The following is a 72,089-nucleotide window of genomic DNA, read 5'->3' as shown; positions in this document are numbered from 1 at the left end:
GAGACATCGGGGCACCCCGCCACGCGTATCATCCCTGCCATCTTTGCCAAGGCCGGCCCAAATTGGTACCCCTTCTCTGTCGATTACTTCTCCTGCGGGCTCTGCCCCCCTTTCTCTGATTTCTTCAACGACATCATGCACACCTACGCCTTCCATCTTTTGGATTTTACGCCGAACGCCGTGGCGTGCATGGCCTTCTTTGCCCACCTTTGCGAGGGCTTTGCCAGAGTACATCCCAGCAGGGCGGTCTTCTGCCACTACTTCACCCCTCGCATCTAGCCAAGGGGTGCCATCTTTGTCTGCATCACCTGGATCCCGAGGACCCAAAGTAGGGGCACATACCCGGAGGGCGCCCAGAAGGAGAGGTGGGAAGAGTGGCAGGGCCGGTGGTGCTGGATCATGGAGGCAGATCCACAGGAGTTTTGTCGGGTCCGTCGGGAGCCGCCGGTCCACAGAAAGGACTAGTGCGATGTCGACACCAACAACAAGAAGCTCACGGTTGCCATCACCAGGATTCATCACCTCACCTCGGCCGGGCTCACTCTCAAGATGATCGGGTCCGATTTCATCTGTCGTCGGATTGCCCCGCTGCACAATAAGGGGAGGCCGGCCTGGGACTCCAGGAACGCGGCTGACATCATGAGGCTCCGCTCCAGTCTGAATCACAACTTCATAGTGCTGCAACACGCCCACCTCTGCCAGAGGCTTTTCATCTCAAGGTTGAGGAGTTCGACAGGGCTGAGAGGCCGGGAAGTCTCTGTTCGGGTTGCCGGCGAAGGTGGTCCCGCTTAGCAACAATTCTTGCCAGACCACCATTGTTGCCATGATGCCGCCGGTCTTCAACACGCATGGCCTCGATCCAACTTGGGCCGAGCCAGAAGGAGAGCTGGTGTAGGAATTCTTCGACAACTTGTCGGAGATGTACATTCACGACGAGCCACAAATCATCCGCGACACCACCGAGGAGGAGCTAGTGTACATCACCACCCATGCGGAGGAGGCAGTGCTTTCCGAGCAGGCCGACAGCCTCGGCACCGTGGAGGACGAGGCCGACGTGGCCACAGTGGAGATAAAGTTCGCCGAGTGGACGGAGCTGTCGGGGGGTCCAGCGGTGTGGCACTGGGGTCCCCCTTGTTGAAGACGTGGTCGAGGAGTCGGCCGAAGAGGAGACCGAGGCGGATGACCCCCCGGCCTCTGGGAGAAAACGTGTCCTGTGGCAGGCTAGCTCCGGCGAGCCGGTCCGGCCCGACAGGACCACGCAACGGCAACAGGCCCAGGTGCAGCCCGTGCGTGAGACGAGGGCTATGACAACAAAGAAGGCCGCGGCCACCGCTTCTTCCTCATCCAAGCGGCGCATGACGCCTTCGCCTTCCCCTCCCCCCCAGGACGCCGCCCCGGAGGCCGACTTCGACCTTGGGTCCTTCAGCCCGAAGAGGAAGAGGAGGCGATCAGAGGAGGACGAGTAAGCATCTCACCCTTCATCAGTTCTAACCCTCAGCCTGTGCCATCTTCCTTGACTTGATCTTATCTTTGCAGCGGCACTGAGACGCTGGCCCAGAGGGGGGCGAAGAGGGCCAGGGCTTCGACGGGATACAAGCCCCCGGTGAGCACTCCGCGCATGCCGGTGTTGGTGGTGATCAGCCCAGACAACAACCCTCGACGCAGCCCCCGCTTCAGCCCACAACGTGAGTTCATCATTCACTCCCCACCGGCACGCGTTGGGGCATGAATCCTTGGTGCTGACCTTGCCGGGTTTGGAGGAGGAGAGCGGCAACAGGAGGAGCCACTAAGGGCCACCCCGACATGCCGTCCCCGTCAACCACGCCATCTAGAGGGGCATCACCAGCTAGGGCACCTTCCACTGAGCTCACGCACATGGAGGAGGAGGAGGCTAGCATGGGAACCGGTGGCTCCGTCCCGGCGGCACAGGTAAGCTGCCTGCCTCCCGTCCCTTGCTATCTCTGCCATGCAATGTCCTCTCTTGTTTCTTCATTCTGAACTTTAATTTTGGCCCTACTTCATTCTCCTTTCTGGTTTCCAGACCCTCCTTCGATAAACCAGGTGGACGTCAATGCCGTCATCGAGGAGGTCGCTAGGGATGCCAAAGCTAAGGCCACCAGGATCGTGGCTGACGAAGCTGCCAAGTCTGCTGCCGAGGAGGCCGTCAAGGGGCCTGTAAGGGAGGCCGACAAGGCTGCTATCGGGGAGGCTGGCAAGGGCGCCGCCAAGGAGCCTGGCGGGGAGGGGACGGCCGACGACCAACCTTCCTCCCCTGCAGCCCCCGCCTCGGGCAAGTACTTGAAGGTGGGTGATGATCTGTTCATCCGCCTGCCAGGGACGGCGAGCGCCAGAGCGCCAAACGAAGGGGAGGTGTTTGACGATGAGGCGCTCGCCACCGCCGGGCTCCAGGTTGTTGACGAACCGAGCACCGGCGGTGGCGGTTCCCAAGAGGAGCAGCTTCTCCGAGCCATGAGCGCCAACTTCCAGAAGCTCCAGGTGCTCCACCGTGCCCGCCAAGATAAAGTGAAATCCAGGATGGCGGCCGTGGACACGGCGGAGGTGGATTTTGAGGAGCGCGTCGCTCAGATGCAAGTCTGGTTTGGCGAGGCCCGGGAGGAACTGAGGACTGCCCAGGGTGAGCTGGATGAGTGCAAGGGAGAGCTCATCCTGAAGCATGCCGACATCAAGAAGGCCCAAGAGGCGGCGAAGGAACATGCTGCCAAGTAAGCAGCTGCCCGGCAGCAGCAGCAAGCTCTGTTGGACACCTAGGAGGAAGACCTCGTTGCGCGTGAGCAGGCGCTTGCCGCCACGCTCTGCGGCAAGGACGAGGAGATCGGGAAGATCATCGCGCAACGGACCCAGGAGCTGGAGCAGAGGCACAAGGGCACACTCAATGCTCTGGCCCTGGACCACGTCGGCAAGGTGGAGAAGCTGGAGCTGGAGAAGAAAGTCTTAGAGCTGACAGAGGAGAGGGACACAGCCAACCGCACTCTGGCGGATTTGCAAGTCACCATCTCCAACCAGATCAAGCTGCTCTCCGAGGCTAGTAGCTCCATTGATGATCTGAAGCTGCAACTGGGCGCCTTGGAGGGGACGCTTTCAGAGGTCACGGCCTGGGAGGAGACCCTGAACAAAAGCGGCTGCGGAGTGATGACGTTGCTGCTCATCAGGACTATGTGGTCTGCATGAATCTCTGGATCAGCCTTCTCATCGAAGATGCAGAGAAGCTCAACGCGCAGCTAGCCATCATGGGCATGCCAGACGTTAGGTTCTCCCAGGAGGCGAACACAAGCCCCAATTCCAGGCTGACCTTGTTCTTCGAGCATGTCCTCGACGCCCTAGAGCAGCTCTGCTCCAATCGAGCAACCTATCTGGCCAATGAGTCCCGGAGGCTTTGCCGGGGTGCCCTAACCAAGGTGGCGTTCTGGAACCCCAACGTCGAGTTCTCCAATGTGCTTGAGAGCTTTCTTGAGGGCATGGACCTCATGACGCTCGAAGAGCGTATCGAGCCCATCATCAGCTGCGTCGACGGAGTAAAGAGGGTGGAGGGCCAGCGCCGGGACTACCCACCCCGTTTCTCCTTGCCGCTGCCAGTTCATGCCCAAGACAATTTATCTTAAGTTAGAACCACGACAATCACTGATGTAATATAACTTTGCAGTACTTTGAAATGAAGCATGCTATCTTCCTGTTCGATCTTTCCTTGTATGTACACACCCTACGCCTAGTGGGATAGGTTTGCCGGCGCGTAAACCCATGCTGTGGCGCTTTGAGGAACGGATCCTTAGCAACCTGCTGGGGGGCGCTTGCTGCCGGACAAGCCACCTTGCCATTCTCAGCGCAACTGCTTGAACTATTGAGCGGACTCGAAACAGAACAAGGGCATTGCCAATAGCGGAAGGGTTCCCTTGCGTGCAGGTTTTCCATAGAAGGAGCAAGATCTTTTGAGGAAGATAACCTGATGTAAAAAAGAAATTGCTCAAGGTTTTGTGTGACTTAGCTTTTCGTCGCCACGCGGATGGTTGTTGCGGCTGCAGACGACACCACTAGCCTGGCTGATGGCACCAGAGCATGGTTGATCGACGTCGCCTTCATCTCTCGAGCCATCACGATGAAGGAGTCGATGAGTTGACTTCAAAACCAGATTTTAACAGCCTCATCGCCCCTACCTGGCGCGCTAAAGATGTCGGGGAAAGCTCAGGAACGACACCTATGGGATCCCTCGGTGAGTCCCTTTTACGGTTGGTGGGGCGTGGGGCTGCACAAAGAGTGGGTCTAGAAGATCAACGCGGGGGGATTTTTACCCAGGTTCGGGCCGCAAATGATGCGTAAAACCCTAGTCTTGCTTTGTGTGTATTTAGTGTTCTTGAGCTCTTGAACTAGCTGCGCTGCATGCCTACTCCAAAAAGTCCGAATTCTTCCTCAGCACGCCTCAGGCCTCCTTTTTATGCCAAAGGGGTTGCCACAGTGGCACACAAGAGGTGGAAAGTATGTACAGTGTACAAGTCTATCGCCTGGCACCGTAGGACAAACGCATTTAATGCACTACCGACGTGCCCTCTTGCTTTATCGGGGATGGCAAAAAAGCTCGTCCCGTCCATCACCACCTCGCCTTGCTCTGACGCCATCCAAGCTAATGAGGCATGCAACGCCATGCTGACTGGCCGCTGAGCTGGTGCGGTGGTAGTGTCTTCACGAAGATCTGCACGCCACCACGCAGGTGCTTGGCTAGTTGGCCTAGAAGCTGCATGCTGCCACACAGGCGCTCGCCTAGTTGGCAGGCTGGCCACCACATCAGAACGGGCGTGGGGCAGCAAAACTCTGGCAAGTGTGGGCCTGGGCTCGGCCCCGCAGATACCCCCGACAAGGGCCTTGCCGGAATCCCGTGGGTGTCCCCGGCAAGGGTCTTGCCAGGGCTTGCGAGCATCCCCGGCAAGGGTCTTACCGGGGGTCTTCGCTTGTCTCCGGCAAGATCTTGCCAGGGGTCTTCGTCTTCCGGTTCTCATCTAGGCTTGCAAGCCTTTGGTTTTCACAAAGATCAGCATGCCACCGTGCAGGAGCTCCGGAGCCTTGGTCTTGACGTTGTCGATGGCATCATAACTCTCAGTCTCAAGGGTGGCAGTCTTGCTGGTGTTGGGCAAGTTTCACTGGCAAGGCTCTTGCCGGGTCCACGTAGGCCGCCCCCGGTAAGGGTCTAGCTGGGGAAAGCTCACCTGGTCCCTTCGCTCTTCATGCTTCTGGTTCGAGCGCTGCCTTGGCAGCCTTGTACCTTTGCTTCCTCTGCTCCATCAAGCATGGCCGCGTGTGTGGCTACGATAGCCCGTGCACAAGTAAAGGGGTACAAAAAGGCCCCTACTTTTGTAAACTAACGTACTTAGAGTGGTGATTTTCTTTATTATACTAATGGATCTCACGAAGGTTTTTGTTCAGTTTTGTGTGATTGAAGTTTTCAAGTTTTGGGTTAGATCACGATGGATGAAGGGATAAGGAGTGAAAAGAGCCTAAGCTTGGGGAAGCCCACAGAACCCCAAGGTAATATTCAAGGACAACCAAGCAACTGAGCTTGGGTATGCCCTGGAAGGCATCCCCTTTTTCTTGTAACGACCATCGGTAATTTTACCTGGAGCTATATTTTTTTCGTCACATATCATGACTTTTGCTTGTAGTGTCTTGTATTATATGAGTCTTCGCTTATTTTGCTTTTTAGTTTGTCACAATCCTCTTTGCTAGACACACCTATTCGACAGGGCCATAATGATTCTGTGATTTGTTAGAATTGCTCTATGAGCTTCACTTAAAGTTTTTTGAGCTATGGAATTGTTCTAGTGCTTCACTTATATCTTTTTGAGCACGGTGGTGCTTTAATTTTGAAGAAATATGCTCTCATGCTTCACTTAGATTATTTTGAGAGTTAGTAGAATTTTAGGAAATATCCTCTCATGCTTCACTTATATTATTTTGAGAGATGAAAATTTTGAAAAAATATTTGTGCTCCTGTTCTTCACATAAAGTTATTTGAGAGCTTGAAAAGTAGCAATGGTAATATATGAAATTAGTCCCAAAGTGATAGGTATTCAAGAGGGATAATGAAAACTATCATGAAGATCATTCGATATGAATACTTGATTCCTTTCAATAGTTTTGTGATATGGAGATAAAATATATGAGTCATGTTCGTGAGTAATAATTATGCTTTAGTAAGAATATTCATGTTAGGGCTTGTGAGTAATTATCAATATTCAAGAGGGATCTAATAAAAACTTTCATGAAGATCATTGGACAAAATAAACTTGATTCTTTGTAATAGTTTTGAGAAATGATGATAGAAATATATGAGTCATGTTTGTGTGTAATTATGCTTTAGTAAGAATATTGGTGTTAAGGTTTGTGATTCCCTATGCAAGCACGAAAGTCAATAGTTATGCAATGAAGTTGCATCCTACTTGTGGTGCATTATTCGTTGTTATTTATGCTTAATGCTTGTTTATGGTCATGTTAGTTTCTTGGTTGGTTGCTTCTCAATCTATTTACTATCCTTTCCTTGTACTAAGAGGGAATACTACTTGTGCATCCAAAATCCTAAACCAAGTTGTGGCAAAATGAGTCCACCATACCTACCTATATGTTGTATTTCCGTGCCGTTCAAAGTAAATTTTTATGTGCCAACTCTAATTTTTAAAATGAGTTTCGTATTTGTGTGCCCGTACCGCTCATGAAGCGGCAGGGGGTGGCCAATATCTTTCCATGCTAGATATTTTATTCTCATGATGAGTGTTTATTCACTTGTCATTGCACGAGAGTGTGGCCGGTAATAGGGATGCCCAGTCCCAAAATAAAAAAGAAATTTACTTTATTTTGTCAAATAATAAATTCCTTGGAAAGTGTTGGTATGGAAGGCACCCGTGGATACGGCTAGCCACAGACTGTGAAAGAATAGTGGAAAAAGGGAATAAACTTTAGTTTATGTTTGGGAACTGCCTATGATTTACCGAGCATGGAAAGTATTGGGAATTCTCGACAGTTTTTGTTGACAGGAAAAACATGCCTCTCAAAACAATTTTTATATCTCAATTTAAGCTTTGAGCTCAGGCACCTCTAAAATCTCTGCTTCCCTCTGCGAAGGGCCTATCTATTTACATTATGCAATTTTTATTTTTATTTGCGTCTCCATCCTCTCTTACAAAGCACCAACTAGGGAACACTATTATCATACTTGTGCATTGGATGTAGCTAATATTTGACTGTGTTTCATGAATGGATCAATGATTGAGCATAATGGGCTAGGGTAACTTTATTTAGTGTTGATATTTGGAAAGAGATGGTTGCCTGTTGATATGCCTGAGTATTGATGTCTTCATGTCAAACAATAGATTATTGCTCTGAATCATCTAAAGTTAAAATGTCCATGCTACAAAAGAAAGAATATGTGATGAATATGATGGGTAGAATTCCACATCAAAAGTTCTGTTTTTATCATTTACCTACTCGAGGATGAGCATGAATAAAGCTTGGGGATGCTGATATGTCTCAACCGTATCCATAATTTTTTATTGTTCCATGCTATTAAAGTATCAATCTTGGATGTTTTATACTCGTTTACTAGCAACTTTATATCATTTTTTGGGATTAACCTATTGACATAGTGCCCAATGTCAGTTGCTTATTTTTGCTTGTTTTTTACTTCACATAAAATCAATACCAAACTGACTCCAAATGCCATGAAACTTTATCGAGATTTTTTTCTGCCGAGAAGACACCCGGAAGGCAAAGGAAGTGCACCAGAGGAGGCCTATGGGACTGATACGTCTCCAACGTATCTATAATTTTCGATTGTTCCATGCTATTATATTATCTGTTTTGGATGTTTATGGGTTTTATTATACAATTTTATATTATTCTTGGGACTAACCTATTAACCCAGAGCCTAGTGCCAGTTTCTGTTTTTTCCTTGTTTTAGAGTATCACAGAAAAGGAAAATCAAATGGAGTCCAATTGACCTGAAACTTCACGGAACTTATTTTTGGACCAGAAGAAGCCCACGGAGTATCGGAGTTGCACCAGGAGAGTCCCGGGCTGCCCACGAGGGTGGGGGGCGCGCCCACCCCCCTGGGCACGCCCCCTGCCTTATGGACAGCCCGAAGGTCCACCGACGTACTTCTTCCTCCTATGTATACCCATATACCCTAAAAACTTCAAGGAGCACAATAGATCGGGAGTTCCGCCGCTAGAAGCCTTGTGGACAGCCCGAAGGTCCACCGACGTACTTCTTCCTCCTATGTATACACATATACCCTAAACACTTCAAGGAGCACAATAGATCGGGAGTTCCGCCGCTAGAAGCCTCCGTAGCCACCGAAAGCCAATCTAGACCCGCTCTGGCACCCTGCCGGAGGGGCAATCCCTCTCTGATGGCCATCTCCATCATCCTGATGCTCTCCATGACAAGGAGGGAGTAGTTCTCCCTCGGGGCTGAGGGTATGTACCAGTAGCTATGTGTTTGATCTCTCTCTCTCTCTCTCTCTCTCTCTCTCTCTCTCTCGTGTTCTTGAGGTGGTACGATCTTGATGTATCGCGAGCTTTGCTATTATAGTTGGATCTTATGATGTTTCTCCCCCTCTACTCTCTTGTAATGAATTGAGTTTTCACTTTGAAGTTATCTTATCGGATTGAGTCTTTAAGGATTTGAGAACACTTGATGTATGTCTTGCATGGGATAACCGTGGTGACAATGGGTTATTCTATTGATTCACTTGATGTATGTTTTGGTGATCAACTTGCGGGTTCCGCCCATGAACCTATGCATAGGGGTTGGCACACGTTTTCGTCTTGGCTCTCCGGTAGAATCTTTGGGGCACTCTTTGAAGTTCTATGTGTTGGTTGAATAGATGAATCTGAGATTGTGTGATGCATATCATATAATCATACCCACGAATACTTGAGGTGACGTTGGAGTATCTAGGTGACATTAGGGTTTTGGTTGATTTTTGTCTTAAGGTGTTATTCTAGTACGAACTCTAGGGCTGTTTGTGACACTTATAGGAATAGCCCTACGGATTGATTGGAAAGAATAATTTTGAGGTGGTTTCATACCCTACCATAATCTCTTCGTTTGTTCTCCGCTATTAGTGACTTTGGAGTGACTCTTTGTTGCATGTTGAGGGATAGTTATGTGATCCAATTATGTTATTATTGTTGAGAGAACTTGCACTAGTGAAAGTATGAACCCTAGGCCTTGTTTCAACGTATTGCAATACCGTTTGGGCTCACTTTTATCATTAGTTACCTTACCGTTTTTATATTTTCAGATTACAAAAACATTTATCTACCATCTATATACCACTTGTATCACCATCTCTTCGCCGAACTAGTGCACCTATACAGTTTACTACTTGAGGGAAATTTGCTACTGTCCTACAAACCTCTGCACTTGGAGGCCCAACAACGTCTACAAGAAGAAGGTTGTGTAGTAGACATCAAGCTCTTTTCTAGCGCCATTGCCGGGGAGGTTAGTGCTTGAAGGTATATCTTTAGTTCTTGCAATCGAGTCTTTTAGTTTCTTGTTTTATCACTAGTTTAGTTTATAAAAGAAAATTACAAAAAATGGAATTAAGTTTGCCTCATACACTTCATCTTTTTAATATCTTTCGTGAGTATGATGGAAAGGAAAATTGTGCCAAAGTGTTAGAAGAAGAATGCATTAAAAAATTTGGCACTAAATCTTAAATGATGAGCATGACTGCAATGTTGTTAGTATGAACTCCTTGAATATCCATGGTACTAATGATGATTGCACTAGTTATGATGAAAATGTCTCCTATAAACATGTCAATTTTTCTGGAGTGCATTGGGTTTGCAAGTACACACCAAATAGGGAAGATAGATATTGCAAGAGGCATAAGCATTTAGAAACTAAATTTTATCAAGAAAGTCTAGGTGTCTGTGCTGAAAGATTCAATATTTATCGCCAGCCTTGTGAACTTTGCAATGAACATGGTCATTTAAAGCTCCAATGCTATTTGTTTCGTGATCAAGTCGTGTCCAAAAATTGTGATAACTTGATTACCCTTGAGCATCATAAAGATCTTAGTCTTCTTTTGGGTTATGAAGAAATGAAACATATAACAGATGGTATTCCAAAATTTAATCTCGATAAATTTCTTGATTTTGATCTAGAGGAAATTTATATGTATTGTGCGATGAATTGCATTGAAAACCCTTATATTGCCAATTACATAAAGAAAAGAAAACAAATAGAATATGAAGAGAATACTAATGAAAGGGAAGAGACTTCCCAATATCCTCCTATTATTTCTTATGATGAATCAGGTAACGAGGAGGGGCCTTCTATTTAACCAATCTCATTAATAAGGAGCTCCAAAAAGAGGATTGAAACCACACATGATGTGGTGAAGAAGAAGAAAAGAAAAAGGAAGAGAGGTAAAAAGATATCTCTCCCAAATAATGCTGCTCCTATTACTGTTGTGCCTCATGAAAATATAACTGTGGAAGATGATGCACTGGATGATGATCTCGTTATGCCTATTGCTTGTTGTGATGATTATGATTGGGAAGATAATGATACTTCTTATGATCTTGAAAATCTTTTTGGCACTTGCTTGGAAGAATATGATAATTGCTATACTATTGGTGCTATCCATACTATTAATGATGAAAGTGATTATGCATCTGATATGAAAAGGCCCAAGCTTGGGGATGCTATGCTTGATGAAGATGATGTTTTTGAGAATATTTTTTCTGCAATTAATGTTAGTCCCAAGCTTGGGGAAGCTATGTTTAATGAATATGAAATTTGTAGTCTCCCAAGTTTTGATATGCAAATTTATTATGATGATAGCATGCCTCCTACTTATGATGATTATATTGATGAAAGTGGGTTTGGAAGAGTTTCAACTTTAGGAAGTAATGATCCCACTATTTTGGAGGATGTTGAATCTTATTATGATAATTATGAAAGTGGATTGGGAGAGGTCATGACTTTATTTAGTGATGATTCCACTATCTTGGAAGAGGTTTCAATCGATTATGATGAGAACAAAGTTGCTACTTATGATAATTATTGTGATAATACATATGCTATAAAAAGTAGTGATGATTATATTTATAAAACTTGTAATGACCCGACAGGCATCCCACCTTTTCTTCTTCAACAGTTATCGGTTAGTATCGGTTGAGCCTAAGTTTTTGCTTCTTCACATGCTATGTGTTTTGCTTGGATTGTCATTTTATCTTGTTTTGCTTGTTGTTTTAATAAAATACTTAGAACTGAATTTTTTTTAAATATAATAGAGTCCCCAAATAGTTATCAGGGAGGCTAGGTAAGGGGCATTCACATCTCGTTAACGAAGCTCTTTTCTGTGTCATTTACTCTTGTGCTTCACTTATATCCTATGAGTAAATTGTTGAATAAATTGAATGTCATGAAGTTGAAATCATAAAATTCCTAGTGGTAGCTTCACATTGGGTTTAGAAAGTGAAATATTTTTAGGCTTGACAATCACAATATTGGTCATACAAGCAACACGAATAATTAGTATAAGGAAGAGAACTTTCACATATAAATACACTATGATGGAAATCTTTAGTGATTGTGAGCCCCCATCAAAATATTATATGCCAAAATTGTTGACGTTGGAGAAGGAAGACATCGTAATGGTTTATGTTTGTTCATATTCACATAGAACTTATATTGTCATAGATCCTTCGACATGTGGTGCTTGCCCCCCATCTTTGCTAGCCAAAAATTCCGCACCAAGTAGAGATACTACTTGTGCAGCCAAAAACCCTTAAACCCAAATCTTATTTTCAAGAGTCCACCATACCTATCTAAGGATTGAGCAAGATCCTTCAAGTAAGTTGTTATCGGTGCAATAAGGCAATAGAAATTGCTTCTAAAAGTGTTAGATCAATTGGTGTAAGAGAAAATTGAGCATTGTACGAACTTGTGATGGCAAAGAATAAAAGTGACAGACTGCATAATAAAGGTTGCTATCATAAGGGGCAATACAATGTGACGTTGTTTTGCACTAAGGGGTTGAGCATACAAACAAATAAGTGCATGGCAACCTCTGCTTCCCTCTGTGAAGGGCCTATCTTTTAATTTTATGTATTTACTTTTATGCAAGAGTCAAAGTTTTTCTCTCTATTCCTTTCTATTTTTCTCTTTTGTCAAGCATCATGTGTTGAGGAAAGATCTAGGCACATATGTCTAGTTGAATATGGGTAGCATGAGTTATTATTGTCGACATCACCCTTGAGGTGAATACGTTGGAGCTCTTACTTAAACTCTGTTGAATAAGTTGAATTGCAATTGCTTGGCGACTAAGAACATAGGTTGTTGAGTTTCAAGAGAATTCATTGTTTGAACCTTAACATGTGAACAAGTTTCTACTTTAACATGAGAAGTTTCATAAGAAAGAATTGCTGTTATGATGCTAGGAAAAGTGATTGAAATATCATTGATCAAACTTATGCACTTTGCTAGCATTTACACTTCATAAATTATTTCTTTTATCATTTACCTACTCGAGGAAGAGTAGGAATTAAGTTTGGGGATGCTGATACGTCTCCAATGTATCTATAATTTATGAAGTATTCATGCTGATATATTATCATTCTTGGATGTTTTACAATCATTTTATAGCGACTCTATATCATTTTTTGAGACTAACCTATTGACCCAGGGCCCAGTGCCAGTTGCTGTTTTTTGCTTCTTTTTTACATCACAAGAAATCAACATCAAACAGAGTCCAAACACCGCGAAACTTTTTGGAGAATTTTTATGGACCAGAACACCCAGGATGGGCCAGAGTAGCACCTGGGGGTGCCCCGAGGGGGGCACAACCCACCAGGGTGCGCCTGGGGGCCCAGCCGCGCCTAGGTGGGTTGTGCCCACCTCGGTGGCCTCCAGCACCCCCTCTTTACCCTATAAATTCAAAAATATTCCCCAAACCCTCGGGGTTAACCTAGATCAGAAGTTCCGCCACCGCAAGGCTCTGTAGCCACCAAAAACCAATCTAGAACCTTTCCGGCACCCTGCCGGAGGGGGGATCATCTCCGGTGGCCATCTTCATCATCCCAACGGCCACCATGATGAGGAGGGAGTAGTTCACCCTCGGGGCTAAGGGTTTGTACCAGTAGCTATGTGTTTAATCTCTCTCTCTCTCTCTCTCTCTTGTGTTCTTGAGATGTCACGATCTTGATGTATCGCGTGCTTCGTTAATATAGTCGGATCATATGGTGTTTTTTCCCTCTCTATCTTGTTGTGATGAATTGAGTTTTTCCCTTTGAGATTTCGTTGTTATCGGATTGAATACTTTTATGGATTTGAGAATACTTGATATATGTCTTGTAATTTAATACTCATGGTGACAATGGGGTATCGTATTGATTCACTTGGTATATATTTTGGCACTCAACTTGCGGATTCCCGAGGTGACATATGGGTAATGTATGCATAGGGGTTGATGCACGTTCTTGTCTTTGTTTCTCCAGTACAAATCTTGGGGCACTCTTTGAAGTTCTTTGTGTTGGATTGAATATTATGAATTTGAGTTTGCTTTGGTGTTATTTTAGTATGAACTCTTGGTTAGATCGATTGGAAAGAATAGCTTCATGTTATTTTAGTACGAACTCTAGGATAGATTGATTGGAAAGAATAGATTTGAGGTGGTTTCGTACCCTACAAACAATTTCGTCTTATGTTCTCCGCTAGATAGGATCTTTGGAGTGATTCTTCATTGCACGTTGAGGGACAGTTATATGATCCAATTATATTAGCACTGTTGAGAGATTGCACTAGTAAAAGTACGGACCCTAGGCCTTGTTTTCAAGCATTACAATACCGTTTTTGTGCCCGTTTACTATTTGCTACATTGCTTTTTTTATTTATTCAGATTATAAAAATATATTTCTACCATCAATATTACACTTTTATCACCATCTCTTCGCCAAACTAGTGCACCTATACAATTTTCCATTGTATTGGGTGTGTTGGGGACACAAGAGATTTCTTGTATTTGGTTGTAGGGTTGTTTGAGAGAGGCCATCTTCATCCTACACCTCCCACAGGTTGATAAACCATAGGTCATCCACTTGAGGGAAAATCGCTACTGTCCTACAAAACTCCGCGCTTGGAGGCCCAACACGAGTCTACAAGAATAAACTTGCATAGTAGACATCAAGGAGCTTTACACACTAGTGGATAAGTGCGTTCGGATGGAGGAGGGAAGGAAGTTGCCCAGAGAGGAAGATTGCACTAATGTTGATTCAGAGGATGAGGATGAATCAACTAGTCAAAAGAAGAGCAAGGTAAGGCAGTGATGACTGTTGAAGGTTCTGGTATGCCTAGTACCGACAAGAAGGCCAAAGCCAAGGACACCGGCAAGGAAGCTGCCATGTGTACTGACTGTCCGGAAGCCACTGCTGCCGAGAAAGTTGGGAAGGGTGATGGGCCGTACTTTAAGAGTGTTACCAAGTTGAACAACTTGTCAAGAAACAGAGAGCAGAGTATGAGAAGCGTGATAAGGAAAAAGGTCAGAAAAAAGGCCAAGGTGGTGAAGTAAATTGCCCCAGCAAATCCTTTCGGAACCAAGGAAAGACCGCCAGGGGTCGAGAGAAGGAAACCTGTGATGATGGGAGTGATGGAGCATATGAAGAGTAGTACAGTGAGCAGGTGTTTCAGAAGGCCACATACGCCCTATGCATTGTCGGAGGTGCATCTCTGCACACTTTCTCACTGCCAGCTCAATCGGCGGGCGCGAGAAGTCAATGCCATGGAGCAAGCGCCAAAGGCCCGGAAGCCACTCAAAGGGTCCCGTACGCCCATCATCTTCGATGAAGAGGACCATCCTGGCCGTACCACTGCGATAGGATGTTTGCCATTGTTGGTCTCTCCAACAATCCACAACCTCAAGGTCACAAAGATGCTGGTGGACGGCGGGGCGGGGTTGAATATGATTTCCCCGACAGTCATTAGCAAGCTTCAGATAGGAGAAGAAGAGCTAGAGGTTACCAGCACGTTTCAAGGATTTAATCCTGGCAAGAGCTGTCCTAAGGGAAATATCACGTTGCCGGTAACATTTGGGGGAGAACTGAACTACCAGACTGAGAGGCTTGTGTTTGATGTGGTCGACCTCCCCTTGCTATACAATGGGATTCTTGGACGCCCGGCTCTGGCTAAGTTCATGGTGGCATCCCACTATGGCTACAACACCTTGAAGATTACTGGGCCGCTGGGAGTCATCACTATCCCATCAAACGAGAAGGATGCAATCATTTGTGTGGACAAAATGTACCGGGATGCGGTCGCGGCAGATGCAGCGGCGGCTCCTACCAAGGAAAGTAAAGGAAAGAAGAGAGACTGTAGGGACTCCGACAAAGAGTCCGGGAGGCGTGCCCCCACCGAGTGCACGACACCCATTGATGACAAGCTGGAGTGTTCTAATAGCAAGAGATCCAAGGTTGCTGCACCCCAAGTGAAGAAGGTCCCGGCAGGGCTGGCTGGCGTTGATGGTACCTTTACTATCAGTGCCACCCTCAATGACAAATAGGAAAGCGCGCTCGTTTCCTTCTTGCAGGTGAATGTCGATGTGTTTGCCTGGAAACCATCTGATGTTCCCAGGAAGGTAATCGAGCACCACCTTGCTGTCTCCCCACATGCCCTACCTGTCAAGAAGAAAGTCCGGAAGCAGGCCTTGGAGAGGCAGCAGTTTATTGCAGAAGAGATCAAGAAACTTGAGGCAGCTGGTTTGGTCAGAGGAGTACTTCACCCCACGTGGTTGGCAAATCTAGTGGTAGTCTAGAAGGCTAACAGGAAGTGGAGGCTCTACATAGATTTCACAGATCTCAACAAGGCTTGCCCGAAAGACCCATTTCACTTGTCGTGCATCGACCAGATTATGGATTCCACTTCAGGTTGTGATTTGCTCTCCTTTCTGGACGCATACTTTGGGTATCACCACATCTCAAGTCCAAGGAAGATGAAGAGAAGACCATGTTCATCACTCCTTGTGATACGTACTACTTTGTCTGCATGCCTTTCGGATTAAAGAGTGCTGGGTCTACTTTTGCAAGGGCAATCCAGATTGGTTTTGAGCCACAGTTGCACAAAATCATCAAGTATCAAACTTCTCATAGTATTCAATGCACTATATATGAAAGTTTTTATTATATCCGTCTTGGATGCCCATCATATGAGGACTAAATTAATAACCAAAGCAAATTTCCATGCTGTTTAGGACTCTGAAAATAATATAAGTGAAGCACTAGAGTTCATCTATTTCTTCAAAATAAAACCACCACCGTGCTCTAAAAAGATATAAGTGAAGCATTAGAGAAAATGACAAACTACTCCGAAAGATATAAGTGAAGATCAATGAGTAGTCGAATAATTATGCAACTATGTGAAGACTCTCTAACATTTAATAATTTAAGATCTTGGTATTTTATTCAAACATAAAGCAAAACAAAAGAAAATAAAATGATGCTCCAAGAAAAACACATATCATGTGGTGACTAAAAATATAGCTCCAAGTAAAGTTACCGATGAACGAAGACGAAAGAGGGGATGCCATCCGGGGCATCCCCAAGCTTAGGCTCTTGGTTGTCCTTGAATATTACCTTGGGGTGCCTTGGGCATCCACAAGATTAGGCTCTTGCCACTCCTTATTCCATAGTCCATCGAATCTTTACCCAAAACTTGAAAACTTCACAACACAAAACTTAACAGAAAACTCGTAAGCTCCGTTAGCGAAAGAAAACAAAACACCACTTTTAGAGCTAGAATGTCGGTCTTCTCACTTCTTCGTGGCAACTCCTAGATAGAGGTTCTTCCAGTAGTTGGGCCCACAGGAAGCTTCTCCACCAACCTTCAGTGCTATAAATACTCTAAAATCTCAAAAACTCTAGGGGAGTCGATGAAACACTTTCCAGCCGGCGCAAGTTCCACAACCACGAGATCCAATCTAGAGGCCTTTTCCGACACTCTGCCGGAGGGGTCAATGATCATGGTGGGGTTCTTCATCATCCTTGTTGCCCCTCCAATGATGCGTGAGTAATGTACCACAGACCTACGGGTCCGTAGGTAGTAGCTAGATGGCTTCTTCTCTCTTTTTGATCTTCAATACAATGTTTTCCTCGATGTTCTCGGAGATCTATTTGACGTAATGACTTTTTGCGGTGTGTTTGTTGGGATCCGACGAATTGTGAGTTTATGATCAGATCTATCCATGAATATTATTTGAGTCTTTGCTGAAGTGTTTTATGCATGATCTTTATAGCCTCGTATTTCTTCTTCGAAACTTTGGTTTGGTTTGGCCAATTATCTATTTTTCTTGCAATGGGCAGAGGTGCTTTGTGATGGGTTCGATCTTGTGGTTCTCAATCTCAGTGACAGAAAGAGAAATGACACAGATGTATCGTTGCTATTAAGGATAACAAGATGGGTTCTATTCCTACATGAATAGATCTTGTCTACATCATGTCATCGTACTTATTGCATTACTCCATTTTTCAATGAACTTAATACACTACATGCATGCTGGATTGCGGTCGATGTGTGGAGTAATGGTAGTAGATGCAGGCAGGAGTCGGTCTACAAATCTTGGATGTGATGATTATATACATGATCATCTCCTTGGATATCGTCATAATTATTTGCTTTTCTATCAATTGCCCAACAGTAATCTGTTTACCCACCGTATGCTATTTTCCCGAGAGAAGTCTCTAGTGAAATCTATGACCCCCGAGTCTATTTCCTATGATATTAAAACAAAAAAATATTGCCGCACTTTTGATTTATTTATTTTATTTTGTGTTTTAGTTAGAGTTATTTATCGAATCTCATACAATTTAATCTATCTCAATACCAAGGAGTGATTGACAACCCCTCTTACGCGTTGGGTTGCAAGTTTTTGTGCTTTCCATGCATGTGCTGCTTACATAGTGTTGCTTGGTTCTCCTACTGGATTGATAACCTTGGTTACATAACGGCGGGAAATACTTACCTTTGCTGTGCTGCGTCATCCTCTCCTCTTCGGGGAATTACCAACGCAAATACAAGCAACCAGGAATAATTTCTGCCGTCGTTGCCAGGGAGGATCATGTCAAGATAGTCTCCGGTCAACTTGCCAATTTCTGGCGTTGTTGCCGGGGAGACATCATCAACAACTATCAGGTTCCTATGCACAAACTCTCATCTCCTTGCAATAACTTTATTTGCCATTTGCCTCTCATTTTCATCTCCCCCACTTCTAAAATGTTTTTGCAAATATACAAAAATATTATTCGTTTGTGTTTTTCTCGTTCGATCTTTTTGTTTGCTTGTGTTCTTGTTTGCATAGTAATGATGTCTCAAGAAAATACAGAATAGTGTGAATTTTCCAATACTTATAATAATGATTTTATTAGTACTCCAATTGCTCCTACCGCCGCTAGTGCGGAATCTGATGATATTAATGGCGCTTTGTTGAATCTTGTTATGAAAGAGAATTTTCTGGTAATCCTAATGTGGATGACGCGCCCCATCTAAACACTTTCATAGAATTGTATGATATGCAAAATAAAAAAGATGTGGACAATGATATTCTGAAACCAAAATTATTTCCTTTCTTTTTGCGGGATCGTGCAAAAATTTGGTTTTCATCTTTGCCTTGTAATAGTATCGATTCACGGGACAAGTGGAACAATGCTTTTATCTTTAAGTACTTTCGTCCCATGAAAATTATTTCCCTTAGAAATCAAATCATGAATTTTAAGCAACTTGAGCATGAACGTATCACCCAATCTTGGGAAAGGATGAAGTTGATGATAAGAAATTGCCCTACTCATGGTTTAAATTTGTGGACGATCATACACATTTTTTATGCGGGGTTGAATTTTGTTTCTAGATATCTTCTAGTTTCTACCGTGGGTGGTACTTTTATGGAAATTACTTTGGTTGAAGCCACTAAATGGCTTGATAATATTATGGCTAATTATTCACAATGGCATACCCAAAGAGCACCCACTAGTAAAAAATTAATTCTGTTGAAGAAATGAGTACTTTGAGTGAAAAAGTTGATACATTATGAAATTAGTTGCTAGAAACAATGCTCCTATTAATCTAAGTGATGTGCATTTGTCTACTTTGATTGAGAAAAATAGTGATCCTGTAGATGTGGATTTTGTCTCGCGAAACAATTTTAATGACAATGCTTATAGAGGTAATTTTAATCCTAGGACTTCTCCTGGAAATTCCTCTAATAATTATGGCAATTCCGATGGTAATTGTTCTAATAAAAATAATAGGATGCCCTCTGATGTTGAAAGCAATATTAAAGAAATTACCAATGCTCAAAAAGTTTTCAACACTATGATTGAAGAAAAATTGAGTAAACTTGATGATATGTGTAAGAACATTGATAGAATTACACATGATGTGGAAATCTCAAGATTAAAATTTGTCGACCCAAAGTTTATATAAATTAATCAATTTAAGCTTTATATGTTTCTAGGGATGAAAGTAAGAAAGGAACCGCTATGCTTACAACTAAAAGAGAATTTTTAGAAAGAGCATTTTTGCCCGATTAGTTTGATAGTAATGATGAAGATGTTAAGATGACTAGTGTTTATTCTATTGATTCCTTGTTTAGTAATATTAAAATTGATGATAAGAAGACTGAAGAAGAGTCAACTTTAGCTAGAAGTCGTCCTCATAATTCGGAGGGTGAAAATCTTTTTGAAAAAATTGATAAAAGTGGGTTTGGAGAGGTAAAAATTTAACTAGTGACGTGCCCACTCTTTTGGATTACAAAGACTTAAATTATGATAGTTTATATTTGGTTGAATGTATTTCTTTGTTACAATCCATGATAAATTCACCCAATGCTTAAGAACAAAATGAAGCTTTTACTAAACACATTGTAGAAGCAATGATGAAAGCTTTGGAAGAAAAGTTAGAATTAGAGATTTCAATTCCTAGAAAATTATATGATGAATGGGAAACCACAATTGAAGTCAAGATAAATAATTATGAGTGTAATGCTTTATGTGATTTGGGTGCTAGTGTTTCGACAATTCCGAAATGTCTATGTGATGTGCTTGGTTTTACCAATATTGAAGAATGTTCTCTTAATTTGCACTTGGCGGATTCTACTATTAAAAAGCCTTTGGGAAGAATTAATGATGTTCTTATTCTTGCACATAGGAATTATGTTCCCATAGACTTTATTGTTCTTAATATTGATTGCAATCCGTCTTGTCCCATCATACTTGGTAGACCTTTTTACGAACTATAGGTACCATGTTTGTTATGAAAGAGGGGAATATAAAATTTCAGTTTCCATTAAGAAAGGGTATGGATCACTTCCCTAGGACTAGAATTAAGACACCATATGAATCAATCATGAGGCAATCCTATGGATCAAAATCTAAAGAAGACAATACTTGAATCTATGCATTATGCCTAGCTAGGGGCGTAAAACGGTAGCGCTTGTTGGGAGGCAACCCAATAGTTATATTTGAAAATTTTGATTTTCTTTCTGTCCTTCAATAAATATGAAATTACACTTCTGTTATGATTGTGTATTTTGTGTTTTAATTAGTGTTTGTGCGAAGTGATGCCTTTAGGGTGGTTTGGATGATAGTTGATTTGATCTTGTTGGAAAACATAAACTTTTCCATCGAGTAGCTGAATTTTTAAAAATCACAAAAGCGACGAAAAATTCTAATTTTTCTTACACAAGATTGATATAAAATTTCCTACGTTGTTCTATTGTTTCAGAATTTTTAGAGTTACAGAAGTATGGTCAAAGTCCAGATTACTACAGACTATTCTGTTTTTACAGATTCTGTTTTCATTGCATTGTGTGCTTATTTTGATGAATCTGTGGATTGTATGGGGGGTTATTGTAATGCCCCGAGTCCGATGCGCCAGGTGTCTTCTAGTTATTGACTGTCATTCCCATGTCATTTGCTTGCGTGTTGCATTTTTCCATGTCATCATGTGCATTGCATCCTCATGTTTTCAAAACTTGCATTCGGTCATCTTCTCCGTTGTTCGTTTCAACATCCGACACTCTCACATGCACCCGTTGCACATTCTAGTTCTTGTTTCATGAGCGGGAGGAAAACGTCCTCGGAATGGGTCAAGATTTGTCGAGTGGCCTTGGTATATCACCGGTAGACCGTCTGTCAAATTTCGTTGCATTTGGAGGTCGTTTGATGCCCCAACGGTTAACCGCGTTAACCGAAACCCATTTCTCTTTGCAGCCCAGCACCCCTTCATAACAGCCCACTAGCCCGTATAAACCCCCTCCATTCTCTCCATCGTTGGACCACGATCGTGTGGGTGAAAACCGCACCTCATTTGGACTCTCCTAGCTCCCTCTACCGATAAATTAGTCACCCCCTTCATTTTTGGGCGAAACCCTAGCTTTTCTCCTCCTCGCGCCGCCGGACACGTCCACCCCCGCGCCAGACATGTTCGCCACTGCCCCATGCCCAATCCACGGCTGCCACGTCACCCCGCCACCGTCTCCATAGAACCTACCACCGCCGCGGCTCGCCCGGCCCGCAGCCGGCCCGCCCCAGGCCGCGATCGGGCCCACGCGGGCCGCCGCCCGTGCCTCGCGCCTTCGCTTGCCGCTACCGCCTCCGTGCGCCCCCTCGGCTCCTCGCCCGCCGCCTCGCCCCGGGCCCTCCGCTCCATCCCCGCCGTCGCGCCGCAGCTCCCGCCGCTGTCCGCCGCGGGCGTTGTGCCGCTCATCGCCGGTCACTGCCTAGCCGCCTCCCGTGCCGCGCGCCGCCCCTCCTTCTCCGCCGCCGCCGCCCCACCTCGGCCTCCTCCGTCCCCATCGTCCTCCACCGCCGCCGCGTCGTCTCCCTCGCAGGAGAGCTCGTCGGACCTCTCATCGGCGCCGGATCCGGGGAGTGGGATGAGATCCACCACTCCCCCGAACCTAACGCGGCGCCCCGTCCTGGATCTCCTCGTCCCACTCTTCCTCGCCCCGTTGACTTTCGCGAGGTTGATTTTTGTCTAAGTCCCTGTTTCATGTTATTATGTGTGCCTCTTTGACATGCTCTAACTCCATGCATGTTGCTCCAATTTGGGTGTATGATATGTCAAATTGTTCATCTCTGAGTGCTCTAGATGATGGCATAGTTTGCATGCTTGTTAATGTTAATCTTGATGCCTTAAATCTTTGTTGCAAGAGTGCTATATGATGTTAACCTACTGAGATTGTCACAACTTGTTGATTTGTCTTTTTCATAGCATTTTGTGTGTTTATCTTTTGAGCATCATGTCAACATGTTTTAGGAGCATCTTCATGCCATCTTTAAAGTGGTGCCATCCTTCTATTTTTATGCAACTTGTGGTGACTAGCACAAGCTTGCAAAGTGTGCTACTTGATGTTGCTGATTTCTGAGACCTAGTGTTTTTTGCTAAGTCTGTAACTGTTACATTGTGTTGCCATGTTAATTTTATGCTACCATCTATTCCATGCATAATATGTAGATGCCTAGTTGACATGTTTTGATTTCCATGTTATGCTCTATCACGCCAAGCCATTTTATGCCTCACATATGTCCTGTAGCATATGTTTTCATTGCCATGAACATGCCTAAGTGATGTTCCAGTTTTCTGTTAACTTCATGATGCCATGTTATGAGCTTGTTATTGATCAATCTATGCCTCTTTTGGAGATGCTCCAATTACATGAATTGAAGTATGCTATGAGTAATTTGTCCACATGCCAAGTTTGATAATTTTGGACTTCATATGACCTCTGTTCGAGGCTTGCAAACATGCTATGCTGATGTTGCTATTTTACACTTGCTAAAACTGTTACAACATTCAAACTTGTCTTGATGGTTCCCACTAGTCCATAAGCCATATGGTTTTGATGCCTTGATGTTATTTGCTCTTTGTTATGTGTACTTTGATTCCATGTGTAACTTGTTTTGCTCATATCTTCTAGGCCGTAGCTCCGAATTAAACGAACTTTATATGTAACTTGACTAGAAAACCATGTAGATCATCTTGGTGCACTTTAACTTGGTGTTTAACAACTTAAACATAATGTTTTTTTCAGATCTGAACCAATTTCAAAATTTGCATATGGGGAGTTTTCGGAATTGTTATATGTTGTTTCCGGCTTCATTTAAACTTGCTTCGATGTGTTGTTCTTGTATGCATCATCTCTTGCCATGAGTCGCATCATGTAGCCTTATCATGCATCATACCTTGTTGAACATCATGTCTTGTTTATGTGTTGTGTGTTTACCATGTTGTTTCCTTCTTTCTGGTTGTGCTCATTCTCGATAGTTCCTGTTTCGTTGCGACTGTGAGGTTTTGTTTGACTACGTGGCTTCGTCTTCTTCATGGAATCGTTCTTCTTCCTAGCAAGATTTCAGGCAAGATGGCCTTCACCTTTACTACTATCTTTGCTATGCTAGTTGTCTCGATGCTATCGCTATGTTGCTCTACCTACCACTTGTTTATCAAGCCTCCCAAATTGCCATGATAGCCTCTAACCTTTTCACCCTTCCTAGCAAACCGTTGTTTGGCTATGTTACCGCTTTGCTCAGCCCCTCTTATAGCGTTGCTAGTTGGAGGTGCATTTGCAGGTTGTTCCATGTTGGGACATGGATATCATGGGATATCACAATACTCTTATTTAATTAATGCACATATATACTTGGTAAAGGGTGGAAGGCTCGACCTTATGCCTGGTGTTTTTTTCCGCTCTTGCCGCCCTAGTTCCCATCATACCGGTGTTATGTTCCTTGATTTTGCGCCCCTAACATGGTGAGGGTTTATGTGCTCCTCTTGACAGTTCGCTTTGAATAAAACTCTTCCAGCAAGGCCCAACATTGGTTTTAACATTTGCCATAATAATAGTTAAACCTAATAATTAATTGGCATAGGGCGTCATGAACCCGAGGATTTTTCTACATAGCAGGGGGCCAGTGCTGATGGTGTTGGTCCCAAACTAGAGCATTGTGCGGGATTGCCTCTAGGCAACTTGGGGTATTTGGATCCTGTACACTTCGCTTATCCGGTCGTGGACTGAGATGAGATACGCGTAGCTACTATCAGGGTGTCAGCATGCCGGGAGGTCTTGCTGGACTAGTTTTACCATTATCGAAATGTCTTGTGAATAGGGATTCCGAGTCTGATCGGAGGGTCCCGTGATGGAGGTTTGTCTCCGTGGATCGTGAGCTTGTCATGGGCTAAGTTGGGACAACCCTGTAGGGTTTAAACTTTCGAGAGCCTTGCCCACGGTTATGTGGCAGGTGGGAATTTGTTAATATCCAGTTGTAGTGGACTTGAAGTAAACTCAATTAAAATACACCAACCGCGTGCATAACCGTGATTGTCTCTTTTCGGGGAAGTTTGAGAGGACACAGTTGGGTTATGTTTGAAGTAAGTAGTTCAGGATCACTTATTGATCATTACTAGTTTGCGACCGCTTGTGTAGTTTCTCACCTTACTCTTGTACTCGTAAGTTAGCCACCATATATTGCTTAGTCGTTGCTGCAACCTCATCACTTACCTTTTCCTACCCATTAAGATTTGCTAGTCTTGATACCCATGGTAATGGGATTGCTGAGTCCTCGTGGCTCACAGATTACTACACCAACAGTTGCAGGTATAGGTAATGCGATGATCATGACACGACAGCGATGTTTGCTTGTTTTGGAGTTCTTCTTCTTCGTCGATCTTGGGTTAGGTTCCTGGTCGGCAGCCTTGGCTAGCAGGGTGGATGTTTGCTTGTTTGTGTTTCATCCATAGTCGGATGTTGTACTCTTGTATGATGTATTGATGTTTTCTTGCGGCATTTGTATGCTTTGTTTGTATCCCCATCTATTTTGTAATGGTCTGATGTAATGATATCCACCTTGTAAAAGCGTGTCAATATGTGGTTCTATCCTTGGTGGGACCTTTGAGTCTCTTTAGGATAGAGTCGCATATTGGGCTTGATAGTTATAAGCCATGGCAAAGTTAGAATACAGTAGGTATAATGCAATAATAAAATATGAACACGTTTTAATAGTACTTTGTTGGGGAAAGGGGTTGCCACAGTGGCACACAGGAGGTGGAAAGTATGTACAGTGTACAAGTCTATCACCTCGCACCGTAGGACAAACACATTATTGCGCTGCCGATGTGCCCTCTTGCTTTATCGGGGACGGCAAAGAAGCTCGTCTCGTCCGTCACCACCTCGCCTTGCTCTAACGCGCGTCCAAGCTGATGAGGCATGCAGCGCCAAGCTGGCTGGCTGGCTGCTGTGCTGGTGCGGTGGCACGGTCTTCACGAAGATCTGCATGCCACCACGCAGGTGCTTGGCTAGTTGGCCTAGAAGCTGCATGCTGCCACACATGCGCTCGCCTAGTTGGCGGGCTGGCCGCCACGTCGAAATGGGCGCAGGGTAGCGAAACTCTGGCAAGTGTGGGCCTAGCCTGGGCCCCGCAAACACCCCCAGAAAGGGCTTTGCTGGCGGCTTGCGAGCATCCCCGGCAAGGGTCTTGCCGGGGGCCTTCGGTCGTCCCCGGCAAGATCTTGCCGAGGGTCTTCGTCTTCTGGTTCTCATCTAGGCTTGTAGGCCTTTGGTTTTCACAAAGATCAGCATGCCACCATGCAGGCACTCCCGAGCCTTGGTCTTGACGTTGTTAATGGCGTCATAACTCTCAGGCTCAAGGGTGGCGGTCTTGCTGGTGTTGGGCAAGTTGCCCCGGCAAGGCTCTCGCTGGGGCCACGTAGGCCGCCCCCGGCAAGCCGGGGAAAGCTCACCTTGTCCCTTCGCTCTTCATGCTTCTGGTTCAAGCGCTGCCTTGGCAGCCTTGTACCTTTGCTTCCTCTGCTCTGCCAAGCATGGTCGCGGGTGTGGCTACGACTGCCCATGCACAAGTAAAGGGGTACAGAAAGGCCCCTACTTTTGTACACTGACAGGAGCCCTCGGGCCTGGGCCACACATAAGCGCAGAGCGTTGTTGGGCCAGGCCCAGAACAGTGCGCGGGCACGCGTGGTAGAGTTTAACTGCGGTAACTCCTTCGCCAGTTGTGCTTCTCCACGACCCGCATTGAGTGCGCGACATGGGGGTCGTGCATGGAACGGTCGCAGCACGCTTGCATCACCTCACGGTGAATAGTAAAGAGACGGCCCGCATCTTTCCCATAAAAAGAGGAAACCGCAGGGGCGCTACTCATTTACCATCCACGCCCTTTCCAATCTTGGAACCGTTGTTCCCCTCTTCTTCTCCAAGCGTGAACCAAAGCTTTCGCCTCTGCTCGCCACCGCCGCCGCCGCGCCCCCATTGCTCTCGATCCGTTACCTCTTCTCAGTCGCTATGGCTCCTAAGACAGGCAATGGAAAGGGAGTGGCCAAGGACGCCGGGGAGAAAGAGGCGCCGGAGAGCGAGTTGGTGGAGATGCGGATGGAATGCACCCTCTTCACCTTGACGGTCGACGCGCTCACCCTCAAGGAGAAGTTCAGGCCCCTATGGGGGACGGAGACATCGGGGCACCCCGCCACGCGTATCATCCCTGCCTCCTTTGCCAAGGCCGGCCCAAATTGGTACCCCTTCTCTGTCAATTACTTCTCCTGCGGGCTCTGCCCCCCTTTCTCTGATTTCTTCAACGACATCATGCACACTTACGCCTTCCATCTTCTGGATTTTACGCCGAACGCCGTGGCGTGCATGGCCTTCTTTGCCCACCTTTGCGAGGGCTTTGCCGGAGTACATCCCAGCAGGGCGGTCTTCTGCCACAACTTCACCCCTCGCATCCAGCCAAGGGGTGCCATCTCTGGCTGCATCACCTGGATCCCGAGGACCCAAAGTAGGGTCACATACCCGGAGGGCGCCCAGAAAGAGAGGTGGGAAGAGTGGCAGAGCCGGTGGTGCTGGATCATGGAGGCAGATCCACAGGAGTTTTGTCGGGTCCGTCGGGAGCCGCCGGTCCACAGAAAGGACTAGTGCAATGTCAACACCAACAACAAGAAGCTCACGGTTGCCATCACCAGGATTCATCACCTCACCTCGACCGGGCTCACTCTCGAGATGATCGGGTCTGATTTCATCTGTCGTCGGATTGCCCCGCTGCACAATAAGGGGAGGCCGGCCTGGGACTCTAGGAACGCGGCTGACATCATGAGGCTCCGCTCCAGTCTGAATCACAACTTCACAGTGCTGCAACACGCCCACCTCTGCCAGAGGCTTTTCAGCTCAAGGTTGAGGAGTTCGACAGGGCTGAGAGGCCGGCAAGTCTCTGCTCGGGTTGCCGGCGAAGGTGGTCCCGCTTAGCAACAATTCTTGCTAGACCACCATTGTTGCCATGATGCCGCCGGTCTTCAACGCGCATGGCCTCGATCCAACTTGGGCCGAGCTAGAAGGAGAGCTGGGTAGGAATTCTTCGACAACTTGTCGGAGATGTACATTCACGACGAGCCGCAGCTCATCCGCGACACCACCGAGGAGGAGCTAGTGTACATCACCGCCCGGGCGGAGGAGGTAGCGCTTTCCGAGGAGGACGACAGCCTCGGCACCGTGGAGGACGAGGCCGACGTGGCCGCAGTGGAGATAAAGTTTGCCGAGTGGACGGGAGCTGTTGGGGGGGTCCAGCGGTGTAGCGCTGGGGTCCCCCTTGTTGAAGACGTGGTTGAGGAGTCGGCTGAAGAGGAGACCGAGGCGGATGACCCCCGGCGTCTAGGAGAAAACGTGTCCTATGGCAGGCTAGCTCCGGCGAGCCGGTCTGGCCCGACAGGACCACGCAACGGCAACAGCCCAGGTCCAACCCGTGCGTGAGACGAGGGCTACGGCAGCAAAGAAGGCCGCGTCCACCGCTTCTTCCTCATCCAAGCGGTGCATGATGCCTTCGCCTTCCCCTCCCCCCGCGGACGCCGCCCCGGAGGCCGACTTCGACCTTGGGTCCTTCAGCCCGAAGAGGAAGAGGAGGCGATCAGAGGAGGACGAGTAAGCATCTCACCCTTCATCAGTTCTAACCCTCAGCCTGTGCCATCTTCCCTGACTTGATCTTATCTTTGCAGCGGCACTGAGACGCTGGCCCAGAGGGCGGCGAAGAGGGCCAGGGCTTCGACGGGCGACAAGCCCCCGGCGAGCACTCCGCGCATGCTGGTGTTGGTGGTGATCAGCCTGGACAACAACCCTCGACGCAGCCCCCGCTTCAGCCCACAACGTGAGTTCATCATTCACTCCCCACCGGCAGGCGTTGGGGCATGAATCCTTGGTGCTGACCTTGCCGGGTTTGGAGGAGGAGAGCGGCAACAGGAGGAGCCACTGAGGGCCACCCCGACATGCCGTCCCCGTCAACCACGCCATCTAGAGGGGCGTCACCAGCTAGGGCACCTTCCACTGAGCTCACGCACATGGAGGAGGAGGAGGCTAGCATGGGAACCGGTGGCTCCGTCCCGGCGGCACAGGTAAGCGGCCTGCCTCCCGTCCCTTGCTATCTCTGCCATGCAATGTCCTCTCTTGTTTCTTCATTCTAAACTTTGATTTTGGCCCTACTTCATTCTCCTTTCTGGTTTCCAGACCCTCCTTCGACAAACCAGGTGGACATCAATGCCGTCATCTAGGGATGCCAAAGCTGAGGCCACCAGGATCGTGGCTGACGAAGCTGCCAAGTCTGCTGCCGAGGAGGCCGTCAAGGGGCCTGTCAGGGAGGCCGGCAAGGCTGCTGTCGGGGAGGCTGGCAAGGGCGCCACCAAGGAGCCTGGCGGGGAGGGGATGGCCGACGACCAACCTTCCTCCCCTACAGCCCCCGCCTCGGGCAAGTACTTGAAGGTGGGTGACGATCTGTTCATCCGCCTGCCAGGGACGGCGAGCGCCAGAGCGCCAAATGAAGGGGAGGTGTTTGACGATGAGGCGCTCGCCACCGTCAGGCTCCAGGTTGTTGACGAACCGAGCGCTGGCGGTGGCGGTTCCCAAGAGGAGCAGCTTCTCCGAGCCATGAGCGCCAACTTCCAGAAGCTCCAGGTGCTCCACCGTGCCTGCCAAGATAGAGTGAAATCCAGGATGGCGGCGGTGGACAGGGCAGAGGCGTATGTTGAGGAGAGCGTCGCTCAGATGCAGGTCTGGTTTGGCGAGGCCCGGGTGGAACTGAGGACTGCCCAGAGTGAGCTGGATGAGTGCAAGCGAGAGCTCATCGTGAAGCATGCTGACATCAAGAAGGCCCAAGAGGCGGCGAAGGAACATGCTGCCAAGTAAGCAGCTGCCCGGCAGCAGTAGCAAGCTCTGTTGGACACCAAGGAGGAAGACCTCATTGCGCGTGAGCAGGCGCTTGCCGCCACGCTCCGTGGCAAGGACGAGGAGATCGGGAAGATCATCACGCAACGGACCCAGGAGCTGGAGCAGAGGCACAAGGGCACACTCAATGCTCTGGCCCTGGACCACGTCGGCAAGGTGGAGAAGCTGGAGCTGGAGCAGGAGGAGCTAAAGAAGAAAGTCTTAGAGATGACAGAGGAGAGGGACACAGCCAACCGCACTCTGGCGGATTTGCAAGTCACCATCTCCGACCAGATCAAGCTACTCTCCGAGGCCAGTAGCTCCATTGATGATCTGAAGCTGCAACTGGGCGCCTTGGAGAGGACGCTTTCAGAGGTCACGGCCTGGGAGGAGACCCTGAACAAAAGCGGCTGCGGAGTGATGACGCTGCTGCTCATCAGGACTATGTGGTCTGCGTGAATCTCTCGATCAGCCTTCTCATCGAAGATGCAGAGAAGCTTAGCACGCAGCTAGCCGTCATGGGCATGCCGGACATTAGGTTCTCCCAGGAGGCGAACACAAGCCCCAATTCCAGGCTGACCTTGTTCTTCGAGCGTGTCCTCGACGCCCTAGAGCAGCTCCACTCCAATCGAGCGACCTATCTGGCCAATGAGTCCCGGAGGCTTTGCCGGGGTCCCTAACCAAGGTGGCGTTCTGGAACCCCAACGTCGAGTTCACCAATGTGCTTGAGAGCTTTCCTGAGGGCACGGACCTCGTGACGCTCGAAGAGCGTATCAAGCCCATCACCAGTTGCGTCAACGGAGTAAAGAGGGTGGAGGGCCAGCGCCGGGACTACCCACCCCGTTTCTCCTTGCCGCTGCCAGTTCATGCCCAAGACAATTTATCTTAAGTTAGAACCACAACAATCACTGATGTAATATAACTTTGCAGTACTTTGAAATGAAGCATTCTATCTTCATGTTCGATCTTTCCTTGTATGTACACACCCTACGCCTAGTGGGATAGGTTTGCCGGCGCGTAAACCCATGTTGTGGCGCTTTGAGGAACGGATCCTTAGCAACCTGCTGGGGGGCGCTTGCTGCCGGACAAGCCACCTTGCCATTCTCAGCGCAGCTGCTTGAACTATTGAGCGGACTCGAAACAGAACAAGGGCATTGCCAATAGCGGAAGGGTTCCCTTGCGTGCAGGTTTTCCATAGAAGGAGCAAGATCTTTTGAGGAAGATAACCTGATGTAAAAAAGAAATTGCTCAAGGTTTTGTGTGACTTAGCTTTTCGTCGCCACGCGGATGGTTGTTGCGGCTGCAGACGACACCACTAGCCTGGATGATGGCACCAGAGCGTGGCTGATCGACGTCGCCTTCATCTCTCGAGCCATCGCGATGAAGGAGTCGATGAGTTGACTTCAGAACCAGATTTTAACAGCCTCATCGCCCCTACCTGGCGCGCTAAAGATGTCGGGGAAAGCTCGGGAACGACACCTATGGGATCCCTCGGTGAGTCCCTTTTACGGTTGGCGGGGCGTGGTGCTGCGCAAAGAGCGGGTCTAGAAGATCAACGCGGGGGGATTTTTACCCAGGTTCGGGCCGCAAATGATGCGTAAAACCCTAGTCTTGCTTTGTGTGTATTTAGTGTTCTTGAGCTCTTGAACTAGCTGCGGTGCATGCCTAGTCCAAAAAGTCCGAATTCTTCCTCAGCATGCCTCAGGCCTCCTTTTTATGCCAAAGGGGTTGCCACAGTGGCACACAAGAGGTGGAAAGTATGTACAGTGTACAAGTCTATCGCCTGGCACCGTAGGACAAACGCATTTAATGCACTACCGACGTGCCCTCTTGCTTTATCGGGGATGGCAAAAAAGCTCGTCCCGTCCATCGCCACCTCGCCTTGCTCTGACGCCGTCCAAGCTAATGAGGCATGCAACGCCATGCTGACTGGCCACTGAGCTGGTGCGGTGGTAGGGTCTTCACGAAGATCTGCACGCCACCACGCAGGTGCTTGGCTAGTTGGCCTAGAAGCTGCATGCTGCCACACAGGCGCTCGCCTAGTTGGCAGGCTGGCCACTACGTCAGAATGGGCGTGGGGAAGCGAAACTCTGGCAAGTGTGGGCCTGGCCTTGGCCCCGCAGATGCCCCCGACAAGGGCCTTGCCGGGATCCCGTGGGTGTCCCCGGCAAGGGTCTTACTGGGGGTCTTCGCTTGTCTCCGGCAAGATCTTGCCGGGGGGTCTTTGTCTTCTGGTTCTCATCTAGGCTTGCAGGCCTTTGGTTTTCACAAAGATCAGCATGCCACCGTGCAGGAGGTCCGGAGCCTTGGTCTTGATGTTGTCGATGGCATCATAACTCTCAGTCTCAAGGGTGACAGTCTTGCTGGTGTTGGGCAAGTTTCCCCGGCAAGGCTCTTGCCGGGTCCACGTAGGCTGCCCCCGGTAAGGGTCTAGCTGGGGAAAGCTCACCTGGTCCCTTCGCTCTTCATGCTTCTGGTTCGAGCGTTGCCTTGGCAGCCTTGTACCTTTGCTTCCTATGCTCCATCAAGCAAGGCCGCGTGTGTGGCTACGATAGCCCGTGCACAAGTAAAGGGGTATAGAAAGGCCCCTACTTTTGTAAACTAACATACTTAGAGTGGTGATTTGCTTTATTATACTAATGGATCTCACGAAGGTTTTTGTTCAGTTTTGTGTGATTGAAGTTTTCAAGTTTTGGGTTAGATCACGATGGATGAAGGGATAGGGAGTGAAAAGAGCCTAAGCTTGGGGAAGCCCACGGCACCCCAAGGTAATATTCAAGGAGAATCAAGCAACTGAGCTTGGGTATGCCCTGGAAGGCATCCCCTTTTTCTTGTAACGACCATCGGTAATTTTACCCGGAGCTATATTTTTTTCGTCACATATCATGACTTTTGCTTGTAGTGTCTTGTATTATATGAGTCTTCGCTTATTTTGCTTTTTAGTTTGTCACAATCCTCTTTGCTAGACACACCTATTCGAGAGGGCCATAATGATTCTATGATTTGTTAGAATTGCTCTATGAGCTTCACTTAAATTTTTTTGAGCTATGGAATTGCTCTAGTGCTTCACTTATATCTTTTTGAGCACGGTGGTGCTTTAATTTTGAAGAAATATGCTCTCATGCTTCACTTAGATTATTTTGAGAGTTAGTAGAATTTTAGGAAATATCCTCTCATGCTTCACTTATATTATTTTGAGAGATGAAAATTTTGAAAAAATATTTGAGCTCCTGTTCTTCACATAAATTTATTTGAGAGCTTGAAAAGTAGCAATGGTAATATATGAAATTAGTCCCAAAGTGATAGGTATTCAAGAGGGATAATGAAAACTATCATGAAGATCATTCGATATGAATACTTGATTCCTTTCAATAGTTTTGTGATATGGAGATAGAAATATATGAGTCATGTTCGTGAGTAATAATTATGCTTTAGTAAGAATATTCGTGTTAAGGCTTGTGAGTAATTATCAATATTCAAGAGGGATCTAATAAAAACTTTCATGAAGATCATTGGACAAAATAAACTTGATTCTTTGTAATAGTTTTGAGAAATGATGATAGAAATATATGAGTCATGTTTGTGTGTAATTATGCTTTAGTAAGAATATTGGTGTTAAGGTTTGTGATTCCCTATGCAAGCACGAAAGTCAATAGTTATGCAATGAAGTTGCATCCTACTTGTGGTGCATTATTCGTTGTTATTTATGCTTAATGCTTGTTTATGGTCATTTTAGTTTCTTGGTTGGTTGCTTCTCAATCTATTTACTATCCTTCCCTTGTACTAAGAGGGAATACTACTTGTGCATCCAAAATCCTAAACCAAGTTGTGGCAAAATGAGTCCACCATACCTTCCTATATGTTGTATTTCCGTGCCGTTCAAAGTAAATTTTTATGTGCCAACTCTAATTTTTAAAATGAGTTTCGTATTTGTGTGCCCGTACCGCTCATGAAGCGGCAGGGGGTGGCCAATATTTTTCCATGCTAGATATTTTATTCTCATGATGACTGTTTATTCACTTGTCATTGCACGAGAGTGTGGCCGGTAATAGGGACGCCTAGTCCCAAAATAAAAAAGAAATTTACTTTATTTTGTCAAATAATAAATTCCTTGGAAAGTGTTGGTATGGAAGGCACCCGTGGATACGGTTAGCCATGGACTGTGAAAGAATAGTGGAAAAAGGGAATAGACTTTAGTTTATGTTTGGGAACTGCCTATGATTTATTGAGCATGGAAAGTATTGGGAATTCTCGATAGTTTTTGTTGACAGGAAAAACATGCCTCTCAAAACAATTTTTATATCTCAATTTAAGCTTTGAGCTCTCGCACCTCTAAAATCTCTGCTTCCCTCTGCGAAGGGCCTATCTATTTACATTATGCAATTTTTATTTTTATTTGCGTCTCCATCCTCTCTTACAAAGCACCAACTAGGGAACACTATTATCATACTTGTGCATTGGATGTAGCTAATATTTGACTATGTTTCATGAATGGATCAATGATTGAGCATAATGGGCTAGGGTAACTTTATTTAGTGTTGATATTTTGAAAGAGATGGTTGCTTGTTGATATGCCTGAGTATTGATGTCTTCATGTCAAATAATTGATTATTGCTCTGAATCATCTAAAGTTAAAATGTCCATGCTACAAAAGAAAGAATATGTGATGAATATGATGGGTAGCATTCCACATCAAAAGTTCTATTTTTTATCATTTACCTACTCGAGGATGAGCATGAATAAAGCTTGGGGATGCTGATATGTCTCAACCGTATCCATAATTTTTTATTGTTCCATGCTATTAAAGTATATATCTTGGATGTTTTATACTCGTTTACTAGCAACTTTATATCATTTTTTGGGACTAACCTATTGACATAGTGCCCAATGCCAGTTGCTTATTTTTGCTTGTTTTTTACTTCACATAAAATCAATACCAAACTGACTCCAAATGCCATGAAACTTTATCGAGATTTTTTTCTGCCCAGAAGACACCTGGAAGGCAAAGGAAATGCACCAGAGGAGGCCTATGGGACTGATACGTCTCCAACGTATCTATAATTTTCGATTTTTCCATGCTATTATATTATCTGTTTTGGATGTTTATGGGTTTTATTATACAATTTTATATTATTCTTGGGACTAACCTATTAACCCAGAGCCCAGTGCCAGTTTCTGTTTTTTCCTTGTTTTAGAGTATCCCAGAAAAGGAAAATCAAACGGAGTCCAATTGACCTGAAACTTCACGGAACTTATTTTTGGACCAGAAGAAGCCCACGGAGTATCGAAGTTGCACCAGGAGAGTCCCGGGCAGCCCACGAGGGTGGGGGCATGCCCACCCCCCTGGGCGCGCCCCCTGCCTTGTGGACAGCCCGAAGGTCCACCGACGTACTTCTTCCTCCTATGTATACCCATATACCCTAAAAACTTCAAGGAGCACAATAGATTGGGAGTTCCGCCGCTAGAAGCCTTATGGACAGCCCGAAGGTCCACCGACGTACTTCTTCCTCCTATGTATACACATATACCCTAAAAACTTCAAGGAGCAGAATAGATCGGGAGTTCCGCCGCTAGAAGCCTCCGTAGCCACCGAAAGCCAATCTAAACCCGCTCTGGCACCATGCCGGAGGGGCAATCCCTCTCCGGTGGCCATCTCATCCTGATGCTCTCCATGACAAGGAGGGATTAGTTCTCCCTCGGGGCTGAGGGTATGTACCAGTAGCTATGTGTTTGATCTCTCTCTCTCTCTCTCTCGTGTTCTTGAGGTGGTACGATCTTGATGTATTGCGAGCTTTGCTATTATAGTTGGATCTTATGATGTTTCTCCCCCTCTACTCTCTTGTAATGAATTGAGTTTTCCCTTTGAAGTTATCTTATTGGATTGAGTCTTTAAGGATTTGAGAACACTTGATGTATGTCTTGCATGGGATAACCGTGGTGAAAATGGGTTATTCTATTGATTCACTTGATGTATGTTTTGGTGATCAACTTGCGGGTTCCGCCCATGAACCTATGCATAGGGGTTGGCACACGTTTTCGTCTTGGCTCTCCGGTAGAATCTTTGGGGCACTCTTTGAAGTTCTATGTGTTGGTTGAATAGATGAATCTGAGATTGTGTGATGCATATCGTATAATCATACCCACGAATACTTGAGGTGACATTGGAGTATCTAGGTGACATTAGGGTTTTGGTTGATTTTTGTCTTAAGGTGTTATTATAGTACGAACTCTAGGGCTGTTTGTGACACTTATAGGAATAGCCCAACGGATTGATTGGAAAGAATAATTTTGAGGTGGTTTCGTACCCTACCATAATCTCTTCGTTTGTTCTCCGCTATTAGTGACTTTGGAGTGACTCTTTGTTGCATGTTGAGGGATAGTTATGTGATCCAATTATGTTATTATTGTTGAGAGAACTTGCACTAGTGAAAGCATGAACCCTAGGCCTTGTTTCAACGTATTGCAATACCTTTTGGTCTCACTTTTATCATTAGTTACCTTACCGTTTTTATATTTTCAGATTACAAAAACATTTATCTACCATCTATATACCACTTGTATCACCATCTCTTCGCTGAACTAGTGCACCTAAACAATTTACCACTTGAGGGAAATTTGCTACTGTCCTACAAACCTCTGCACTTGGAGGCCCAACAACGTCTACAAGAAGAAGATTGTGTAGTAGACATCAAGCTCTTTTCTGGCGCCATTTCCGGGGAGGTTAGTGCTTGAAGGTATATCTTTAGATCTTGCAATCGAGTCTTTTAGTTTCTTGTTTTACCACTAGTTTAGTTTATAAAATAAAATTACAAAAAATGGAATTAAGTTTGCCTCATACACTTCATCTTTTTAATATCTTTCGTGAGTATGATGGAAAGGAAAATTGTGCCAAAGTGTTAGAAGAAGAATGCATTAAAAAATTTGGCACTGAATCTTAAATGATGAGCATGATTGCAATGTTGTTAGTATGAACTCCTTGAATATCCATAGTACTAATGATGATTGCACTAGTTATGATGAAAATGTCTCCTATAAACATGTCAATTTTTGTGGAGTGCATTGGGTTTGCAAGTACACACCAAATAGGGAAGATAAATATTGCAAGAGGCATAAGCATTTAGAAACTAAATTTTATCAAGAAAGTCTAGGTGTCTGTCCTGAAAGATTCAATATTTATCGCCAGCCTTGTGAACTTTGCAATGAACATGGTCATTTAAAGCTCCAATGCTATTTGTTTCATGATCAAGTTGTGTCCAAAAATTGTGATAACTTGATTACGCTTGAGCATCATAAAGAGCTTAGTATTCTTTTGGGTTATGAAGAAATGAAACATATAACAGATGGTATTCCAAAATTTAATCTCGATAAATTTCTTGATTTTGATCTGGAGGAAATTTATATGTGTTGTGCAGTGAATTGCATTGAAAACCCTTATATTGCCAATTACATAAAGAAAAGAAAACAAATAGAATATGAAGAGAATACTAATGAAAGGGAAGAGACTTCCCAATATCCTCCTATTATTTCTTATGATGAATCAGGTAACGAGGAGGGGCCTTCTATTCAACCAATCTCATTAATAAGGAGGTCCAAAAAGAGGATTGAAACCACACATGATGTGGTGAATAAGAAGAAAAGAAAAAGGAAGAGAGGTAAAAAGATATCTCTCCCAAATAATGCTGCTCCTATTACTGTTGTGCCTCATGAAAATATAACTGTGGAAGATGATGCACTGGATGATGATCTCGTTATGCCTATTGCTTGTTGTGATGATTATGATTGGGAAGATAATGATACTTCTTATGATCTTGAAAATCTTTTTGGCACTTGCTTGGAAGAATATGATAATTGCTATACTATTGGTGCTATCCATACTATTAATGATGAAAGTGATTATGCATCTGATATGAAAAGGCCCAAGCTTGGGGATGCTATGCTTGATGAAGATGATGTTTTTGAGTATATTTTTTCTGCAATTAATGTTAGTCCCAAGCTTGGGGAAGCTATGTTTAATGAATATGAAATTTGTAGTCTCCCAAGTTTTGATATGCAAATTTATTATGATGATAGCATGCCTCCTACTTATGATGATTATATTGATGAAAGTGGGTTTGGAAGAGTTTCAACTTTAGGAAGTAATGATCCCACTATTTTGGAGGATGTTGAATCTTATTATGATAATTATGAAAGTGGATTGGGAGAGGTCATGACTTTATTTAGTGATGATTCCACTATCTTGGAAGAGGTTTCAATCGATTATGATGAGAACAAAGTTGCTACTTATGATAATTATTGTGATAATACATATGCTATAAAAAGTAGTGATGATTATATTTATAAAACTTGTAATGATTATGATTACCCTTTTTCTGAACATTACTCTTTTAATGTGGAAACAATTTATAGTATTCGAGTCTCTTATGATACTCCCATTATTCCGATTGAGAAGAACTTTGCTTATGAAGAGAGTATTAAAATTTCTATTCTTATAGGTCATGAAAAGAATGCTCTATGTGATGGTTATATTGTTGAATTCATTCATGATTCTACTGAAAATTATTATGAGAGAGGAACATATGTTTGTAGGAATTGCAATAATATCAAGTTTCCTCTCTATGTGCTTAAAGTTTTAAAGTTATGCTTGTTTTTCCCTCCTATGCTAGTTGATTATTGTTCCCATAAGTTGTTTGCTCACAAAATCCCTATGCATAGGAAGAGGGTTAGACTTAAATGTGCTATTCATATTCTTCATGATGCTCCCTTTTTATTACATCTTTTATCTGAGCATCATTGAAATCATCATGCCTAGCTAGGGGCGTTAAACGTTAGCGCTTGTTGGAGGCAACCCAACTTTATTTTTGTTACTTGATTTTTGTTCCTGTTTAGTAATAAATAATTCATCTAGCCTCTGTTTAGATGTGTTTTTATGTCTTAATTAGTGTTTGTGCCAAGTAGAACCTTCGGAAAGACTTGGGGAAAGTCTTTGCGATCATCCTGTAAAAAACAGAAACTTTAGCGCTCACGAGAATTGCTGCCATTTTTTATTGGAGAGTGATATTTAGTTAATTATTTTTTCAGATGATTAATAGATAAATTACTCACGTTCAGAAATTTATTTTATAATTTTATGAGTTCCATAAGTATACATTTGATCCAGATTACTACAGACTGTTCTGTTTTTGACAGATTCTGTTTTCGATGTGTTGTTTGCTTATTTTGATGAATCTGTGAGTAGTATCGGAGGGTATGAACCATAGATAAGTCGGAATACAGTAGATATTACAACAATATGAATTTAGAATGAGTTCACACCAGTACCTAAGTGGTGATTTATTTTCTTATACTAACGGAGCTTACGAGTTTTCTATTAAGTTTTGTGTTGTGAAGTTTTCATGTTTTGGGTAAAGATTCGATGGACTATGGAATAAGGAGTGGCAAGAGCCTAAGCTTGGGGATGACCAAGGCACCCCAAGGTAATATTAAAGGACAATCAAGAGCCTAAGCTTGGGGATGCCCCGGAAGGCATCCCCTCTTTCGTCTTCGTTGATCGATAACTTTACGTGGAGCTATATTTTTATTCACCACATGATATGTGTTTTGCTTGGAGCGTCATTTTATTTTCTTTTGTTTTGCTTGCTGTTTGAATAAAATACCAAGATCTGAAATTCTTAAATGTTAGAGAGTCTTCATATAGTTGCATAATTATTCAACTACTCATTGATCTTCACTTATATCTTTTGGAGTAGTTTATCATTTGCTCTAGCGCTTCACTTATATCCTTTTAGAGCACGGCGGTGGTTTTATTTTGAAGAAATAGTTGAACTCTCGTGCTTCACTTATATTATTTTGAGAGTCTTTAGAAGAGCATGGTAATTTGCTTTGGTTATGAATCTAGTCCTAATATGATGGGCATCCAAGAGGGATATAATAAAAACTATCATATAAAGTGCATTGAATACTATGAGAAGTTTGATACTTGATAATTGTTTTGAGATATGGAGATGGTGATATTAGAGTCATGCTATTTGAGTAGTTGTGAATTTGATAAATACTTGTGTTGAAGTTTGTGATTCCCGTAGCATGCATGTATGGTGAACCGTTATGTGACGAAGTCAGAGCATGATTTATTTATTGATTGCCTTCCTTATGAGTGGCGGTCGGGGACGAGCGATGGTATTTTGCTACAAATCTTCCCCCCTAGGAGCATGCGTGTAGTACTTTGTTTCGATAACTAATAGATTTTTGTAATAATTATGTGAGTTCTTTATGAATAATGTTGAGTCCATGGATTATACGCACTCTCACCCTTCCACCATTGCTAGCCTCTCTAGTACCGCACAACTTTCGTCGGTACCATAAACCCACCATTTACCTTCCTCAAAACAGCCACCATACCTACCTATCATGGCATTTCCATAGCCATTCCGAGATATATTGCCATGCAACTGTCCACCATTCTGTTTATTATGACACGCTCCATCATTGTCATATTTCTATGCATGATCATGTAGTTGACATCGTATTTGTCGCAAATCCACCTTTCATAATTCTTCCATACATGTCACTCATGAGTCATTGCACATCCCGGTACACCACCGGAGGCATTCATATGGAGTCATATCTTGTTCTAAGTATCGATTTGTAATTCTTGAGTTGTATGTAAATAAAAGTGTGATGATCATCATTATTAGAGCATTGTCCCAGTGAGGAAATGATGATGGAGACTATGATTCCCCCACAAGTCGGGATGATACTCCGGACAAAAAAAGAGGCCAAAGAAGCCCAAATAAAAAAAGAGGCCATAAAAAAGAGAAGGCCCAAAAAATGAGAGAAAAATAGAGAAGGGGCAATGCTACTATCCTTTTACCACACTTGTGCTTCAAAGTAGCACCATGATCTTCATGATAGAGAGTCTCCTATGTTGTCACTTTCATATACTAGTGGGAATCTTTCATTATATAACTTGGCTTGTATATTCCAATGATGGGCTTCCTGAAAATGCCCTAGGTCTTCGTGAGCAAGCGAGTTGGATGCACACCCACTAGTTTCTTTTGTTAAGCTTTCATACATTTATAGCTCTAGTGCATCCGTTGCATGGCAATCCCTACTCACTCACATTGATATCTATTGATGGGCATCTCCATAGCCTGTTGATACGCCTAGTTGGCGTGAGACTATCTTCTCCCTTTTGTCTTCTCCACAACCACCATTCTATTCCACATATAGTGCTATGTCCATGGCTCACGCTCATGTATTGCGTGAAGATTGAAAAAGTTTGAGAACATCAAAAGTATGAAATAATTGCTTGGCTTTTCATCGGGGTTGTGCATGATTTAAATATTTTGTGTGGTGAAGATGGAGCATAGCCAGACTATATGATTTTGTAGGGATAGCTTTCTTTGGCCATGTTATTTTGAGAAGACATAATTGCTTTGTTAGTATGCTTGAAGTATTATTATTTTTATGTCAATATTAAACGTTTGTATTGAATCTTATGGATATGAATATTCTTGCCACAATAAAGAGAATTACATGGATAAATATGTTAGGTAGCATTCCACATAAAAAATTCTATTTTTATCATTTACCTACTCGAGGACGAGCAGGAATTAAGCTTGGGGATGCTGATACGTCTCCAACGTATCTATAATTTTTGATTGTTCCATGCTATTATATTATCTGTTTTGGATGTTTATGCGCTTTATTATACACTTTTATATTATTCTTGGGACTAACCTATTAACCCAGAGCCCAGTGCCAGTTTCTGTTTTTCCTTGTTTTAGAGTATCACAGAAAAGGAAAATCAAACGGAGTCCAATTGACCTGAAACTTCACGGAACTTATTTTTGGACCAGAAGAAGCCCACAGAGTATCGGAGTTGTACCAGGAGAGTCCCGGGCTTCCCATGAGGGTGGGGGGCGCGCCCACCCCCTCGGCGCGCCCCCTACCTCGTGGACAGCTAGGAGGTCCACCGACGTACTTCTTCCTCCTATATAAACCCATATACCCTAAAAACTTCGAGGAGCACAATAGATCGGGAGTTCCGCCGCCAGAAGCCTCCGTAGCCACCGAAAGCCAATCTAGACCCATTCCGGCACCCTGCCGGAGGGGGAATCTCTCTCCGGTGGCCATCTTCATCATCCCGGTGCTCTCCAAGACGAGGAGGGAGTAGTTCTCCCTCGGGGCTGAGGGTATGCACCAGTAGCTATGTGTGTGATCTCTCTCTCTCTCGTGTTCTTGAGGTGGTACGATCTTGATGTATCGCGAGCTTTGCTATTATAGTTGGATCTTATGATGTTTCTCCCCCACTACTCTCTTGTAATGAATTGAGTTTTCCCTTTGAAGTTATCTTATCGGATTGAGTCTTTAAGGATTTGAGAACACTTGACGCATGTCTTGTGTGGGATAACCGTGGTGACATTGGGTTATTCTATTGATTCACTTGATGTATGTTTTGGTGATCAACTTGCGGGTTCCGCCCATGAACCTATGCATAGGGGTTGGCACACGTTTTCATCTTGACTCTCTGGTAGAATCTTTGGGGCACTATTTGAAGTTCTATGTGTTGGTTGAGTAGATGAATCTGAGATTGTGTGATGCATATCGTATAATCATACCCACGGATACTTGAAGTGACATTGGAGTATCTAGGTGACATTAGGGTTTCGGTTGATTTGTGTCTTAAGGTGTTATTCTAGTACGAACTCTAGGGCTGTTTGTGACACTTATAGGAATAGCCCAACTGATTGATGGGAAAGAATAACTTTGAGGTGGTTTCATACCCTACCATAATCTCTTTGTTTGTTCTCCGCTATTAGTGACTTTGGAGTGACTCTTTGTTGCATTTTGAGGGATAGTTATGTGATCCAATTATGTTATTATTGTTGAGAGAACTTGCACTAGTGAAAGTATGAACCCTAGGCCTTGTTTCAATGCATTGCAATACCATTTGTGCTCACTTTTATCATTAGTTACCTTGCTGTTTTTATATTTTTAGTTTCCAAAAACATTTATCTACCATCCATATACCACTTGTATCACCCTCTCTTCGCCGAACTAGTGCACCTATACAATTTACCATTGTATTGGGTGTGTTGGGGACACAAGAGACTCTTTGTTATTTGGTTGCAGGGTTGCTTGAGAGAGACCATCTTCATCCTACGCCTCCTACGGATTGATAAACCTTAGGTTATACACTTGAGGGAAATTTGCTACTGTCCTACAAACCTCTGCACTTGGAGGCCCAACAACGGCTACAGGAAGAAGGTTGTGTAGTAGACATCAGGGACCCACTGGGCACTAGGGAACGCCAGAGGCCCCAGGCGCATCCTGGTAGGTAGTGGGGCCCATGGGAATCTTCTCCACCGACCTTTAGCTCTATAAATACTCTAAAATCCCCAAAACTCTAGGGGATTCGACGAAACACTTTTCCAGCCACCGCAAGTTCTAGAACCATGAGATCCAATCTAGAGGCCTTTTTTGGCACTCTATCGAAGGGGTTCTTCATCATCCTTGTTGCCCCTTCGATGATGCGTGAGTAGTTTACCACAGACCTACGGGTCCGTAGGTAGTATCTAGATGTCTTCCTCTCTCTTTTTGATCTTCAATACAATGTTCTCATTGATGTTCTTGGATATCTATTTGATGTAATGAAATTTTGCGGTGTGTTTGTTGGGATCCGATGAATTGTGAGTTTATGATCATCCATGAATATTATTTGAGTCTTTGCTGAACTCTTTTTATGCATGATCTTTATAGCCTCATATTTTTTCTCCGAAACTTTGGTTTGGTTTGGCCAACTAGATTGATTTATCTTGCAATGGGAAGAGGTGCTATGTGATGGGTTCGATCTTGCCATGCTCAATCTCAGTGACAGAAAGATACATGACACACATGTATCATTGCTATTAAGTATAACAAGATGGGTATATTCCTACATGAATAGATCTTGTCTATATCATGTCGTCGTTCTTATTGCAATACTCCGTTTTCCATGAACTTAATACACTAGATGCATGGTGGATAACCGTCGATGTGTAGAGTAATAGTAGTAGATGTAGGCAGGAGTCGGTCTACTAATCTTAGACGTGATGCCTATATACATGATCATTGCCTTGGATATCGTCATAATTATTTGCTTTTCTATCAATTGCCGGATAGTAATTTGTTTACCCATCATATGCTATTTTCTCGAGAGAAGCCTCTAGTGAAATCTGCGGGCCTCGGAAGGATGTCCTATCATATTAAAACCAAAAATACCTTGCTGCACTTTTTCTTTATTTATTTTATTTTGTGTTTTTGTTTCTATTTATCAAATCTCATACAATTTAATTTATCTCAATATCGAGGAGGGATTGACAACCACTCTTATGCGTTGGGTTGCAAGTTTTTGTGCTTTCTGTGTAGGTTCTATTTACATAGTGTTGCTTGGTTCTCCTACTGGATTCATAACCTTGGTTTCATAACTGAGGGAAATACTTACCTTTGATGTGCTGCATCATATTCTCCTCTTAGGGGAATTACCAACGTAGATACAAGCAATTAGGTACTACCACCCTTAAAGTTAATGCACAACCACACAAAAAAAATGTGTGCACAAATTGATCCATAGGACATATTTCTCATATCCTCGAAAATTGTCAAAATCTTTGTTCATAGAGTAACAACTCAAACAATACAACATATGAAATCATGACAGCTTGATTTTGTTGATTCATGAATTTATTACAATCCTCGAGACTTCCATTACATACTTCCACTCCATATCCTCAATGAAATTAAAAAATGCATTCTACATTTATTGCATTCTTTATTCTAGTATAACAGAATCTCAACATCTCAACTTCAAGCTTTCCTCGGTTCTAAACATTCTCTGGCAAAATGTCATGCTTCCTTGTAGCGTAAACAAATGATGTCAGACAAATTTAAGGGCTTCATGGTACCTCCTTGGGTTATTTTCTTCTTTTCTGGGAAATCACTGGCATAATGTCATGTGTTCTTACACTCAAAACAGGTAATATGACTCTTATCCTTCTTGGCAGTCATCGGTTTTTTCTGGTGCACATTCTCCTTCTTCTCTTCCTGGACTTCTCCATACTTGTCAGAGTTTCAATCTCCTGTGGATCAAACTCCACTTCTTCTGTCGGGAAGTCTCTCAGATACTCTTGGGTTTCCTTCGTGCAATACTTTGAAAAATGACCTTCTTCTCCACATGGATAGCAGGTATGGGCGAAAACCTGTTTAGGCCTTCTCCATCGAGGTCTTCAACATCTTCCTTCATCACAGGTTCTTCTGAACTTTCCATGAGGGCTTCTTTCACAGCTTCTTTCTTCTGGTTGGTAATTTAGTATACCTTGGGGTAAATTGGGCACTGGGCTGGGTAATGAGTAATTCCTTCACACAATAAACAAGTCACCTTCCTAGTGGGGAATTCTTCCTCTGGGCGATGTTCTACACAATGAGGGCATCCATCCTTGTGTTCTTCATGGACGTGTCCTATTTCTCCATAGATCTTGCATGCACATGACTTCTTCACTTTAGGGTCACATGGCTTCTTGATAGAGTCAAAGATGTCTTGTCTTTCGATGAGAAGGTGATTCTCCTTTCAGAGGAGTCAACTTTGACGATCCGACTACGAATCTGCTAGGACGTCGCACCTTAGCAATAGCTAAACCAACTCCAAGATGTTAGTGACCACGCTGGAGCACCATCAACCTGACCATGAAGGTCTATTTCCTACAAGAAAACGAAGAGCAAGAAAGAAACTAAGATTGCAATCTAGATATTGCGAATATAAGATGAAAACACAAACGAAGTACGCTAAGTTGCAGCTATGGCAAACTTTCAATCTAAAAAAACCCGAAGTCTAAATGATGCCCTAAGGGCTGTATATATGTTGGAAGAGGGGCGAGGAATTTCGTGCCTCCTTGGTGGAGGGGTCCGAAACCAACCCTAACTCTATTTTTCCCACACATATGGACTCTAAAACTATCTATACTTCAGTATTTTAAAATTACATGGGACTGGCCCAATAATAAGGTGACGCAACACCTATAATAGCCTCTGCACGAAATTTATGAAGTGGCACCTTGTATATTTCGTCCAAGCCTTCATGCACTCATTATGGTGGCTTCAAAGTCCTGAAATCATCACTTGTAACTCCGTTCTTGTTCCCCTTGCGTATGCCATCATCTCCATGCTTGATCTTGCTCCAATGTTCATCCTCCTTGTCCAAGCTAGGCCCTTCATTTGTAAGCAAGACAAATGTATCCAATTTAGGCAGGATCATATTCTCATGAACATTAGAATCATTACCAAGAAACGAAAGTATCTGGTAATTTAATTGGCGTGCGCGAGCTCTAGTAATTGGTCTAGTATGTATAGTAGCAGGGGTGTCGGTGCAACAAACCCTAGGTCTGTTGCCCAGACTATGCACATGCACAGGAACGAGATTGAAGCTCCAGCCCAAGTCAAAGTACAAGAAACCAAGAAGATTCGAAGGACCAACAGTCAGATCAGAGGGACCAAGGACGAGCCAAGGAAGTAGGATATCGTCAAGAGAAAAGCCTCCCTTGCCGGGCAGGCGAGCAAGGCAAGGGGCGAGGCCACCTCAGAAGCAGACAACCAAAACACCCCGGTAGGGCTTGCCGGGGGCTCACGGAGGCAGAACCGCCTCACCAACCACTCCACCACGACCCACATTGTCGATTAGTGTCGTGTCAAGCCGCGAAGTGATTAAGTGGTCGCCATTCGCCACATGGAAGCCAATTCCTATAGGAGAAACCCACAGATGACACCCGTCCTGCAATGTGTCAAGAGAACAGGCGCAGAGCTGGCAATATAGCCCGACAAGCCTTGCCGGGCAACCAATGATGTGACATTAAGCGGTGCACTTAATGCGCCCTGTCAGCCCGCAGAGTTAGGTATCATAGCAATTTGCTATGTTATCAGTGCATAATGACTACTTTGCCACTGTGGTTACCCCTTGATCTATAAAAGGAGGCCCATGGCAACCATAGAAAGGGTTAGAAGGTTGGATAACTCACACCCCCATACGTGCGTAGTCGCTGCTGCCGGTGGCAACCCCTGCCGGGCAAGTGTGCTATGCTCCACCACCACATTTTCCACCATCAATCCACCAAAGCAGGAGTAGGGTTTTACGCCTCACGGTCGCCCGAACCTGGGTAAATTGCCCGCGTTATCTCTGTCGTGCTACCCCACGCTGGTCTGCTTTTTGTGCAACACATCGCCCCCCTGCTGAACTAGCAAGGGACCTCCTGGTCCCATAGGTGGCCGTGGTTTCCTGCGACATCTTTAGCGCACCAGGTAGGGGGCTTGGTTGCGCTAATCTAAAGGCGTGCGCAGCACATCATCTTCATAGCCGTCTTCATCTTCGGTGATGCCATCGACCATGACGCCTGAGAAGAAGCCCGGTCCTCCAGCTGATGCTTCCACCTTGAAGGCTCCGCCGCCCGCGGACTCTAACATTGCGAGGGGTGCGGAGGCGCACGAGGACGCGGACGCTGCTGGGGAAGTGGTTGGAGCAGGCGGCGCCATTGCCACTTCTCCCGTAACCGATGCATGAGCAGCGGGCACCGGACGAGAGCAGCATCAACAACACCCCGATGGTCACGCTCCGCAAGGTACGGGTGAGGGGGTCACTCCATCTGCGCCCCTCTCCCCCACCGACGGGCACAGCCGCAGCAATGACGGTCGGACCGGGGCGAATCGCTGCCCTCCGGCCGCCCCCACCATGGGTGTGGTCGTAGCGCGTCCACCTCCCACGGGATGGGCCGACCAGGCTGCTGTGCCCGACGGAGCCACTGGCCCTCAAGCGTATTTGCCACACCACATCCAGGTGGTCGCCCCGTAGCGACAACGGGGGCGCGGCATTACCGTCGCAGGCACCGTCAGGAGCCGAATGACGGTACGATCGACTTCGTCAACATCCATGCCAAGTACGGCTTCGGAGGCCATGGCACGAGCTCAACTGCTGCTAAGGTTTCCGCCAGCGGCCGAGCAGATTAACGAGTGGCGTGTCACCATCCAAAGCCTTCTCGGTTTTGCCGAAGTTGGGGGCTCACGGCGAGCTGGTCCGCCATGACCTCCCCAAGCAACAACAACAACTCGTGCTACTGACCGCACGGAAGGGGCCATCCCCACGATGCACTCCCCACCACGGCAACCAGCACGAGCACAACCGAATCAAGACCCCGACGACGTCTCGATGGCTTCTTGTAACCTTCGAGCATGTCCAGGCCAACATCGAACCCAGAGGATAGCCGGAGAGGAGACGTGCGCGTCATCGAGCAACGCCGCGACGACCTCCGCCGGACCGACGGGTACCATAGCCTCAACGTCGATGAGCCTCCGCTCGGTGTTGGCGGCTGCCTACCATTCGAGGTTGGCTGCCTTGCCTTTCCACGAGAGTTGCGGCAAGTACGTTGGCCGTCAGTTCGCACGCTCAAGCCAGAGATACTTGAGAAGTACGACAGGAGGCTGAACCCGGTAGAGTTCTTGAGCATCTACACCATCGTTGTTCAGGCTACTGGGGGAAGAGATGAGAAGGTGTTCGCCAACTACTTTCATTTGGCCCTCAAGTCCAATGTGAGGTCTTGGTTGATGCACTTACCGGAGAACTCCATTTCGTCATGGGCTGACCTGTGCCACAAGTTCATTCGAGCCTTCACTCGCGGTCATGAGGAACCCGACAGGCCCAACAATTTGCAAATTCTCCAGCAGAAAGAAGGAGAAATCCTCTGTAAGTACTTATAGAGATTCAGCAAAGTTCGTAGAAATATCCCAAATATCCATTCGGAAGCTGTAATAGCTGCCTTCCAGTCCAATGTGCGCAACTATCATATCCGTTCCAAGATGAACGTGCGGTTGCCCAAGACTGTGAAGGAGTGATACGTCTCCAACGTATCTATAATTTATGAAGTATTCATGCTGATATATTATCATTCTTGGATGTTTTACAATCATTTTATAGCAACTTTATATCATTTTTTGGGACTAACCTATTGACCCACTGCCCAGTGCCAGTTGTTGTTTTTTGCTTGTTTTTTACATAGCAGGAAATCGATATCAAACAGAGTACAAACACCGCGGAACTTTTTGGAGAATTTTTATGGACCAGAACACCCAGGATGGGCTAGAGCAGCACTTGGGGGTGCCCTGAGGGGGGCACAACCCACCAGGGTGGAGGTGGGTTGTGCCCACCTCGGTGGCCTCCCGCGCCCCCTCTTTACCCTATAAATTCACAAATATTCCAAAAACCCTCGGGGTTAACCTAGATCATAAGCCCCGCTGTCGCAAGGCTCTGTAGCCACCGAAAACAATTCTAGACCCTTTCCGGCACCCTGCCAGAGGGGGAATTGTCTCCGGTGGCCATCTTCATCATACCAGCGGCCACCATGATGAGGAGGGAGTAGTCCACCATCGGGGCTGAGGGTTTGTACCTGTAGCTATGTGTTTAATCACTCTCTCGTGTTCTTGAGATGTCACGATCTTGATGTATCACGGGCTTTGTTAATATAGTCAGATCATATGGTGTTTTTCCCTCTCTATCTTGTTGTGATGAATTGAGTTTTTCCCTTTGAGTTTTTTTTGTTATCGGATTGAATACTTTTATGGATTTGAGAACACTTGATATATGTCTTGTAATTGAATACTCATGATGACAATGGGGTATCGTATTGATCCACTTGATATATGTTTTGGCACTCAACTCGCGGATTCCTGAGGTGACATTGGGGTAATCTATGGATAGGGGTTGATGCATGTTCTTGTCTTTGTTTCTCCAGTAGAAATCTTGGGGCGCTCTTTGAAGTTCTTTGTGTTGGATTGAATATTATGAATCTGAATTTGCTTTGGTGTAATTTTAGTACTAACTCTTGGTTAGATCGATCGGAAAGAATAGCTTCGTGTTATTTTAGTACGAACTCTAGGCTAGATTGACCGGAAAGAATAGCTTTGAGGTGGTTTCGTACCCTACAAACAATTCCGTCTTATTTTCTCTGCTAGATAGGAACTCTGGAGTGATTCTTTGTTGCACGTTGAGGGACGGTTATATAATCCAATTATATTAGCACTGTTGAGAGATTACACTAGTGAAAGTTCGAACCCTAGGCCTTGTTTTCAAGCATTGCAATACCGTTTTTGTGCCCACTTACTATTAGCTACCCTGCTGTTTCTTTTTATTCTTTTTGTAAAAATATATTTCTACCATCAATATTATACTTTTATCACCATCTCTTCGCCAAGTTAGTGCACATATACAATTTGCCATTGTATTGGGTGTGTTGGGGACACAACTGATTTCTTGTATTTGGTTGCAGGGTTGTTTGAGAGAGACCATCTTCATCCTACAGCTCCCACAGATTGATAAACCTTAGGTCATCCACTTGAGGGGAAATTGCTACTGTCCTACAAAACTCTGCGCTTGGAGGCCCAACACGAGTCTACAAGAATAAGTTGCGTAGTAGACATCAAGCTCTTTTCTGGCGCCGTTGCCGAGGAGGTGAGTGCATGAAGGTATATATTTAGATCTTTCAATTGAATATTTTAGTTTCTTATTTTATCACTAGTTTGGTTTATAAAAGAAAAGTACATAAAAAATGGAATTGAGGTTGCATCATATTATTGATCATCTTTATAATATCTTTCTTGAAAATTATGGTTCGGAGAATTGTGCTCAATTGTTAGTAGAAGAAGTCAATAAAATGTTTGGCACAAAATATTTGAATGATGAGCATGGTTGAAATGTTGTTAGTATGAATTCTTTGAATGTCCATGATGCTAATGATATGCAAGCTACAATCTTGGGGATGCTATGTTTGATCAAGATGATATTTTTAGTCCCCCAAGTTTTGATGAGAAAATTTATTATGATGATCGCATGCCTCCTATATATGATGATTATGGTGATGACATGTATGATATATTGAATAATTATAAACATGAAACTTGTCATGATGATTTTAATTTCCAATCACATGAGAGTTATTTTGTTGACTTTGCTCCCACAACTATTGATGAGAATAAATTTGCTTATGTGGAGAGTGACAAAATTTCTATGCTTATGCATCATGAAAAGAATGCTTTATGTGATAGTTATATTGTTGAATTAATTCATGATGCTACTGAGAAATATTATGAGGGAGGAACATATGCTTGTAGGTATTGCAATAATATCAAGTTTCGTCTCCATGTGTTGAAAACTTTGAAGTTTTGCTTGTTTTGCCTTCCTATGCTAGTTGATTCTTATTCCCGTAAGTTCTTTTCTCACAAAATACCTATGCATAGGAAGTGGGTTAGGCTTAAATGTGCTTGCCATGTGTTTTATGATGCTCTCTTTACGTTTCAATTATTATCTTTTATGTGAGCATCATTGAAATCATCATGCCTAGCTAAAAGGCATTAAAGAAAAGCACTTGTTGGGAGACAACCCAACACTTTTACCTACTGCTTTTGTGTGTTCACATGATTAGGCTACTTTAGTAATCATGTTTTATTGCTTTTGTTTCAATAAAGTGCCAATTCAGACCTTTGGGATGGCTTATGGTGATAGTTGATTTGATCTTGCTGAAAAACAGAAACTTTTGCGCTCAAGAAAACAATTCTCAGTTTTAATAGATGCATCATAAAATGTTGATTCTCGTTGCAGAAGATTAATACACAAATTTCCCAGGTTTTCCTAAGTGTTCAGAATTATTGGAGTAGCAGAATTATGGTTGGAGTACAGATTACTACAGACTGTTCTGTTTTTGACAGATTCTATTTTCAATGCATAGTTTACTTGTTTTCTAGTTTCTATGGCTTATATTGCTCAATATAAATTGTCGAAATGATCTTCTACAGTAGGCATTGTGTGAGAACAATTATGAATCTTGTCTTTGACAGTACCAAAGTGAAATGGTTTGATCTTTATCATACTAACCTATCTCACGAAGTTCCGTTAAGTTTTGTGTGATTGAAGTTTTCAAGTTTTGGGTGAGATTTCGATATGAGGAGAATAAGGAGTTACAATACCCTAAGATTGGGGATACCCAAGGCACCCCAAGGTAATATTCAAGGAAGATTCAAGCAACTAAGCTTGGGGATGCCCCGGAAGGCATCCCCTCTTTCATCTCCAAACATTATCGGTAACCTCACTTGGAGCTATGTTTTCATTCGGCACATGATATGAGTTTTACTTGGAGCGTCATTTTATTTTACTAGGATTTGCTTGCTGTTATTTGGAATAATATTTTGCATCTTTCTTTTCAATAAGAATGCCAAGGATAGCCTTTACCATGCTTATTTTGTAAGTCTATGTGTTGCCGTTTCAAAATAGAAAGTTTATTGTTGTTGCAAAAATTCCCAAGAAAGGTCAGAATGTGATAAAATGATGAAACTTTTTGCATAGTAATCTCTGATAAATTTTATATAGTGTGACAAATTTTCATAATTTTTGGAGTTAAAGAAGTATTGATACTCTTGCATTCTTGACGGACTGTACTGTTTTGGCATATTGCTATTATGTTTGCATTGTTTGCATATGTTTGCTTGTTTAATGATTCTATTTGAGGATATGAGTGTTAAATATGCAGAGGCATTTAGTATTCAACGTTGAATAATAATTTTAGTGATTTGCTATAGTAGAGAATGATAAAGTTTTTGCATTGGTTTATACTAACTTATCTCACGAGTTCTTGTTGAGTTTTGTGTGGTTGAAGTTTTTTAGATTTAGGAAAACCATGATATGAGACGATAAGGAGACACAAAAGCTCAATCTTGGGGATGCCCAAGGCACCCCAAGATAATATTTCAAGAAGTCTCAAGCATCTAAGCTTGGGGATGCCCCGAGAGGCATCCCACCTTTTCTTCTTCAACAATTATCGGTTACTATCGGTTGAGCCTAGGTTTTTGCTTCTTCACATGCTATGTGTTTTGCTTGGATTGTCATTTTATCTTGTTTTGCTTGCTGTTTTAATAAAATACTTAGAACTGATTTTTTTTAAATATAATAGAGTCCCCAAATAGTTATCAGGGAGGCTAGGTAAGGGGCATTCACATCCCGTTAACGAAGCTCTTTTCTGTGTCATTTACTCTTGTGCTTCACTTATATCCTATGAGTAAATTGTTGAATAAATTGAATGTCATGAAGTTGAAATCATAACATTCCTAGTGGTAGCTTCACATTGGGTTTAGAAAGTGAAAAATATTTAGGCTTGACAATCACAATATTGGTCATACAAGCAATTCACGAATAATTAGTATAAGGAAGAGAACTTTCACATATAAATACACTATGATGGAAATCTTTAGTGATTGTGAGCCCCCATCAAAATATTATATGCCAAAATTGTTGACGTTGGAGAAGGAAGACATCGTAATGGTTTATGTTTGTTCATATTCACAAAGAACTTATATTGTCATAGATCCTTCGACATGTGGTGCTTGCCCCCCATCTTTGCTAGCCAAAAATTCCGCACCAAGTAGAGATACTACTTGTGCAGCCAAAAACCCTTAAACCGAAATCTTATTTTCAAGAGTCCACCATACCTATCTAAGGATTGAGCAAGATCCTTCAAGTAAGTTGTTATCGGTGCAATAAGGCAATAGAAATTGCTTCTAAAAGTGTTAGATCATTTGGTGTAAGAGAAAATTGAGCATTGTACGAACTTGTGATGGCAAAGAATAAAAGTGACAGACTGCATAATAAAGGTTGCTATCATAAGGGGCAATACAACTTGACGTTGTTTTGCACTAAGGGGTTGAGCATACAAACAAATAAGCGCATGGCAACCTCTGATTCCCTCTGTGAAGGGCCTATCTTTTAATTTTATGTATTTACTCTTATGCAAGAGTCAAAGTTTTTCTCTCTATTCCTTTCTATTTTTCTCTTTTGTCAAGCATCATGTGTTGAGGAAAGATCTAGGCACATATGTCTAGTTGAATATGGGTAGCATGAGTTATTATTGTCGACATCACCCTTGAGGTGAATACGTTGGAGCTCTTACTTAAACTCTGTTGAATAAGTTGAATTGCAATTGCTTGGCGACTAAGAACATAGATTGTTGAGTTTCAAGAGAATTCATTGTTTGAACCTTAACATGTGAACAAGTTGCTACTATAACATGAGAAGTTTCATAAGAAAGAATTGCTGTTATGATGCTAGGAAAAGTGATTGAAATATCATTGATCAAACTTATGCACTTTGCTAGCATTTACACTTCATAAATTATTTCTTTTATCATTTACCTACTTGAGGACGAGTAGGAATTAAGTTTGGGGATGCTGATACGTATCGAATGTATCTATAATTTATGAAGTATTTATGCTGATATATTATCATTCTTGGATGTTTTACAATCATTTTATAGCGACTCTATATCATTTTTTGGGACTAACCTATTGACCCAGGGCCCAGTGCCAGTTGCTATTTTTTGCTTGTTTTTTACATCACAAGAAATCAACATCAAACAGAGTCCAAACACCGCGAAACTTTTTGGAGAATTTTTATGGACCAGAACACCCAGGATGGGCCAGAGTTGCACCTGGGGGTGCCCCGAGGGGGGCACAACCCACCAGGGTGCGCCTGGGGGCCCAGCCGCGCCTAGGTGGGTTGTGCCCACCTCGGTGGCCTCCAGCACCCCCTCTTTACCCTATAAATTCAAAAATATTCCCCAAACCCTCGGGGTTAACCTAGATCATAAGTTCCGCCACCGCAAGGCTCTGTAGCCACCAAAAACCAATCTAGAACCTTTCCGGCACCCTGCCGGAGGGGGGATCATCTCTGGTGGCCATCTTCATCATCCCGACGGCCACCATGATGAGGAGGGAGTAGTTCACCCTCGGGGCTGAGGGTTTGTACCAGTAGCTATGTGTTTAATCTCTCTCTCTCTCATGTTCTTGAGATGTCACGATCTTGATGTATCGTGTGCTTCGTTAATATAGTCGGATCATATGGTGTTTTTTCCCTCTCTAACTTGTTGTGATGAATTGAGTTTTTCCCTTTGAGATTTCGTTGTTATCGGATTGAATACTTTTATGGATTTGAGAACACTTGATATATGTCTTGTAATTTAATACTCATGGTGACAATGGGGTATCGTATTGATTAACTTGATATATATTTTGGCACTCAACTCGCGGATTCCCGAGGTGACATTGGGGTAATGTATGCATAGGGGTTGATGCACGTTCTTGTCTTTGTTTCTCCGGTAAAAATCTTGGGGCACTCTTTGAAGTTCTTTGTGTTGGATTGAATATTATGAATCTGAGTTTGCTTTGGTGTTATTTTAGTACGAACTCTTGGTTAGATCGATTGGAAAGAATAGCTTCATGTTATTTTAGTACGAACTCTAGGATAGATTGATTGGAAAGAATAGATTTGAGGTGGTTTCGTACCCTACAAACAATTCCGTCTTATGTTCTCCGCTAGATAGGATCTTTGGAGTGATTCTTCATTGCACGTTGAGGGACAGTTATATGATCCAATTATATTAGCACTGTTGAGAGATTGCACTAGTAAAAGTACGGACCCTAGGCCTTGTTTTCAAGCATTACAATACCGTTTTTGTGCCCGTTCACTATTTGCTACATTGCTGTTTTTATTTATTCAGATTATAAAAATATATTTCTACCATCAATATTACACTTTTATCACCATCTCTTCGCCAAACTAGTGCACCTATACAATTTGCCATTGTATTGGGTGTGTTGGGGACACAAGAGATTTCTTGTATTTGGTTGCAGGGTTGTTTGAGAGAGGCCATCTTCATCCTACACCTCCCACGGGTTGATAAACCTTAGGTCATCCACTTGAGGGAAAATCGCTACTGTCCTACAAAACTCCGCGCTTGGAGGCCCAACACGAGTCTACAAGAATAAAGTTGCGTAGTAGACATCAAGGAGCTTTACACACTAGTGGATAAGTGCGTTCGGATGGAGGAGGGAAGGAAGTTGCCCAGAGAGGAAGATTGCACTAATGTTGATTCAGAGGATGAGGATGAATCAACTAGTCAAAAGAAGAGCAAGATAAGGCAGTGATGACTGTTGAAGGTTCTGGTATGCCTAGTACCGACAAGAAGGCCAAAGCCAAGGACACCGGCAAGGAAGCTGCCATGTGTACTGACTGTCGGGAAGCCACTGCTGCCGAGAAAGTCGGGAAGGGTGATGGGCCGTACTTTAAGATTGTTACCAAGTTGAACAACTTGTCAAGAAACAGAGAGCAGAGTATGAGAAGCGTGATAAGGAAAAAGGTCAGAAAAAAGGCCAAGGTGGTGAAGCAAATTGCCCCAGCAAATCCTTTCGGAACCAAGGAAAGACCGCCAGGGGTCGAGAGAAGGAAACCTGTGATGATGAGAGTGATGGAGCATATGAAGAGGAGTCCAGTGAGCAGGTGTTTCAGAAGGCCACATACGCCCTGTGCATTGTCGGAGGTGCATCTCTGCACACTTTCTCACTGCTAGCTCAATCGGTGGGCGCGAGAAGTCAATGCCATGGAGCAAGCGCCAAAGGCCCGGAAGCCACTCAAAGGGTCCCGTACACCCATCATCTTGGATGAAGAGGACCATCCTGGCCGTACCACTGCGATAGGATGTTTGCCATCGTTGGTCTCTCCAGCAATCCACAACCTCAAGGTCACAAAGATGCTGGTGGACGGCGGGGCGGGGTTGAATCTGATTTCCCCGACAGTCATTAGCAAGCTTCAGATAGGAGAAGAAGAGCTAGAGGTTACCAGCATGTTTCAAGGATTTAATCCTGGCAAGAGCAGTCCTAAGGGAAATATCACGTTGCCGGTAACATTTGGGGGAGAACTGAACTTCCATACTGAGAGGCTTGTGTTTGATGTGGTCGACCTCCCCTTGCCATACAATGGGATTCTTGGACGCCTGGCTCTGGCTAAGTTCATGGTGGCATCCCACTATGGCTACAACACCTTGAAGATTCCTGGGCCGCTGGGAGTCATCACTATCCCATCAAACGAGAAGGATGCAATCATTTGTGTGGACAAGATGTACCGGGATGCGGTCGCGGCAGATGCAGCGGCGGCTCCCGCCAAGGAAAGTAAAGGAAAGAAGAGAGACTGTAGGGACTCCGCCAAAGAGTCCGGGAAGCATGCCCCCACCGAGTGCACGACACCCATTGACGACAAGCCGGAGGGTTCTAATAGTAAGAGATCCAAGGTTGCTGCACCCCAAGTGAAGAAGGTCCCGGCAGGGCTGGCTGGCGTTGATGGTACCTTTACTATCAGTGCCACCCTCAATGAAAAATAGGAAAGCACGCTCGTTTCCTTCCTGCAGGTGAATGCCGATGTGTTTGCCTGGAAACCATCTGATATCCCCGATGTTCCCCGGAAGGTAATCGAGCACCACCTTGCTGTCTCCCCACATGCCCTACCTGTCAAGAAGAAAGTCCGGAAGCACGCCTTGGAGAGACAGCAGTTTATTGCAGAAGAGATCAAGAAACTTGAGGCAGCTAGTTTGGTCAGAGGAGTACTTCACCCCACGTGGTTGGCAAATCTAGTGGTAGTCTAGAAGGCTAACGGGAAGTGGAGGCTCCACATAGATTTCACAGATCTCAACAAGGCTTGCCCGAAAGACCCATTTCACTTGTCGTGCATCGACCAGATTATGGATTCCACTTCAGGTTGTGATTTGCTCTCCTTTCTGGATGCATACTCTGGGTATCACCACATCTCAAGTCCAAGGAAGATGAAGAGAAGACCATGTTCATCACTCCTTGTGGTACGTATTGCTATGTCTGCATGCCTTTCGGATTAAAGAGTTCTGGGTCTACTTTTGCATGGGCAATCCAGATTGGTTTTGAGCCACAGTTGCACAAAAACATAGAAGCCTATATGGATGATATTGTGGTCAAGACCAAGGACAAGGCCACCCTTATTCAGGATTTGGAAGAGACATTTGATAATCTACGCAAGATCAATTTGAAGCTCAACCCGAAGAAGTGTGTATTTGGTGTTCCCTTCGGCAAGCTGCTTGGTTTCTTTGTTTCCCATCGTAGGATTGAAGCCAACCCTGACAAGATCAAGGCCATTGAGCAGATCCAAGCGCCAAGGACAGTTAAGGATGTGAGGCGCCTGACAGGATGTGTTGTCGCGCTAAGAAGATTCATTTCCAAGTCTGTCGAGCGCGCCCTGCCGTTCTTCAAAATCTTGAAGAAGGCCAGCCCTATGAAGTTGACCCCAGAAGTAGATGCAGCCTTGCAAGAGTTGAAAGCTTATTTGTCCTATGTTCCTACCTTGGTTGCCCCCAAATCCCAGGAGCCGTTGTTGCTATACTTGGCGGCAACCAACCAAGTGGTCAGTGTGGCCCTGGTAGCACAATGGCAAGTGGATGAGGCAGAAAGTGAGAAGAGACTGGTAGGATCAGAGAAGGATCAGGACATCAATGAGCACGACATCAAGAGCAAACCCAAAGACGCAGCAAGGAAGAAAGTTGTGCAGGGCCAGTGTACTTTGTCAGCTCCGTATTACAGGGGCCAGATCGAGGTACTCTGGCATGCAGAAGTTGATCTTTGGTCTCATCATGTCCTCAAGGAAACTTCGCCACTACTTCCAAGCCCATGAGATCACGGTTGTTACTCGCTTTCCGTTGCAAACGATATTCTAAAACCCTGAGGCTACCGGTAGAATAGTGCTATGGGCTTTCGAGTTATCCAACTTTGGTTTGAAGTTTGAGAGCACATCAACTATTTAGAGTAGGGCATTGGAAGAGTTTATCACAGAATGGACGCCAACCCCTGATGAGGAGGTGATAGAGACAATTATCCCCGGCAAGGAATTGCCCCAGGAATGGATTATGTATTTTGATGGTGCTTTTTCCCTGCAAGGTGCTGGAGCTGGTGTGCTTCTTGTCTCCCCCTTCGGGAGGACTTGAAGTACGTCGTCCAAATGCATTTTTCCCGAGAAGAAGCAACCAACAATAGAGCTGAGTATGAAAGGCTGCAAGCTAGGCTTAGTGTTGCAGCCTAATTGGGAATTAAGAAGTCGATCATTCAAGGAGATTCACAGCTTGTGGTGAGACAAGTCAACAAGGATTATCAAAGTCAATTGATGGAGGTATACGTTGAGGAAGTGAGGAGATTGAAGGAGCGCTTTGACGGATTGCAAACAGAGCACGTACCTCGTGCGGAAAAACAGCATAGCTGATCATCTGTCAAAGTGTACTGCACAGAAGCTTCCTATCAAACCAGGAACTTTTGTTCTCCATCTCACACAGCCCTCCGTATCCCCGGCAATAATGGACCGGAAGAGGAGAAAGTTGGACACCGGAAAGCCTCCCCGGTAGAGCCGTCCGCTCCCGGCAGATTCCCTACCGGAAACAACTCCTCACAGCCTGGCGGACCACCCCCTCCAGCCGGGTCTATGAACCCCGTGAACGAGGCTGGTGCTCCCGCAGCAGAGGAGGTGCTGCTAGTCCTTGTTGCCGAGCCCCAGGCTCCCACTTGGGCAAGGCACATTGTCCAGTTCCTCCAAACCGGAGAGCTTCCCGGCGACCAAGATGAAGCTGAAAAAGTAGCCCAGAGGGCAGTATGTATCAGTTTGTCGATGACACTCTGTACAGAAGGAGGCCCAATGGTGTGAAATTGAAGTGTGTCTACTGAGAAGAAGGAAAGGAACTGCTGGCTGAGATTCACACAGGAATTCGCGGCTCCCACATTGGATCAAGGGCATTAGTTGGGAAAGCATTCCGACAAGGATTCTGTTGGCCCACAGCCCTCCAAGATGCGGTCGAGCTAGTCACGATATGTGAAGCCTGTTAGTTCCATTCCAAGAAAACACACCTACCTGCCCAAGCTCTTCAAATAATCCCTCTATCATGTCCATATTTGGTCTGGGGGCTCGATATCCTCAGCCCCTTCCCCCGAGCAATCGGGGGCTTTGAATTCTTGTTCGTTGCCATTGACAAGTTTACAAAGTGGCCGGAAGTGACTGCCGTGAGAAAGGTGACTACTCAGTCAGCTATCAAGTTCATGAAAGAATTGGTGTGTCATTTTGGAGTTCTAGCAAGGATCATCACCGACAATGTCACCCAGTTCACGAGCCACATCTTCATGCAATATGTCCATTCCCTCAGATGCAAGATCTCATTCACCTCTGTGGCACCCCCTGAAGCAATGGACAAGCTGAGAGGGCGAACGCTGAACTGCAACGTGGACTCAAGACAAGAACTTTTGATACACTACAGAAGCACGGCAGGCAGTGGATCGAGGAGCCGCCGGTAGTTCTCTGGTCCCTCAGAACGACACCAAACCGAGCTACCGGGCAAACTCCCTTCTCCCTGGTATACGGGGCAGAAGAAGTTATCCCCGCGGAACTCATTTATGGGTCGCCTCGAGTGCTTGCCTACGATGAAGTAGCACAAGATCAGCATCGGCGTGACGATGCTGTGCTACTCGAGGAGTACACTGGTGTGCGTCGGTCCTAAACAAACGGGTTTTAACCCCTTTCCACGACGACATTTGGAACCGTCGCCAAGTGAGTGTGGGTGATAGGGGGGTCCTTCCCACATGACCCAGAAACTGTCGGGGATATGCCCTCCTGGTAGGCACGCTCGGAAAAATGAGAACGTGTGCGACCGGCGAGCGCTCAAATATGGAAATACATACAGTAGAGCTAAAAAATACACTTATACGGCGAAATTGTTTCCGGTCGCAAGTACATCCCACACAGTCAGTCCCTGCTAAATGTTTATGTTCATATGTACATCCCACACAGTCTCTCCAAAGAAAATGTTTCCATTCACAGGTACATCACACACAATTTTTCCCGTTAAATCGTTTGCGTTATTGAATGTATCACACACGGTCCATAGAAGAAACTATGTGGCGAAGGCTATCCATCACACACAATTTTTATGTGGTAAATGTTTGCGCAAGGTGGCCTAACACAAACAGCTTTCAAGACGTGTGTGATTGTTCATTGATCCAACACGGTTTATTCCTAGAAACTGTGTGTGTTGCCTGAGGTCATCGCCCACTGTATTTTTTCAACAACCATTTGGAATAGCAAAACCCAATTAGTAGGCTAATGCGCCATTAGGAGGCTAATTATCTGATTATCCATAATTCATTTATTGATCTAATTGACATTTCATATTAATAACACAATATATTTCATTTCCATATTAAGGAAGCATAATTTCATAATTGAAATACATCAGAGTACAACATGATATAGCTTCAACACTCAGCTACCCCATTACACAACTGCACCAGCAGCAAGTTCCACATGCAACATGTAGAATCTTTTGAAATTAGCATCATAGACGGTATATAGAAAGATGCATCTCATCTGGAAAACTGCTGAAGCGGAAGGCAAATATTGAGTATTCATTCATGTTGAAGGTCTTTGCAACTTTAGGCCAGTGCATGTGGATGATTGACCGTCCGTCCTTCGTCCTCTTCAGGAACACTTCAATATTGAACCGTGGGTGTTGTATGAATACCTTCCTCGCCTCCTGACCATAGAGGTGGTTTGAGAGGTAATCATCCGTGAACTGCTTTGGAAAGGCCTGAAAACAAGGATGTGCATAAATATCTTCTCTATATTGGAAATGGGGCAAATGAATAAAAAAGGCAAGGTATAATAGTTAGTACCATCTTGTAGTGAACCGATGTCTTCTTCATTGTGCAGACAAAGATCTTGTTGTTTTTGTCGCTAATTTCTTTATCCTAACAATCTTTCTGAGTTTCTTGATTTGATTGATATTCATGGATAACTCATTTCCCCATATGCAACAAGGGTCGAACAGTGGGTCAAAACCTCTGACAGCAGGACCTACATGTGCAAGACCAAACTGTTAAAAACCAAGATATTAGAATGGTTCCCGCAATTGCACAATAATGTGCTATTAGAGAACAGACCATGCACGTGCTAACCTCAATTGTAAAACTCACTGCTTCCCATTGTTTCCCTGCAACACATATAAGGTAGTTAGTCATCAGGTTAAGTAAGGGTTCACATGCTATAAGTAAAATACGTTGATGAAATAAGCACATTGCAGATTCATCAGATTAATTCAAGCCACACGGAAAACCCTTTTACCCAAACCAAGCATGATTAAGAACTAGGAAATATAGCACTTGTATATGTTTCTCATGTATTAAGTGTAGCCAAATTCAATTTATTCCTCACATGCACAACAATACAAAATTCTACCCATGACAATTGGACATCGCATTGCAGAATTGAACCAAGCAGTTAACTAAACACCACAACAAATGAACCAAACATTAACTAAGCACCACATTGCACAATATAACATACTCCTAATAGAAGATTAGAAAGTTAACCAAACAGTTAACTACAACCAATTGTAGCAACTGTATTTGTTTCTCATGTATTTACTATAGCCAAATTCAATTTATTCCTCACATGGTATACAATAACAGAATGCACCCACAACTATTGAAGATCGCATTGCAGAATTGAAAAAAACAGTTAACTAAACACCACTACACAAATGAACCAAACATTAACTGAGCACCGCATTGCACAATGTATAACCAAACCAACCATGCTTGACAAGTTGGAAGTATAGCAATTGTATTCATTTCTCATGTATTTTGTAAAGATAAATTCGATTTATTTCTCACATGGAAGACAATACAAAATTGCATCCTGAAGAATTGAACATCACATTTGCCGAATTGAACCAAACAGTTAACTGAAGACGATAACTAATTAACAAAACACTTAATAAGTGAGCACCACATGGCACAACATATAGAACATATACACTAGAGCACCAGATTGCACGGTAAAATTAGATAGCATAATTCACTAGAATTTGTGAAGGAAAGGCAGGAGCAACACACGCAATGGGTAAATCGAGCATGCTTAACCGGCGTAGCTAGCAAATGGCAAGGTGCTCCTCCAAGATCTGGGGGTCGGCACTAATGGCAACCATTGCGACCTCATCCACACGTGCATCCGCGATTTGCTTCTCCGCTGCCAAATGCTCCTTGAGATCCTGGCTATACTGCGTGCACCATGGCTTAGGGCAGCACTTATTTGGTGGAGGGTCGGTGATTTCGGTGGAAGGTGTCACGCTCGCGTTGGTGGTCGGGGCATGTGGGATGTGGAAGGAGGAGGAGGATGGGGGTCGGATGTGGATTACCTGCCTGGATAGATGAGGCCGAGCAGCGTGAAGGAGGGTCGCCGATGAGGAGGCGACGCCGTAAGCAAGGAGTGAAGGTTTCAACTTGGAAAGGAAGGAAGAAAGAGGGTAAATGTGGCTTTTGGTAAGGGAGAGGGGCGGGGAGGTAGATATTTCCGCGGAAGCCAAAAATTTGGAATCGCTTTAGCAAAAAAGCTGGCGCACAAAGTGTCATCAAACACGGTCCCTTATTCAGAACTGTGTACGATATGTGGACATCACAAATGATTTAAAGAGCTTCACCCGTGTGTGATGAGTTTGAATATCAAAAGTTTTGGTTCGAATTTCCATGGTTACAGTGGTCATCCACGTCATTGCATAATGTGGGTACACAAAGGAGACTACAGAACACCTACACTTCTTAATCGAGCAAGTTCAGCAATTAAACAAAGATAGCTAACCTAAACATTACTCTCACAAATTAAAGACCAGCGCTCTTAATTAAACAAAACAAAGAGTACTACTACGGCTGGTGCTCGTCGATCTCTGCCGCCGCCTCCATGTCCAGCTCGCACCGGACGGTCTCCTGAGGAAGGGGTTCCATGGCATCCATCGCACCATACTCGGCAAGCATCTCGCCATCCGCGTCCACCATCTCTTTGGAAAAGGCCACCATGAGCTGGGCGTGGGCGGATGCGATCTGGGCTTGGACGGGCTCCATCATCGCAAGGTATGTGGCAGAGGAATGGACCGCTGCTCAAACGCTCTCGGCGATTGCCAGCTCTTCCGCCGTGGGTTGCTGACCGTTGTCGGAGAATCTTTGTTCGATTTGTGCGGTGACTGACAGGAGCTGGGCATTGGCGGCCTCGACATGGTCATGGGCGGCCTCCATCAGGGCTAAGGCCGCCGCTGTGGAACGGACAGCTGCGGTGCCGCTCTGGCTAGTTGCTATCCCTGAGGCAGATGTTGCTGTCGCCAGAGAAGCAACAGCGGCCGTTTGGGCTACCTTTGCCGCCAGGTCGCAGATTGCGGCCGCGCACATGCACCTTGTTAGCACGCGGATGGCGGCTGCGGCCGCGCTCTCGTCGGAGTGGGCTACCGAAGTTGCCCTCATGACGCGGGTCCACGTGCCCATCTTTCAGCGGCAACGATTGAACAGTGAAATGATATTTGGGGAGCGAGCTAGTGTGCTTGAGACGCCAGCTGTGGACTATAGCCGATGCACCAACTTGCGTAAGCCATAGGCGTACTATACACCGACAGTGCTCCAGGATATTTTGTGATGCATCTCTCATGGTTGCTGATAATAAACTGTGTGCAATCTACTTGATTTTTCATCTTTATTTGAATTACATAATGGAGTCACTGCGGCAATGGACGGTGTTTGAATTGCTAGAGCTTTTATCTAGAGTGAACATGCAACTATATGTGTGTCGTAATAGAATTGGAATTATTTAGGGTTCATTTGAACATTTTATACATTAAATTGGTTTTCTAGCCATTTCAGGTGCATAATTCAAATTTGAACTACATGCACATGCTCCAGTGCATATAAATTGGTTGAAAAATCAAATCTGTGTCCTTGGGTGCATGCTTAGGTCCCATGCAAGAAATGAGAATAAATTTCAAACACCAGGGCACCGTTGATTGCCAGCAAAACATTGAGATGCCTGGTTTTTTCATTCTAGTAAAACCAAAACCCGTCTGAAATTCATGAAACTTGGCATGCTATCATGGAGCGGCATCAACATGCCGTGGTAAAAAATTTGTCCCATTTGGGGCAGGTTTGGGTATATGCTTCTCATTAACCGGAGCTTCTCACAACAAGCATGATGGTTTTCGGTAGGGAAGGTCCCACCTTTGGGGACCAAACGATAACCATTGCCTCTTATTGCTTTCAATTTTTTTCTCGTGTCAACATAGGACAACAGGAGTGTTGTGTGAATTTTTGTGATTTTCAGGGTTCGTTTGGACATTTTTATGCATTAACTGAGTTGTCAATGCATTTATGTGCATAATTCAAATTTGAACTACATGCACATGCTCCAGTGCATATAAATTGGTTGAAAAATCAAATCTGTGTCCTCAGGTGCATGCTTAGGTCCCATGCAAGAAATGGGAATGAATTTCAAACACCAGGGCACTGTTGATTGCCGACAAAACACTGAGATGCCTGGTTTTTAAATTCTAGTAAATCCAAAACCAGTCTAAAATTCGTGAAACTTGGCATGCTATCATGGAGCGGCATCAACATGCCGTGGTAAATTTTTTGTCCCATTTGGGGCAGGTTTGGGTATATGCTTCTCACAAACCGGAGCTTCTCACAACAAGCATGATGGTTTTCGGTAGGGAACGTCCCACCTTTGGGTACGAAACGATATCCATTACCTCTTATTGCTTTCAAATTTTGTTCCCGTGTCAACATAGAACAAGAGGGCTGTTGTGTGAATTTTTGTGATTTTTCGGTGTTCGTTTGGACATTTTTATGCATTAACTGAGTTTTCAATGCATTTATGTGCATAATTCAAATTTGAACTACATGCACATGCTCCAATGCATATAAATTGGTTGAAAAATCAAATATGTGTCCTCAGATGCATGCTTAGGTCCCATGCAAGAAATGGGAATGAATTTCAAACACCAGGGCACTGTTGATTGCCGACAAAACACTGAGATGCCTGGTTTTTAAATTCTAGTAAATCCAAAACCAATCTAAAATTCGTGAAACTTGGCATGCTATCATGGAGCGGCATCAACATGCCGTGGTAAATTTTTTGTCCCATTTGGGGCAAGTTAGGGTATATGCTTCTCACAAACCGGAGCTTCTCACAACAAGCATGATGGTTTTCGGTAGGGAACATCCCACCTTTGGGTATGAAATGATATCCATTACCTCTTATTGCTTTCAAATTTTTTTCTCGTGTCAACATAGAACAAGAGGACTGTTGTGTGATTTTTTGTGATTTTTTGGGGTTCGTTTGGACATTTTTCTGCGTTAAATAAGTTTTCAATCCATTTATGTGCATAATTCATATTTGAACTACATGCACATGCGCTAGTGCATATAAATTGGTTGAAAAATCAAATATGTGTCCTTGGGTGCATGCTTAGGTCCCATGCAAGAAATGAGAATGAATTTCAAACACCGGGGCACTGTTGATTGCCGGCAAAACATTGAGATGCATGTTTTTTATATTCTAGTAAATCCGAAACTCGTTTGAAATTCATGAAACTTGGTATGCTATCATGGAATGGCACCCGGCATGCTATGGTATTTTCCGTGTCCATTTTGAGAGAAGGCACACTCAAAAAATGACAGCCAACAAAGGCATTTTGAAAAAATAGCTACCACTTCAATATCAAAAACGTTTGTATAATTCAAACCATGTGCCTTCTGTTAACCATTCATGTGATGCCATGTGTCTTGGTTTTAATGGTTGTAGGAGGTGCCGTGCGGACAGCTGCTTGACCTTGACTGAACGGGAGGCGTGCGAGCACCGTCCGGTGTGCAGGCTTACCGAGAGACGTGCAAGCTGTCCGCGAATGCACAGGCTCACTGGGAAGCATGCGAGCTGCATGCTACGCAGGCTCACTGGGAAGCGAGCCATTTGACTTCCATGGCCACCCTCCTTGCTCACATCCTCTCCACTAATGGCGCCCAAGCCGCAATTTAATTCGATTTTTAAATATAAAACAATCATCGCAAACATTTTAGGTAGAACACTCATGAGAGCAGCGCAGGATTTGTGCATCCCTTCAACACAAACGGTTGTTTTGGATGACCCGTGTGCAACCACGTACAAACAATTTGGTAAGATTTGTCAATCCTTGTAACACTGCGATTTGTCAAAATATGATGCTAAAAATCACTAGCAGTATCTAATTTTTGCAACTATAATTTAGTAATTAAGCATAGATTTCATTCATAGATTAAGAAGTCCTTCTTAGTTTATACAAATAGTTCAAATCGACAGCTGAACCGACCAAACTTTTCCCCAATTGTTGCCAACCACGTACTGAAATAGCTATCCCAACTATATATACTAGCTAATTTTAAGTACATTGTACAGTTCCACCACATCAATAGTCAGATGAACTGAACAAAATAGCCCCTAAATACTACTACTACTACTATTGCAGAGGGGCTTTGTACTACTTACGGCTGCCTCTCCTCTGTCGAGCGCGCTCAGTAAGAGGTGGAGGAGGAGCCTACCGACGAGCTGGGAAACCGCAATACGATGCCTGCCGCTGTTGTAGCTTCAGCGACGCTCACCTCGAACGCCCTCTGCTGCTCCAGACGACCCCGAAGCGGTGGTTCTCCTCATAGTTCTCCTGATTCCTCACCTCTAAGGAGGCGTGTGCCGCGGTTAGGGCGGCGGTAAGGCTCACTCCTCCTCCTCCCTTAGGAACTTGGTGTAGCGCGCAAGGTCGCTGATGCACATGCGGGCATCCACCTCCGCCTCCCGCCTTCAGGCGGCGGTGGCGGAGCAGGTGATGACCCCGGTGGTCAACGGTGGGCTGGCGGCCACGTTGGCCGACGACGGAGTGGCGGCCACGACCACCACCACCCGCCTTCGGGCCGCGGTGGCGGAGTGGGTGATGGCCACAGTGGCCGGCAGTGGGGTGGAGGCCACGAGGGCCACCTCTCGTGTTCGGGCCGCGGTGGCAGAGCGCGCGATGGCCCTGGCTTTCGCCGGTGATGTGGTGGCAACGGCGGCCGGCAACAACTACCGATGGGCACCGGCGACGGAGCGTGTGGTGGGTGTTCCGCGCACACCCAATAGGGACGCCACGCGCACTACAAGATGTCGGGGACTGCGCCGACGCCGCGGTGTAGCCTCCCAGTTGGAACTGTCCTCTAATGACGATAGAGTGGATGAGCGATGACGACGAACCAGTTCCATTGGTGATTGTGGGAGAAGCAGACGAGATAAGCTACAGGGAGGGAGGGGAAAATGCGACGCGGGACTCGCCGGCCGTGAGGGTTTATCTAGCAGGCCGGTAAGCATTGGGATTTTGGGGGATATCACCGAATCGGGCGGGAAGCTTGTGCATAAACCTGCGAGGTTGGGTGGGAACGGGCTCACCGATGATTCATTGGCGCCATCGTTTGGCCAAAAGAACACCCCGCGCGCTGCGCAAGCTTGCGCTGTAAGCCGTCTGCGGCAACGGGGGGACAAGACATGCGCGAGGAGGACCAAAGTTCATGTACACATACGATTAATAAAAAATGTTTGCGATTTAATTACCTACTATACCACTGTCCTAGTTTATAAGTATGATTTAACTAATAAACTATGAATGCATGTCGCCAAAGATTATACAGTTGGATTTGTATTTGAACATAGTTTCCAATTATATAATTTTTAAAACATGCATCAACATTTTGGTGGTTAAATTTGAGGGCTAAGTATGGTACAAAATATAAAGGAGACTATGGACTAGATGGAGGTGGTAGCACACGGCCGCTCTCTACGCAGCGACGCAACTGTCGGCCGGCTTGTAGGCGACCATTTCCTGCCTGTTCAACTGCTCTATGCGTGTGGTTGCTTGCGATTCAGGCGGCCGCGGCGCGCTCTGCTCGCGTCCCGCCGCACGCGCTCTACTCTCGCGTCCCTCCGGGTGCTTTGCCCTCGTCCCACCACGCGCGCTGCCAGTGTTTGGGGCCGGCGCACGATCACGCACGTTCGTGTGCAAGTGGTTGCGCCGAGCGCGGCGCGACGATGCAGTTACCCGCTTCAAAAAATGCCATGCGGACGCACCGAGATTCCACTACAAGGTCTGGGGCAATGACAAAAACAAACTGAACTCCCTGGTTGGCCTCGCCTCGGCCATCATCGACCCCTACTAGATGAAGAATGAGAGCAATATGGACAGGAACACCTGGCATAGTGTGTGGCATAAGAGACTGGATGAACAACATGTCAAGTACACGGCCATGGATGCGTACACAAGCTACGAGATGTACAGGAAGATCGTTGACATGAGGAACTGTCTTCTTCCTGACCCAGACAAGGGATCGAGCCACATAGCAGTGGCGGGAGCGTCACAAGAAGTAGATGACTAGACAATTGTTTCTCCTCCTTTAGAATGCACACAATTGTTTATTGAGGTGTGTGCGAATGATCTGTATAGTCACTTATGTAATTGGATGTTTATTTCAGTTATATATATATATATATATACGTACACACACACACACATGTTATTCTATTATAGACGGAGCAAATCACACGGCTTATTAGCAATAATCGTCTGTGTTATTATTGGTCTTTGCACACATTTCTGATTATGGACCTGCTTGCCGCGTATCACACACACGTTGATCTTGCTGACTATTTCTTTTGTGTGGCCTAATCACAAACAGTTCATCCGAGTGAACGGTATGCTCTATATCGCACACGCCTTCATTAGGCTGCTCGTTTCTTTTGTTCCTCCTCATCACAAACAGTTCATTGAGCTGAACCGTATGCCTTACATCACACACGCAACTAAAATCCGAACCGTGTTTGATAGCTCCGCCATCGCAAACGCTTTGCACCTTTTTTGACGGTTCTTCTACACCACCATTTGCAATTATGGCATCGCACACAGTTTCATCGAAGGGTCTCTGATCATAGTGTCATGTTTGGACCATCCTCTAGTAGTGGAACCGTCTCCGGGCTGCTACGCATGCTGCACGCTACCAGCAAGCCCTGCGTCGCTATCATAGCCGCAGGGTTCATGCCCAGTGTTTTGAGGAAGGTGACCTTGTCCTTAGGCGTGTTCAGTCAGCCAAGGGTATACACAAGTTGTCACCGAAGTGGGAAGGCCCTTACTGGGTAGTACGAGTAACCAGACCTGGCGCAGTCCATCTGGAGTCCGGAGATGGCACTCAGTTGCAAAACTCATGGAAATTGAGCATCTCCATAAGTTCTACTTGTAAGGCATGGCTCTCGGGCCTTGCCCAGTAGCCACCCTTTTGTATAGGCCTTGCCCCAGCTGCATGTAACCCCTTGTACAAAGCTGGAGTGATGACCACATGCAAGAGAAAATAAAGAAGCATTGTGGGGGCCCCCGACCGAGATTGCATGCATGAATGAGCATTCCAAGATCACTGCATAAGCATTTCATGAGCATTTGCATATGCATATAGATAGGATCGCATTCTGCATTCATTCTCATCTTCATGAAGTTGCAGGTTCCTGTCGTGGTCTTGGCTTCGACAAAGATTTGAGAAGATTTCCCGGCACTACGGTCCCCGGCGAGCCAAGCAGATAAGTTCTACCTCCTGCCCGTTAGTGTTCTGTAAGCTATACTTGTGCATTAGGAAGCCTCGCCACCCTTTTGAGACTTAGGTGCTCCCGTCCATGACTCAAGCGTTGCTTCGGTCTGGTTGGTCGCAGTGGCCTTTGGTAAAAAGAAGTTGGCGGGGGGCTGGTCCCTCTGTCTGTTCCCCGGCAGACGAAGTTCTCCGGCAGACGAAGAGGGTACCGACATGATAGCCTGTCAGGAAAAAACTCGTTTATTTATATTAAAGAGGCATCGCACCTCCTCATGGACATACACATGCACGGGTTCCTGGCAGGGCTCATCTTTTTCATTAAAATGCTACTACAAGTACAAGCATTATAGAACACAAACATGGGATGGAGAAATTACATTATTTGAGTTAAAATTTGGTAAGAGCCGACTGTTGACACACAAGTATAGGGGATCTATCATAGTCCTTTCGATAAGTAAGACTGTCGAACCCGATGAGGAGCAGAAGGAAATGACAAGAAGTTTTCAGTAAGGTATTCTCTGCAAGCACTGAAATTATCGATAACATATAGTTTTGTGATAAGGTAATTCGTAAGGGGTAACAAGTAACAAAAGTAAACAAGGTGCAGCAAGGTGGCCCAATCCTTTTTGTAGCAAAGGACAAGCCAGGACAAACTCTTATATAAAGGAAAGAGCTTCCGAGGACTCATGGGAATTATGGTCAAGCTAGTTTTCGTCATGCTCATATGATTCGCGTTCGTTACTTTGATAATTTAATATGTGGGAGGACCGGTGCTTGGGTACTGCCCTTCCTTGGACAAGCAGCCCACTTATGCTTAACCCCCCTCACAAGCATCCGCAACTATGAAAGAAGAATTAAGGTAAACCTAACCACAACATGAAACATATGGATCCAAATCAGCCTCTTACAAAGCAACGCATAAACTAGGGTTTAAGCTTCTGTCACTCTAGCAACCCATCACCTACTTATTACTTCCTAATGCCTTCCCCTAGGCCCAAACAATGGTGAAGTTTCATGTAGTCGACATTCACATGACACCACTAGAGTAAAGACAATATACATCTCATCAAAATATAGAACGAATACCAAATTCACATGACTACTAATAGCAAGACTTCTCCCATGTCCTCAGGAACAATCGTAACTACTCACAAATCATATTCACGTTCACAATCAGAGGGGTATTACTATGCATAAAGGATCTAAACATATAATCTTCCACCGAATAAACCAACTAGCATCAAATACAAGGAGTAATCAACACTACTAGCAACCCACAGGTACCAATCTGAGGTTTTGAGACAAAGATCGGATACAAGAGATGAACTACAGTTTGGGAGGAGATGGTGCTGGTGAAGATGTTGATGGAGATTGACCCCCTCCCGATAAGAGGATCGATGGTGATGATTTCCCACTCCCGGAGGGATGTTTCCTCGGCAGAACAACTCCGCCAGAACACTATATTGGTTCCACCAAGGTTCCACCTCGAGATGGCGATGCTTCGTCCCGAAAGCTTCCTTCTGATTTTTTTCAGGGCAAAAGACACCTTATACTAGAGGATGGGAATCAGAGGCCTGCCAGGTGGCCCACAAGGCAGGGGGCACGCCAGGGGGGTAGAGCACGTCCCCCACCCTCGTGGACGGTAACTGGCCCCCATCTAGCGATTTGTTCGCCCAATATTTTTAATATATTCCAAAACTGACTTTCATTGAGTTTCAGGACTTTTGGAGCTATGCAGAATAGGTCTATAATATTTGCTCCTTTTCCAGCCCAGAATTCCAGCTGCCGGCATTCTCCCTCTTCATGTAAACCTTGTAAAATAAGAGAGAAAAGGCATAAGTATTGTGACATAATGTGTAATAACATCCCATAATGCAATAAATATCGATATAAAAGCATGATGCAAAATGGACGTATCAACCTCGCTTGTCCTCAAGCGGAAGCCGATATCGAAAAATATGTCCACATGTTTAGAGATTGAGGTGTGGATAAAATAAAATACGGACATGAGGGCATCATGATCATTCCTAGAATAGCAACATATATATATATATATACATATATAGTCATATGGTTTCTTATGCTAAAGTAACAATCTATTCACAATGTAAAGTATGAATCAGAAACTTCATTGAAAACTAGCAAACTATAATCTCAGTCACTGAAGCAACTGCAATTTATCATAACATCGGAAAGAGTTAATATAAGAGCTTTTTAGAAAGTCCACATACTCAACTATCATTTAGTCTTTCACAATTGCTAACACTCACGCAATACTTATGGGTATGAAGTTTTAATTGGGCATAGAGAAAGATAGGGGCTTATAGTTTTGCCTCCCAACCTTTTACCTCAATGGTAATGTCAACAATAATGCTTCATGAAAACCCACGTCCAATTAGCTATATATATCAGGATCTTTCGAACACATAGTGCTTGCTAAAGGATAAAATGTAAAAACGAAAGGTGAAG

The sequence above is a fragment of the Triticum dicoccoides genome, chromosome 7A, assembly GCF_002162155.2.
Source record: "Triticum dicoccoides isolate Atlit2015 ecotype Zavitan chromosome 7A, WEW_v2.0, whole genome shotgun sequence".
Classification (NCBI taxonomy): Eukaryota; Viridiplantae; Streptophyta; class Magnoliopsida; order Poales; family Poaceae; genus Triticum; species Triticum dicoccoides.
This window is presented reverse-complemented; position numbering follows the sequence as displayed.